Raw genomic sequence first — 72089 nt, forward strand, 5'->3', positions numbered from 1 at the left:
AAGAACCTTCCCTCAGTTGTGGGTGCTGCTTGCTGAGTAATTATCTTCTCCAATTCCAGGCTTTTCACACTCCAGCAGATATCATACTCTTGGCTGCAATCTTTATCGGTCTCAAGTGGCTCTTCTCACATGAAAGCTCTGGAACCACAGTACCTTTAAACTGCTTCTTTCTTTTCTGCTCCTAGAGGAGTTTGAGATGCAGGCAGATTCAGCTTTGCTCTGTGTTCCTCAGCAAGGGATCCACCTTGGATCAACATTGTTGATGCACAGATGATCTCCACAGACATCGTCCTGCAATGCCACTTCCAAATAATAGAGCATACAAAGCCCTCTGTGACTCATGAGACACATAGAAATCTTCTTTGGTCCAGAATGCAAGCAAGAAGCAGGATGGAAGGATCTGTGATACAATATCTTGTTGTATTTGCCTACTTACAGTGTCTCCAGTACCTCATTGCTGCACCATGCAGGGCCTCACCTGCAAATGTTTGTGGCAAATCCAAAGGAATAATCTCAGAGATTGCATTGAAATGTAGGATTTTACAACCATAATGTAGCTTCCCAAAAGTATGCCTGAAACATAAAAATATTCTTAAATAAAATGGACAGAAATAAAAGTAATTATGATGGTACAGTCCTTTCACCCCTATTCTGTTTTAATTAAATTTCAGTACCTCAAAGCAAATACCAAATGAATCTTAGTCCTATTACTGCAAGAGACTGATACTTTTAAAACACCAAACCTCAATGCTCTATCTTAAATTACATCAGGATTCTTGGGCCAAAATTTGGCTCTTTGTCATGGATAGGATACCAGGCAGACTGGACATCATAGTATTTTTTTTCAGAAATGAACTTTTCTAAGAAATGAGCAAATGAAATATTCTGCAAGGCAAAATGCCATTGGACTGATTAGATAGACAAGGCCAGGTTAGATGGGGCTTAGAGCAATCTGTTTTAGTGAAAGGTGTCACTACCCATGGCAGAGGGATGGCAACTAGATAATCTTTACAGTCCCTTCCAACCCAAATAATTCTGTGATTCTAGACTTCTACCTAAAAAATCTTTTAAAACAACTTTGCCTTTCTATGCCAAATGGAAGCTGAAGAAATAACCAGATATCTACAAGGAAACTTAATTTTCCAGCAATTCTGGGAATTGTCAAAGTAGCTGAATTAGCCCAGTGGAGTTTGGAAGGTACCTACATTTGCTAAGCTGGGAAATAATCACAACTCTCTTAGCAGCTTCCCACCTCCATTAATATAAAACAGATGTACAATCAAATCCAGCGTCACATACTATCCACTCGTGCTTCTCACAATCTCCAAGGTCTAAACCTTCATTAGGGATTCATTTTCTAACACTGAGACATTCATTCTCACCCATGATGAGCACTGTATGTCCCTGACAGAAAAGCAGCAAGGATTTTTGGGGATATGAGATCACACCTATTAATAGATGGGCAGATCTCAAATGGAGTGCCAGTAAATAAAGCATCTTGGCAGCCTACTTAGGGAAACGGGTGGCAGAAAAGATTTGGGGACCTCTTCTGTTTGAGGCAAAGGTGGGTTAAATGAGGAAAAGACATTCAAGGCAGATTAAATGAAGATAGAGGGAAGCTGTCCTTCCTGGGACAGGAAATTAAAATTGGGAGCAAATGGGTGTAGGGACCCGGGGAAGGAGTGACAGGTGGGCAGGGAATATTCCCTCCCACCGAACTCTCCTCTGTGCCTTCATTCCTGTGCTGCTGAGCAGAGCTTTTCCTGACAACTCCTATTACCACCTGGTGATTTATAGTCATCTCTCTCAGATGAACCGAAACACATCTCTTCTGATGGACTGTGTTCTGCAAAGCATGAGGTTTTACAATACAGCTGCTATGTGTTATCCCACACAGCAAATGCGGGACTATTTATGTGGGTTTTTTAATACAACAAATATATTTCCCCAGATGCTCTTGACTGAACATATTGCTAATGGGAGTGTGTTCAGCTTTTCAGAATAAAATGCCTTTAGAAAGGAGAAGATGTGAAAGCTCAAGAGTCCAATGTGATTTTTTAAATGTAAAACAAGCTTTCAGCTGCACTTGCTATCCTTTTTTGTTAAAACTGCTCTAAAATCTACACTACAATATTTCTCATTAGCTCCTTCTTCTTAAACATGTTCTTGTTGTTAGAAGAAATTCCTTCCAATTCAGAAACTAAAGGCTAAACCAGAATGGAATACACTCTAAATGACATCTTGGAGTGCCTTCTTGTAAATATCGCTTTACAAATAAGAATAAACTATAACTTTTATATGCTTTCTTATGTGCTGGGTACTTGCTCCTGATATCTTCATGTGCTGCAGGAAAGTTTGCCCTTCCCAGGCTGTGTTCATAGCTTTAATAGAAATAAGTTTTCAACTCCATACTTTATTTTCATATCTTCACCGCCCCTACATAGAACCCAAACTTCAGGTAATGCACATCAACAAAGTACCACGAATGTCTTGGAAGCATGGTCATTTAGAGCAGTGAGAGATCTAATCTTAAATTGTAATTAAATGAGAAAAAAAGGGGTCTGATCAGATTTACAATTCTGACACAAGGCAAAAGATTACTGATTTTTTTAGTATTTTAATATTTCATAGGCATGAATAAAAGTCCTTCTATAAGCAAAACTGTTCGTTAAAAATCATGTCATGATTAATATCTCCCCTAAAAATTTATTTGTGCCTCAGATTTTGAGAATGACGATCATTTATGTTACTGCCACAGCCTCTGTTTGCTCAATTGATTGCCTTGTTATTGTTCTTCTGTCTGCTCATCTACACAAGTGAAATGATCTTGTCCTTTTCCCCTTTCTGCCTTTCTCAGATCATTTAACAGTGAGGCACGCTTTCCATGTAGCCCTTTGCAATGAAAAAGCAGGGAAAATGTGGGGAGAGAGAACTGAAGTCAGTGTCTGATTTATATGAAGTAATTTACTTGCTGACAGTAATTTTGCTTTCCAAAAATCTTTTCTTTTCCAAAAAGTTTGTGTTCATGGTTAGATCCATTTTTTTTCTTTTCCCATTGGGTCATCCTTCAATGGTTCAGTACGATAGTCTAGCTTTATTTGAATCTGAAAATGCTAAGATTGTCTGTGGTATAAAAAAGAAATAAAGATGAAACAAAACTGTATTTTTATTGTAGTCATCATTAAACACACACAAAGCTACAAAAAGTATTAAAAAATCATTCAACTCCCATTCTTTGACCCTTTAAAAATATTATTTACAATTATATCACCACTTTATTTGAAAACCCAAATTTGTTTGCAATAGACTTTTGTGAGGATCCTCTTGAGCTGTGAGGGTGTGTGCTGGACTGCAGCCCAAACCATGTGCCTGCCCAGGCAACACTCATGGTGTGGTGCCATCTCCACTCACCATAGGTTGGGATGCTGGGGACAGTGGTTGCTGTTCACACTGACTGAGAAAATAGGTAAGGGATTGGCACATATCTGACACTAACTGTCCAGGCATGTTAGTCTGCTTTTTCTCTAGCCCGATAGCACATGGGAGCAAAGCCAGACCCAAAGTGGAAGAATGCCTCTGGTGGGAGGAATTCCTTCCCTTCCCTGTGGCCCACAATGGCAACGTGCATCTGCCCTGACACAAGGAACCTGGCAGGCTCATGACATGTGAGTCCCACAGGCTTAAACAAATATAAATATCCAGTTCCCTGAGTGGTAACATGTTGGTCTGCAAATTTTCTCTGGCACTGGATTGTAAGCGACAACAGTGCAGTGTGCTGTGAATAGTAGTTAGAAAAAACCAAAAACAGTTGAATTTTATTTTTCTTACTATATCAGTCACTTATCTAGCACACTGGTATAGGACAGTGCAATACCATTTTACTTAATCTAATCAGCTTCCAGTGAGACATACCATGACATATAAAATAATAATTTCTGTGATCTGTGGCTCTTCCCCCTGTGAAGTGAACTAGCAATAAATAGAGTGAGGAACAAGGCAGGAGGAAGAGTGGCCCCTCAGCATAGGCTGCCTATTGAAGAGCATGATGTGGTCTAGACATAAAATGAGATTGTCACAAACTATTTCCCCTGAAGCAATAAAGAAGCAGAGAACTGAAATGTGTCCACTGGTTTTTCTTATTTGCTGTTATTTTAGCTATGCCATACTCTGAAAAGAGGGGAAATAATGTTGCTAGGAGAAGAATCACGTAAAGAGGGAGAGGAGAGGAGAGGAGAGGAGAGGAGAGGAGAGGAGAGGAGAGGAGAGGAGAGGAGAGGAGAGGAGAGGAGAGGAGAGGAGAGGAGAGGAGAGGAGAGGAGAGGAGAGGAGAGGAGAGGAGAGGAGAGGAGAGGAGAGGAGAGGAGAGGAGAGGAGAGGAGAGGAGAGGAGAGGAGAGGAGAGGAGAGGAGAGGAGAGGAGAGGAGAGGAGAGGAGAGGACCTGATCTATTATGTCCCCAGGTAGATCTAAATTCTGTTGCAAGGATTGTGGAGGTGCTCTGCAAGACTGGAAATACCACAACAACTTTCTTATGATGAAAAAGTGATTAGTATTAAATTTAGTATTAAATGTGAGATTTTCATTGGACTGATAGGAAAAAGAGGTTTCATTCAAAGCAGACCCCAAATACAAAAGAGGAAATTTTATATACTTTTCATTACCTGGCCCTGTAATGCAAAGCTTATCTCCACCTTTCACTCTATTTCAATATTATATTCAATCTGTGTCAATATTTTATATCTAAAAAAGATAAAATAATTTTAAGGCAGTTGAACTAAAACATATTTTCAGCTTTCAGCATCTCTTTGAGTTATTTCACTCTTTTTTTGTTGAAATGTTTAATGGAAGGGATGTTGAAAAATGAAATAAACTGAAGAAGTATAACCAGCATCCCAGACAGTGGGGAGAATGCTAAGCTAAATTAGTTATGGTCTCATATGTAATACTCTTGGCAGAGGCTTATATTTGAGATATAAAATGCATGCAGAGGAAGTTTAATCTGGGGACTTTTGTCATTTGGTTGTATTTCAGTAAGAGTGGAAGTATTTGAACAAGTCAGGTATTATCTATCATCTGATGGCATATCCTCCAGGCAAATGATGACTTGTGTGGAGCTTCCAGCAGCCTCCCCACCCCTAGATATTTAATCCTCCACTAGACATTCTTGATGCATGCCCAGTTACTTGTGCATTGCTTAATGGCAGTGTTTGAAGACTATGTCTGGGTAAAAACAGGTATCTGCAGTGGAAAGGTCTGCTTCTGAAGCAGTTCCCACAGTGATCCCGTTTAGCCACTAGAAAACAACAAGACCATAGTTTGCCTTGTCCTTAGCAAATGTCTTAAAAGATTCAGGTGACCTGCACCTTTCACTTAAGTGAGCACACACTTCCCTGACCATGAAGGGAGTCTGGAATGACTAAGTCACATAAAGAGGTCTCTGAGGTTGGGTAAGAAGGTCTCATGTTTTTTGTTAAGATTGGTACAGTTGAACCACAGAAGCTATCTACTGCCACCACATACCTGAGTTTGATACAGTCTTTCAACTCACTTAATGGATAATTGATTATCTAAGTCATTCTTGACTTAGATCAGAATAGAGAGAAATTAAAATCTTTGACAGGCTTTTGGTGGGTATGGGGAGGCTTTTTTAATAAATAAAGTGCCATATACCCCATAGGCTTTTACATATCTGTTGTGTTGAAGTCCCACTTCAACGTGACAGTATCCACTGTCCATTTTCTCCACTGGAAGGAAAGAAGAGAACAAAATAGTCTGTATATTTGATTAGAAGCTATTTAGTACATACTAATTTAATGATTGCTACCGAACAAATAGGGGCATCATAATTGATCTTGCGTAGACCATTATTTTCAAAGATGGGTCCCTTATTAGGTTTTAAGGGTATCTTCAATATGCCTGATATTATTAAAAACAAACAAAACCTACACCATAAACAAACAAAATCCACAAACCACCCAAAACAAGCAAACAAACAAACAAAAAGAATAATACAGTCCTTACATCAAAGAGTTAACAGTGTTGAAGTAGTTTACTTAGCTGTCAAAGCATGATTTACCCCATTTTTCATTGCAGTGTTTTCCATGGTCTTGGAACTTATGAGACCTTCACACACCATAATCCTTCCCTCCTTGCTCCCAACGCAGGGGTTGTTTGGGTGATTGAAACTGATCTGTGACACCGCTGACAGACTCTGCTGCAGGCTAAGAAGTGTTTCGGGCAGTCAGACTCGGTGCTTTGGGAGGCTTTAGACATTCCCGTGGGCGGATCTCGGGCGCCGGCCAAGCACCGCCCGTCACCGCGGCTTCTGTCCATGGTGCTGATGCCCCCGGGAGCCTGCCGGGTTCCCACTTCCCTAAACTGCAAGAGGGAACGGCGGGGAACAACAAAACGGAAGTAAAAATATTCGTTTTACTGGAAAGCCAGTGAAATTTTGGTGTAAATTTTAGTGAGTGAGAGGATTTTATTTCAAATTAATTTAATTAATCTATAATAATTCTTATACACATAAGAATTTAAAATAACCAACCATTTAGTAATTATTCTGTTATTATAATACTAGCATAATTCCTTGTGCCAGTTCATATTTCTTGGAATAAAAGCACAAATCCAGTCTGTAAATTACAAAAACATGTTCAGAAAAAAAAAAAAAAATCTGAAAGAGAAGTATATGCCTTTGGCTTTCTTCTTTTTTCCCCATGTGTTGATATTATTGATTACTCTATGAAGAGAGGAAAAGATCATTTAAACTAGTATATAACCATATTTACTGGTTAAGCACAAGGCACTTTATTGAAGCACTAAGTCAGTCAGGAAGGGCTGCTGAGTTTCAGAAGAACCTCTCATTCATTGATATAAGTTTCATCAGTTTTCCAGGTAAATCCCTTTCTTTTATATTGTTTGAAAGTTACTCCAGGTTTGCAATCTTCTGCTAAAGCCCACAAGGTCTTTTTCTTGTTCTCATTACTTCTAACAGCTGGATGGATAGCCTGTATACCACAGAGGGTGCAATAAATAATGAATCACTTTGAAACATTGCTTTCATGAAAAGTCACATACAAATATGATGTTTACTTGTAATTTGTTTAAGTTATAAAAACACTAGCTGAAAGGGTGACTTCCCAATAAATCTGCTAGAGTACTGGGTAATGGAGCCTAGCTTCTTTCCTTTTCTTATTTTTTAATTTTTCACCTCAGCTAATTTATGACCCCTTTCCAGAATCATACTCTAAGGCACATTTTTTAGCAAATTCCCTCAGCATCTATAGAATTGTCACAAGTTCCTCCAATTTTTGACATCAGTTTTTCCCAGTTTCAATTCAAACAGTAACAAATAATAGAAAAATACCAGCTTTCATGATATTTACATTTGCTTCACACATGTGTCAATACAGGGATCAGTTAGTGAGCTCAGTTAATCCTTTTTTTTTTTTTTTTTTTTTTTTTTTTTTTTTTTTTTTTTTTTTTCCCTGCATAAATAAAAAATAGAAGTAATTATTCATATTAAAAATGGAACTAATCAAAAACTAATCAAAACTGCTAAGAATGATGTACTGAAAGTGTCAGTTTCAGCAGAGCTTGAGTAACATTCATGTATTTTAAGCCAGATACTTAAGCCTTTTACAGATTCACAGACTGGTTTCACAACTATGCAAGCTTCCTTTTTTCTTGACCTGCTCTGACCCAGGTCTGCAGGAACCACAGATCTTGAAAGCTCACATTCTCAATCTCTTGAGTACATCAAGATTAGAAACTGGCCACAATTATGATGGTGAAATGTGGGGTTTTGACACACAGAGAACCTGAAATGCCTTGCCAACAGCAACGAGAGCCCTAGAACTAGTGGTAGGTACAAGGTTTTCTGGTCAATATTGGCCATTCTAAACTCAAACCCTACTTTCAAAATCTTTCTTTCTGTGATCAGATGCTCTTTTATCGAGTATTCTTTGTCTCACAACTGGAATATTTTGGTCATTTACACTCTGCTTTGCAGACCAAGAGTCCTGCAACGAATCTAAGGCAATTGGGGACTCCATTTCATTCCTACAATTCACCCTTTTTTTTTTTTTACATACTGATACAAATTTCACTGAAGTCAGTTATAATTCTGTCAGGCCCTGAAGAAACATCTTTGAATTGGGATTATACACTTACTGATTCACAGAAGATAAACGTGGGGAGGGGGGAAGAAAAAAAAAAAAAAAAAAAAAAAAAAAAGGTGGAATTTGGTTGAAAGATGAAAACATTCTTAAATGAAAGAGGAGATAAGACATTTTTGTCCACAGTCAAGAACTTTTCAGTGAAAGCATTTTTCAGCTTTGAGTTATCTGTTTCAATATATCTGTAGGTACTGAGATTCAGAGTTAAAGAAGTTTGTAGATCTATTAGTGGAAGCACGGAAATCCACAGGTTTATCATGATGAGCAATTAGTTAGCCGTAGGAGAACTTGAATTACTGAAAGTGGAGCCAAACTGCTACATAGTGATGCAAGCACTAAATAGTGATAGCAATGGACATACAAACAGCTAACTCTCTGTTTTAAAGAGATGTCATTACAGATACTGTAAACAAGGTATTTGTATCTAAGCAGCATTGACTGAAACAAATGACAAAGTGATAAACACAGAAGAAAGAACAATACCTTGTATCAGATACATCTGTGTACAAGGGCTACAAAATGCCTAAACACTTGAATCCCTTGAACTGAGATAAGTATGTTTATATTGTATCCATAAAAAGGTCCAGATTACCCTGTTAATCTAGTTGTCTTCCCTTTCTGTTCCAAATAATTTAAAAATGCTTCAAAAGGAAGAGTTTTTCTTGAAATTAGAGGATTTTTTTAATCCCATTGATTCAAAGTTGTTTTAAAACAAGAAAAAATATTCCAGTCACCTTCAACTAAATATTACAGTTCTGTGTTCAATAACACTTCCGAATGTATAATCACTTGTGACTAAAAAGGGCTAGTGTCACTACCATCCTGGGGAAACTGCACATTATTTCAGACCAGAAGTATTGACTTTGTGAGCCTCATCATTAAATGTGTAGGTTTTCTAATTTGACAATTTTACATAAATTCAGGAAAAGTTTAATGAGATTTAACTACCATACATCTTTCACTTAAACACTATCTTTATAAACTTCCGAATAGTCTGTCTAAGATTATGACTAAACCAGAAAACCCATCCAACATATCCTTCACATTTCTCCAATGATATATCTACTATGATACCATTTTCCCACACTAATTACAGGCACTCTTTTCAAATTCCTGGTAGCATTATATGTGGTTTTAAAATCACCTTCTATCAGTTGACACTGATGAGAGAAATTACTTCAAAGGTGATAAAATCAGAATAATCTTACCATTTGTTTTCAATTTGGCTGCAAATGCTAATTCAAGCTTTAACAGTAGAGAAATAATACATTTTCTATTTTTATTTAGACAGATTATTTAATTTGAAAATGCAAAATTGCATTCCTTGTAGATCACCTATAAATTTGATCACAGAATTAAGAAGCAGCTCTGAAATGTGCCCTGATGGCTGTATGCAGCTTACTTGCTGCTAAAAAGCTGACACTTTTTAAAATATTACTGGCTTTTACAGGTATGATTTCCATTTTTGTTTTTCCTCTGTTCATCCATGCACTATGTCTTGCTTATGTTATTTAAGGTATCAGTATGTAGGTACAGACTTTAATGTTCTTGAAGCAATGGAGTAGTGGAGTAAGAGAACTGAGATAAATGTTTGAAGAGACACTGGCCAATTTTAAAGACAGAATTTAAAAGCTCTGTAGAAGGCAGGTATCATGTTTACTCTGAAAACTTCAGGAGCGTGAACAAGCATGGTAATATCATGGTTTAGTGGGTTTCTCCCTGTCAGTGGCTGACCATCTGTATATGCTAAATTTTAATTGTGAAAAAAGAAAAAAAGGGGTTAGTTTAAATTACGTTTTATGTGGTTTTCATAATAAGCTAAGCAGACTTTAACTAGGTTTCTGTAAACATTATACAGGAGAATAAGGAATGGTTCTGGCAAGAGTTCTATTAAAAACTAATTTAAGGCTGATATATTTCTCCTCTTTCTTGAGATTTGCAATTGACTGACACTAGTTTCAACTTTCCTGTTATTACAGACCATGCACACAGCAACAGACTAATTCCTTGCCCAAATACGGTCATCTGACTTGTGTCAATATTTCAGCTCTACAACTCAAAAAATATTGCTTTAAAATTTTTTAAAGGGTTTGATTTCCCTAATTTTGAAATCCTCACAAAATCCAATCAACTTTTCAAGATTTTTTCCTTGAGAAATCATTTATTCTCTAGCCAAAATAGATGGACAGTAATGAAGAGAAGCTGAGTCCAAAGAGTACCAGTTTTTGACAAAAAAACCTACCCAGTGCAACAGAGGAAATGAATTTTTAATGCTTGGGATCAGTTACTGATAGCGATACCTGAAAGGGCAGTTTTTCACTTTGTTCTCACTAGATATTTCCAAGGAAATATTTCCAGTTTAATCACTGTGGGATTTTCAATTATTTTTGTGAGTTCCTACTTGGTCAAAATTATGCTCTGAAAATCATGTTTGTCATAAGAACATGAACACCATACCTACTAATAATAGTAACATCTAAAGTAAAGATCATATAGTATCTTTGGATCATACTTAACAAAATTTAGTTTCTGTGTGGTTTAGTTTACTTCTTAGGAGCTTTACTATTTGTTTTATTTTTGTTTGGTTTTAATTCAATTTGCTTTCTAATTTTTTTGTAGATGGTGGTATCCATGGATTTACTCATCAGAAGTTCATCATGAGAAAGAAACAGTCATCAGAGGCTTTACCAAAATTCTTTAGAGGTTTCCTCTAAAGACACAAGTCCTATCAGAACAAATTTCAAAGCAGCATAATGCGGGGTGGTGTAGGTTTTTGGTGAAGGTAAAGAAGCACATTTTTCTAAACTAGTCTGAAACTATTAGGGTAAAGGTCTCTTCCATGCTGTTATCAAAAAAAAAAAAAAAAAAAATCCTTCCTGAACTAAGTTTGAAAACTTAAATTTCCTGAAATGGTTTCTCATTTTCACAGGTTTGTTTTTTTTTTTTCCCAAAACCATAACGGAAAATTTTCTAGTAAATAATGGACCATTTGAATACAGACAGGTTAACATCAAGCCCTCATGACTGGCACAGAAGGGCCAAGTAACAAAATGTGAAAAACAGCTGATCATGGATTAAACTCATCTTTTTGTTTTCTTGCACCCTTTTCAGTTCAAACCTAAATTCACTACAAGCCATCTTCACCATGGTTTCAGAATTTTCATATAATCAGTAATGGCTCCAAAAGTGGTTCAGAAACTTCTCTCCTTCCTTTGCTTTCTCCTTTTGCTCTGGGATTTCTTGTGACATGAGACTTGATTGTTTCAAAGATGTGCAAACAGACTTGTGGCCCATTGGTGCATCAGTGTGCTGATGACCGTGTGACTTTATCTGCTGGGATGAAGCACTGGCCTCCACTCACCACACTTCTCTTTCTGCTCTGGGGTTTACTTGGTTTTCTGTTTCCTGTGTGGATGAAAATTACTAAATTTCAATATCATAATGCTCATGTAGGCATGTTCCTTCTGTCTTGGGTGTGTGATTGGTCACTGTCACTCCATAAGTTGTCATACAAGGTGAATTATAAATGGTAGACGTGCTATCCTGTAGCTGAGGGTGTTCTTATGCCAAAGGTCCACCAGTTCAAAGGCCCTTTGCTGTGAGCTTGATAAATGGTGGGTCTCCATTCAGACAGATTTATTGCTCAGGGACAGATTTCCCCAGAAACCCAACAGGCATTTCAATCAACTTGATCTCATTTAGTTCATAGTATTCACAGAAAGGTGGATCTCTGGTTTATCTATTCCCTTTTATTGGGCCTACCTCACTTATTAAAAAAAAAAATCAAAAATCAAAATAATGACATGCATTACTTTTGAATAGCCTGCCAAACAGACACTTACATTATGTCTGGTATTAAAAACCCATAGTTTGCATTCTAGTTTTATTTTGTTACAGTTATTTTGCTTATTTCTTATGTTGTTCACTGCTGATGATCAGCAATGGAGGAAAGAATAAAGGAAAATATGCCGCTTCTACACCACTTTACATTTGCTTAGGACTTGTTGCATTTTTGATGGAGTTTTGGTGTCACTGGCTTCTGGAAACAACTGGGAATATCAGTATTCAATATTTATAATAATGCACATCTTCATTACTTTCTTAATTTTAATTAGTATAATTAAAATATAAGAGTTCACCATAAAGTAGTATATATTTGATCTGATTTGCTCTTATTTACAAAGTAAAACAGGAAAAATGCAATACAGATAGTGCCAGGGAAAGAAAAAATAGAACACACTCTATTTTATCTTTCAAGCCCTTAATTTCAACTTTTTAATGACAGCTTTCTTACAACAGGTATTCAAAATTCAGTACAGGTTGCCCAAAATTTCTCACAATAAAATGGTTATTTTTAATTCCATACAACTTTGCCAGGCACCAGGCTACAAGCTGAAATTTTTCATGCCAGATGTCTGACTTAGATTGAATATTGATCTTCTTTTCTTCAGAATTTCAGGGGAAAAAAAAAAATTAGTTGTTTCTCAGATTTGCATAAAGCAGAAACAGAAATTGACTGGACCTATCTTTTAAATATATGTCTCTACAAAGGTGTCATGTATTCCCTTAGTGTGCTCTGTAGATAAAATTATCTGTATTTTTGAAGCACTAATTCTGTGCACCACAGAAACCCATAGAAAATCACCAGTTTTATTTTCACTGCAAAGTTTGAATTGAAGGGTACTTGTAAAGCCACAAGGTTAATGAGAAATATAAAAAGAAATAGTGATGATTAACTCTTATTGGAAGAGACTGGCATCTCAAAGAAAAATTAGTATGTGACTATGCAGTTAAAGACTCAAAAGTACATGGACAAGAGGAGATTCAGATTTCACACATAGACTTAACTCTGCTTCTCTTATGTTTTTAAGTATTAAACTTTAGATTCTTATAATTCTTTGTTTTGTTTTGCTTGTTTTATACTAAAAAGTGTCTGGAACTATGGCACAGTATTAAAAAATGCATCACATAGCATTTGTCACACGTAGCAATGGGGAACAAAGCAAAACAGAGCCCCTTATGCATCTGAAGAAGATCGCTTTATTGTAGAAATCTCACCCTTTATAAACCTTTCTTCTCTAGCTGACATAACTAAAACCAAACAGTGACCTAACAGAATCCAACAGAAAGAAGGTGCCCATTGGCTGGCCCAGCTGCAGTGCTGCTGTCCACACATTCCACCACCCAATCACCTTTCTGCTCATACACTGCCCACACATCCCTCCATCCAATCACCTTTCTGCTCATACACTGCCCACACATCCCTCCATCCAATCACCTTTCTGCTCATACACTGCCCACACGTCCCTCCACCCAATCACCTTTCTGCTCATACGCTGCCCACACATCCCTCCATCCAGTCACCTTTCTGCTCATACTCTGCCCACACATCCCTCCATCCAGTCACCTTTCTGCTCATACGCTGCCCCACGTCCCTCCACCAATCACCTTTCTGCTCATACGCTGCCCACACGTCCCTCCACCCAATCACCTTTCTGCTCATACACTGCCCACACATCCCTCCATCCAATCACCTTTCTGCTCATACACTGCCCACACATCCCTCCATCCAATCACCTTTCTGCTCATACACTGCCCACACGTCCCTCCACCCAATCACCTTTCTGCTCATACGCTGCCCACACGTCCCTCCATCCAATCACCTTTCTGCTCATACGCTGCCCACACGTCCCTCCACCCAATCACCTTTCTGCTCATACGCTGCCCACACGTCCCTCCACCCAATCACCTTTCTGCTCATACGCTGCCCACACGTCCCTCCGCCCAATCACCTTTCTGCTCGTACGCTGTCCATGCGTCTCTCCAGCCTCAATTCCAACTCTCCCCACTCCTGACTGCCTCTCATCCTGCAGCTGACTCTCAACCACCCAGCCTGCATCTGTGCCTTTCCCATAGGGCCTGCTGGTGAGAACAAACCTTAAACGCTTTCACAATTATAAACCAAACCCTACGGTCACAGTAAAAAAAAGTCTGTTTCTTTGACACTTTATCCAGTTTACTATCAAAAGAGTCACATCCATGGTCTATACTCTCTGGAATCCTAAAAGCTCGGAACCTCGGCTGTATCTTCCCAGCGAGGTAACCGAGGACTGCAAATAACCAGCAAATACATCTTCCAAAAGGGTTCTCATCCAGGTGGGGTTTTCATGAGCCATTGAGCAAATGGACAGAAAATCTCTTTGGGAACGCCATGATAATCAAGAAATTGTGGAAGGAATCTAATACGGATACTACCCCCAAACCACAAGATGGATAGGTCCTTTTTTTTAAAATAATTCTATATAAAACTTTCTGTAAGTGTCAGGAAAACTCTAAATACAGGCCTTAAACTAAGCAGTAGTAAAAGCTTTTTTTATTAAGGGAGCACACCCCAAAACCCAGGAGTTGGTTATTTGTTGTTGTTTGTTTTTTTCTTAAGAATAATAGTGGTTTTAAGTAACTCTGTAATCCAAAATCATAAAATGCATAATTATTTCATGAAAATTTTAAACATAGAAATCTATGAGAAATTAGAATTTTGCCCCAAAAATTTATATCGCCATATAGATAATTATTGTTTAGATGTCCTACATCATGACTTAAACCTGTGACTTCTTTCATATTGTGAGTTACAGCCCTCCACATAAATGTTTACTGGAAGTAAACTTCAGTTTCTGTCCCTCACATTTCCTATTATTTGAACTCCTCCGAGAGAACTAGAAGGAAGCATCGAAAAACAAAACAAAACAAAACAAAACCAGGTGATTGTTTAGTCTAATTTTCCCTTAAAAAATGGGGTTTTATTTTTATCAGCTCAGTTAGTTGTATCCAGGATGACTTTTTCCCAAGCAAAGTCTTGGTGATGGACAGAGATTTAAAAATTCAAAAATCTGTTCTATTACCAATAGGGAGTCCATATAACCATATGTGGGCTCAATGAATCTTTGTAAATATTGTACCATTTCTGCTTAAAAGAGAGGTATTGTACATGAAAGCTAACTTGCATGGTTTCCACAAAGCACTCCTTAATAACTGTATCAAAAAATGTGATTAAAAGCAGGAGTCCATGTCAACTTTCATAAAATCGTAGAATGGTTTGTGTTGGAATGAACCTTAAAGATCATTTATTTCCAACCCCCCTGCCATGAGCAGGGACACCTTCCACTAGAAAGTGTGTCCTTTCTTAAATATAAATAAAACTAAATTTCAGGATTTCTTTTCAAACAGCATATTTTCAAGCTATGCTCTTTTTTTAAAAAAAAAAAAAAAAAAAAAAAAAGTTTAGATGCAGTGCAATTGCTTTAGAAAACAAAACCTACCAATGTACTGGCTCTTTTCCTGGAAGAGATGACCTCAGTTCTAAGTATTTAGACAGCAGAAGTAACTCTCTTTGGAAATGTGGTCAGGTCTGATATGGAATCAGTCTTGCAGTTGCATGAAATATCTCTAGCACCAAAGCATGTCTTTTCCCAAGGGATATAAAATTTGCTGTGCTCATTTGTGCTCACTCTCAGATACCATGAGAACTGAGCTCTGTGGGCTGTGGCTGATGGAGGCTGTTGGGGTGCAGCTGGCAGAATGCACACAGGGATCCAGCGTAGCACAGTCCTCTCCCAAAACAAAGCACCAGAAACCTACCTGATATAGTAGTAGTAGATGAGAAAAGAAGTGACAGTAAATTATTAAATCAACTAATATTCACTAAAATAATTGTCTCAGTCCTCCTCAGCTACATCCTGGTGAAGGCAATTTCAAAGCCCAAAGCCATAATAACTGAAGGAACCTAGAGCTTAAATGGAAATCACATGAGAGGATGTGCAATTTAACTTATTCATAGTTAAGTAACTACAGGAGTAAAGCCGACATGTAAGGCAAAACTTGGACAGTTGATTCATTGGGTGGATAGTTGCAAATCATGCTAGAGCAGCAAAGAGACAAAACTTGTAACAAGAGCCTACATAAATTAAAAAGGTGTTCAGGATTTGTTTTAATGAATTTTGTTAAAATATAATTTATTTAAAATTAATCATTTTCTAGAAATAATTATAATAAAAATAATTTTCCCATTCCAGTTTCATAAAAAAGTTTTAATGTAACCCACTAAGTACAAAAAAAAATTTGTTATAGTCTTCATTGAAGATCAGAGTTGGGATTTAATTTCAGAAAGGATTTTTTTTCCTTTGGTTAATATTATTTTAATTTGCCTAAGACAGGCTTGAGCCATGCTTTGCATTGTCATGATTTTTTTTTTTATTAAAGCTGAACAAAACCAGACTACAATGTAATTTAAAATTTGTGTGAATTTAGTTTAACATCTGTTTTAGTATCCAAGCATTTTCTATCATATTTTACTTGCTAGAACTTGATTTTTTTTCCTGAGACACCCTCATTGTTTCCAAAGAGATGTATGACTTTTACCTACTATTTATGTGTGTGTGTGTGTGTGTGTGTGTGTGTGTGTGTGTGTGTGTATATAAAACACCTTTAAATACCTATTTGTGTTTCCTCCATGGCAGTATTTCTGTTTAGATGATGCCTCAATGCTCACCTGTGTCTAAGGTAGATCTCAGCTGCCAACTACTTGGAGGAGGTTTTTACTGCGCACTCCCAAGGCAAGCATTGCACCGGTAGAATCACAGAATAACCCATGAGTCTGGCTGATAAAAATGGTAACGTTTCTAACCTTTAATTCTTTGGCCGCCTTTATTTGGGCTTCTCAACTGAGGCCAGACCTGAAAGCAGTCTTATGCACACAATCAATTTATGAGTGCACAATAATAATTTATTGCCCGTGAGGCACATAATAAACGGCTGGGGCTAACGTGGTGTGATGTGCTCAGCAGTTCGTGAGCAGGCAGACAAAGCTGCTCTGCTAGCCAAGCCAGCCAGGCTGTTGGCAAATATGCAGGAAAGTGCCAGCCCTTGGGTCGTTCTTTGCAGTGGACTGAGCTTTTATGGATTGCCACCCTTCTCCTCTCTGATCTTACACGTTCCCATATTGCAGTTTTCCTCCTGAACCTAGGATGATTTCAGATTTTCTGCTTCAGGTTAGTTATTTTGCCGGTAGCATTTCTGTGCTCCTGTGGGCTTTTTATTTCTACTTTTCAGCTTGCAGGAGCCAATGGTACATGTTAACTGCCTCTCAAGAGCTGACAGAGAATGCCACAGATCAGCATGAACTTCCCTTTGTTAAAACTGGGGCAAGGGTGTATGTGGGCCCTCTTTGCACATGTATCCTTATTCTCAGCACTTAGAACCTCCCTGTCCAGCATCATTTGGAGACAGAGAGCAAAAGTGCAAGCGCAGGAAAGCTGGTATGACCGTAGCTCTGCACATGAGGTTTATAAGAGCCATGGGGAAAGAAAGAAAGAAAGAAAGAAAGAAAGAAAGAAAAAAAAAAAAAAAAAAAAAAAAAAAAAAAAAAAAAAAAAAAAAAAAAAAAAAAAAAAAAAAAAAAAAAAGAGAGAGTCTCCCAAAGAACTAGCTGTCCCAGGTCTGGGAAAGGCCAATGCATGTTCAACCAGGTTTGGAAGGGAGATGTGGCAAAAGATGACCAGCCTCTCATAGGCACACCTTGGCCTGGTGCTTGCCCAGTGCTAGACCCAGGCAAGGAAAGGCTGCCAGGGAGGGTGAGGGGAGCATAGAGCTCATCTACCCTCTCCCTACCTCTGCTCTCTTCCCTTTCTCCATCGCTCTTTTCAATATGTCTTTTTAGATCAGCCCTTTCTTTTCTTCCTCTTTACCGTTGGTTCAATACGATCCTATTCCTTCCTGTCTCCCCTCATTCCCTTTTGTCTTCTCACCTCAATTTCACTTCCTAACCCTGCTTCCCTGCCATGACACGACAATCAGTCTCCCTTGAGTCATCCTTACTTCCCCCCAACGTCCCCTATCACTCTGACGTCTTTCCCCCTTCCTCCCCCCAGCTCTGACGGACGCGGTCCTCTCACCCCACTGAACCCTCCTCCTTTATAAAGGGATTTTCCTCTTTTTAATCCACGAGACCCCCGTCGCCGCCTCAGCGCTCGGCGCACCGTCGGCACCGCCGGGCAAGAGGCGATCCTTCCTTCGCTCCTTCCCTCCCCCCGCCAGCGGGAAAGCCCCGGGCGGGGACGAAGCCCCCGGCGGCCCGGCCCCGGCCCCGGCCCGGCCCCGCGGGATGGGCGGCCGTGCCCCGCGGGCTGCGGGGCGGCGCGGCGGCGGAGCGCAGGTGGGCGGCGGGCGCGGGCTCCTCTCGCTGCCCGACGGCGCGGGGCGGGGGCGCGGCGCAGGGCGCCTCGGCGGAGCGCGGAGCCCCCGGGAGGTAGGGCTGGCTCGGCCGGCTGGCCCCTCCGGCGGAGCCGTCGGGAGCGCGGACGGGTCCTGCCGGCGCGGCCGTGCGAGAGCGAACGCGGAGCGGCGGGGCCAGGACCGGGAGGGGGCTCCGGGAGAGGCTGGGTACGGGGCTGCCGCTGTTCTGCCTCGCTCGGGAGTTCGCTGTCGCTCGCTGTCTGCCCCGCTGTAGTGCGTATACTTCAACATTTCTGCCTTCCGACAGCTTTTAAGCCTTCCGTGTGCTTCCCATATTGTGAGAGAACAGATTCGTGCGTTTCATGCCGGACAATTAAACGTTGCAAAAAAGAAATCGCAGAATTTAAAATACGGGAGATGTTACAAGGGGGACAAGACTCAGCATTCCAATGCAAACACTTAAAAGATGTGGTTTGCTGTTGTAGCTATTACTTATACGTAGCTCTAGTGTGACTTAAAGCAGTTTTATCTTCAAAACAGAGATTTTTGTAATAGTCCACATGGCCAAGATCTTCTATCTCTTGTACCAAACTAGTCTGTGACTGAAGAGTTCCCAGACATTGAGGACTTGCTGATACCAAAATAATTCAGTGCTCAATAACTGACTTCTAAGGATAGTGTAGCTTTCAGCCACGTCATTCATTTCCCTTTGTGTTCAGAGACTATAACCACTGGTTGTTGCTCCACAGGCGTTTTAATTGGCATGTGACATTAATCTCAATTACATCTGAAATTCTCATTTCATAAATTCACTGGAATACTTTCTTTAATAACTGTCTGAGTGGTTTTGTACACTGATTCTAAAAGGCAGGCATGTTAAAAGCAGACCTATTATTGCATTCTCTCCAGAGGTCTTAATGAAATAGCGATAAAAGAAACAGCTGTTACTTCAACATGGCTTTCCATGTGGAGGGACTCGTGGCCATAATTGTCTTCTACCTGGCAATCCTGGCAGTAGGGATATGGGCTGCTTGGAAAACCAAGAACACCAGCAGTGAAGGAGATCGCAGCGAAGCTATTATAGTCGGTGGAAGAGACATTGGTTTGCTAGTTGGTGGATTTACAATGACAGGTATGTAAAAAACCACCTTTTTGTTTCCTAGCCAGCGTATAACTTGTCAGTTTTCCATCTGAATGAATTGCAATCAGCGTGTTGAGTAATGCAAAGTGGGTAAAATATACTTGATTTTTATCCAATTGTTTAATGAACAGCCAAAGGTAGCATCCTCATAAGAACAACAAATAATTGTAAATCTTAGAGGAAGAATATATTTTCATTAGTTTTCATATATTTTCATTCCATATTCATCTGTAGATCAGATATGTTTGGGACAAAAGTATGGAATTAATATAGATTAATTAGAAAGTTTTAAAATAACGGTTATTGTTTTTTAAACCATCCATATTTGTGCATTATTCTTGGGTTTGTTTAATCTGAGTAAAACAAAGTTTATAGGGGAAAAGAATGGTGGGAAAGGGAGAGTGTACAACATAAATTAACTTTCTAAAAGAAAATTGGCATAACTCCAAACTTGTAATTGTACAAATTTCAGCAAACTTATTTTGTGGCTTCTTTAAGCTTCTTCTTCAGCAGCTGGACAAAATAATGCATTACTCTCAATAGTAGTATCAGTAAGAAAAGGCTGGGTGAGGAAGGAAGGAAGAGCTCTTCACTGATTTTGTAAACAGTGTTCTCTGGCTCTCAGAGCCAGTCAAACCAGCTGTCTTACCAGGGTAAATAAGATAGTCACAATACCATCCAAAATCTCAAAACTTAGATTATGATATAGGAACAAAAATAGAGTATAGGATGAGTGAATTAGTCCACCATTATATAAAGGCAAATTAATTTTTAGGCATGCTTCTTTTTTTTTTTCCCCCTTAATTTAATCTAAATCCTGTTCAGGCAATGCTCTTTCTTTTGGTAAATTGAATTTATCTGACTACATTTATGTTTTGCTGTTTTGCCATTTTGCCCAGCTCTGCTTTCACAATTATCTAATAAAGAAGAGCTAGGTAAAACGAGGGCCAAAACTCTGCATTCTTTATTTGAGATAAATTCACATTCTTTTGCAGGGGCATTTTGCTCATTCAAGGACTGAATATTTAGATATTGAATAAAAAATGTTTGCAAAAGTCAATAAAGTTTGAATACAGTCAGATGTTCTACTTTTTGCACTGTGCTGTAATTTACTGTGTCACAAATCCTTTAGCTTCTAGTGCATAAGACATGATAAGAGTCTGCTCATAGCAAGAGCAGGTTAGATAACTTTCTGCTGAATGAAATATTTCAAGAGCACTGAAACCAGAATATTTTGTAGAAATGTTGGTTGCCACGAAACGATAAACATCAAATCAGGAGAGTCGAGATAAAAAAGGCAGTTCCCACAGAAGTGGCTACGACTAACAGCTTTGCATATAGAAGATACAAATTCTGGTCTCCTTAATCCTATTTTGCAGGAAAATTTTGTGTAACAGCTGAAGCACAGATGAGATCTGAACTGGGATTTCCTAATATCTCAGGCATGTTCTGTAGCCACCACAATTCACACCCACACATGTTCATCCTGTATTGTGCGAATTCTAGAGATGGCACAGCATCTCATCTTTGCACTTTGCAGTAGAATATCAGACTGATCCCAAAGCCTTCAGGTAGCTGAAACTCTCAGGAACTTTATACTGTCAGGGGTGACACTCTTTTTCCTCTATGCCTCCCTTAAATCTGGCAGTTAAAGCTTGATGTGGGCAACTACCTGCAGTTTCAGTTGTAGCAAACCACGTCTGGCGCATAAAGCAAGACCTGGGCACAAATCTGCTGAGCGAGGGGCTAGTCTGATTTTTGTCTCAGTGAGGGTGTTTGGGGTGCTCGGTTTCTAAAGTCAAAACAAAACAATTATGAAAGTAAGCTGATGAAAATCCACAATAATTTTTACAGGTTGATACTTTTTACAAAATGGACACATTATTCAAGGGCATACTTGCTTTTCAAAAAATGGTCGACGCTGATTTTCCCCTCACAGCCACGACTATTCGCAATACATGACTATTCCAACATAGTCTTTATATTTTTCAGGTTTAATTGTCTAAATATAAATTAGAAAGCAAAGCCTGCCCCACAAATGAAAAAAAGAATTGTTTCAAAGATCTCCAGAAAGGATGTTTTTTGTATGTACATGAAGCACTTTGGGTTGTGAGATAAGGCCTTATTCTCTCTTTTTTCCTGAGACAAACTCTACAGCGTTCCACGGGTATTGGCTATGAAAGTGGTAGAAGTCTCTAGGGTTATTTAGTGGAGAGGATGACAGCACTTAGCCTATAAATTTAAAATAAAATTCAGAACATAAGCATCGAAGTCAAGATTCCAGAGTAATTATAGCTGATTTTCTAAACAACATTGAAAAATCTTAAAACACTACCTATGAATAACAACTGTGCATATTTTTGGATATATGCTGCAGTCCTAAAGAAGAAAAAACTGTATCAACCAGGTACTGAACTACTGAACACAATGCCTGTTGAAGATTGAGTGTGTCTGCAAGTAAGAAAATAGGAAGAGTGAAAAGTTTGAATTGTGGATGGATCACAGCAGCTCATATTAAAAGGAAATAACATTGTACCATAATAGACACATTTAATCTGTGTATAATTTTTAAATAATTATACATAAAATTTTGCATTAAATACTAGTAGTCCTTATTTTTGTGAATGAATTTTTTTAAGAAGTGATATCTGCAACAAAATTGAATCTAATTTGATTTTTGTGATTGAGTTTAAACCTCAAAGGAAATAGTTGAGATTACATAACTAAATGCTCACAAACATGACCCGAAAGGTCTAATAATCTATTGATGTAATTTTTGCATTTTAGTTCAATAGAGCTGCATACACTTCCAAATGAAAAAGAAATATTACACAACCCTACTTTATTCAAATCCTTGGATCAGAATTTTCATTTTACAGAACTTCAGGAGTTTATTAAATTATTTGAGTGGTCAGACAAGGAATTGTTCCTGAGGAAATGTCAAAAAAATTTGGTTTCCTAGTATATATCAATATATACCAAGATCAACTTCTGTGTGTCTCACAGGAACTAGAAGAAAAATTGCACTCCTTGCCCTTGCTATTTCTATGATCATTTCTTACGGTGCATGTTTTAAATGGATGTTGGTATTTGCTGCATATTTTGTTCTTCAGATGGCAGGCAAAGAGAAGATTAAAATGGATTACCACATGAATGCTTCCATAGATTATTAGATATAATATTATTTTTGGCTGATTTAGGTAGAAACAAAAAGAATTTCACCAAAAATAAATGGATTAAACTATCTTTAAGTTGTGGCTTAGCAAATGAGGACCAGAAAATTAATATCTAAGGTTCAAATCCCATCCTATTTTATCCTTTTATTTCATTTCTAATGTATTTACCTGTGTCAGTGTACGTGTTGACTATCCATTCACCCCCTCAGAAAAAGGCATGTAACACCTTCCTAGAGTTCAGTAGTCCTTGACAGGTGTTCCAGAAAAGTGGTGTGCACAGGAAAATGGATTAGCAGCAATTTTTCAAACCCCAATCCAGAAATCAAGAAATAAAGTTAAAAATAAGTGCTATAACCTTCGTGCCACCTTACACAGCAATATCTGTCTGCAGGGCAAACAATGGAGGGTAATGACCCCTATAACATCACACAGCAGGGAATTGACTTGATCTCTTCCAGAAGAAAATAAGGGAGCTAGGCATGGCATCCAAGTGGCCCTTGGAGAACTTCTGTAGGAACTGTTGGCAAGTCAATGCTGGAACTGGAAGCCCCCTTCACCACAGCTGCACAACATTGGACATCTGTCCTTGACTATGGGATATTATTCCCACCTGTAACCAAGTATATAATTAATGTAGAATTCATGCTTATGCATTTTCTAGGGAAAGAGACAAATATGCTTCTCTTTCTAAGTATTTACTTTTTGATATTGTACACGGGTGCTTATTCCATAAGACTATGCTGCTTGAGACACAATAGGCAACACACATCCCAGGTAGTCACGGATTTTTCTGTACAGAGTGGCGTCCCTCAGGGGTCCATACTGGGACTATTCAGTGGCTTTCAAGGGGAGGTGGACAATGGGATTGAGGGCACTCTCAGCGAGGTTGCAGATGACACCAAGGTGAGTGCTGTGGTTGATACTCTAGAGGAAAGGGATCCCATGGAGATGTAGCTGGCCCAGTGTAAGAGGCCAAGTGTAAGATCCTCCACCTGGATCAGGGCAAACCCAAATATAGATACAGGGTGGGTGATGGGTGGATTAAGAGCAGCTCTGTTGAGAAAAACTTAGAATCACTGAACTGTAAAATCATCAGGATTGGAAGAGACCTTTAAGATCATCGAGTCCAAATGTCAACCCGACACTAGCACTGTAACCCCTAAACCACATCACCCAGTGCCAGATCCAGACACCTCTTAAACACTTCCAGGAACAGTAGCTCCACCACCACCCCGGGAAAACTATTCCAATGCCTGACCACCCTAACAGTCAAAATTTTTTCTCTTTAACATCTAATCTGAATCACACTTGTCCCAGCTTAAGATCATTTCACTTGTCATTTCACTGCTGGCATGGTAAAAGAGACTGGCCCACATCACTACATCCTCTTATCAGGCAGTTCTAAAAAGAGCAATAAGGTCCTACCTTTCTCAAGACTAAACATACCCAGCTGCCTCAGTTGTTCCTTATCAGACATGTTTTCTAGACCTTTCACGAGCTTTTCCACCCTTTGCTGGACACACTTCAGCACTCAATGTCCTTTTTAAAGTGAGGGGCGCAGAACTGGACACAGTACTAGAGGTGTCGAGTACAAGGGGATGATGTCTTTCCTGGTCCTGCTGGCTGCACTGTTACTGTCCTGTAGGCCAGGATGCCACTGGCCTTCTTGGCCACCTGGGCACACGTTGGCTCATGTTCAGCTGCTCTTGACTATCACCCCTGGGTCCTTTTGTGCCGGACCGTTTTCCAGACACTCTGTCCCCAGCTGGTAGCACTGAGCTGTTGTGACCAAAGTCTAAGACTCAGCACTTGGTCTTGTTGAACCTCATGCAGTTGGCCTCAGCGTACCTGTCCAGCCTGTCCATATCTTACACTCCTGCAGGTCAACACTCTGACCCAGCTTCATGTTATCTGCAGATTTGCTAATGGTAGACTTAATCCCCTCATCCAGATAATCAGTAAAGATATTAAACAGGACTAGGCCCAACACTGGTCTCTGGGACAGGCTGAGAGGGTTGGGGTTGTTTAGCCTGGAAAGGAGAAAGACCTCTGCAGACCTTACAGTACGTAAAGGGGGCTTATAGAAAAGATGGGGATCAGGGCATGTAGTGATAGGATGAGTGGTAGAGGTAAGGAAGTGAAGGGTAGATTTAGATTATATATTAGGAATTCTTTACTGTTAAGATGGTGATGCACTGGAACAGGTTGCCCAGAGAAGTTGTGGATGCCTCATCCCTGGAAATGTTTAAGGACAGGTTTGACAGGGCTTTGAGCAACCTGGTCTAATGAGTGGCATCCCTGCACATCACTGAGGGGTTAGAAATAGATTTTTAAGGTCCCTTTCAACCCAAACAATTCTATAATTCTAGAACTCTGGTAGGCAAATTATCAGTCTTTCCTCTATCTTAACTCACACTGTCAGGAGTCACAAAATCCCATATGTTTGACAACTTTTTATGTAGATTATGTCGCCTTGGTCTTCTCATTAAGGATCAGCCTTAACCCTTCTTCTGCAAGTGGTCCCATATGGGCATCACTCACCCCTCATCTCTGTAGTACACAATAGCTCTTGATAACAAAAGTCTACTCATAACAGGTCTCCTTGGGTCACTTCTTTTGTTTCAATCTTTCTCTGCACGCACACCTCTCATAAAAGTCCATTATACCATTTCCAGCAACAGAATGGTCCATTCCTGTGTTTCAAATTGCTGAAAGGGGGACAACTGTAATTCTGTGGTTGCTGGAGACCTTTGATTCTAAAGCCATAGTGCAATTCAGCAAAATACCCTCTAGTACTATTTGAGAGATATCACAGCCAAGCGGAAGAGTGGTTATTTAGCTCTTAATAAAATTTCTTAAGGAATTTTATTACATTTTCTTAATTCATTTTTCTCTCCAATTGTTTGTCTTAAACACAAAATCAAGTTTGTTTGTACAATGGTGGATGATGTGAAAATTCTGAGGAATGTTTAGGGAAAATACATTTCAAACTATTGTGACTTTTTACACAGAAACCCTAGCTATTCTCAAATGAAAAAGTAAAGGCTTCTGACACAAACCAAAACATCATTACAAAAATCTAGGACTTGCCATGGTCTGTCTGCCCTTGTTCAAACTGCAAAGTTAGATTTACAAAACTCATTATACTCATTATACAGCAGAGTTAATAAAAAAATTTTTTGCAAGAAATCTGCAAACAGGAAGAAATAAACCTTATTACTTAATTTGTTATGAAGTATTTTTGCAGATGTAATCACAATACATTTCTATGTTGGAGTTTTTCTCTCATATGTACCACTGATCCCAAATTCTCAAATGCAGAAACTTCCCATAAAGGCAGAGAATCAACTCATTAAGTGTCAGAGGTTGGTATATTAAAAATACTGCTTTTTGGAGAGCGAGATAAAATCAGAAATATTGGAGATAACACATATCCTTTATGTAATATGGCTCAAGGAAGCATAAAATAAAAGAATCAAAGTTTAGAACTTAAATAGCAACAAAACAGGACCACAACTCTATAGAGAAATATTTTGAGAACTCAGAGTTTATTAATATGCTCCATGTAGCAACAATTTAAAATTTAACAGGGTTTAAAATTTGGTTTTTTTCTATGAAGGTCACAGTAAATAATGTGTTCATTAAACTTCTGCCTAATTTAAATGTTCTTCTTCAGACTCCCCCTTATACCACTGCTTCATTTGTACTAACACAAACAAAATAATATATAAGTAATGGGGGACTCAGCCCTCACATCTTCACTGACTGTACAGAGACTTAGACACTTTAATGGTTGCCATTTGACTTGGTTTTTTCATATGCTTAGGCTGTAAATTCAAATTAGGGCTGCTTTTAATAAAAGAATGTCATGCCTGGCATTTTTATTGTTCATATAATAAAAAATAATCATATCATAAAGAATGACAATTTTATTATATGATGTGTGAGCTTTTCTTTCTTTGTTTGTGGACATTAAAGACTTTTCTATCTCTTCCTTTTCAGCCACATGGGTTGGAGGAGGTTACATCAATGGGACAGCAGAAGCTGTGTATGTCCCAGACTATGGTCTAGCTTGGGCTCAGGCCCCTATTGGATATTCCCTTAGCCTGATTTTAGGTAAGGAAAGACTAAAATTAATAGTCCTTCATTTTAAAGAGTTCTGATGTCTGGTCCATTCTTTGAAATTAAAAAAAAACAGAGTCTGATAAAAGGTTGCTGAGGTAAACTGGATCCCTTCTTCTGGTAGATCTGGCTACTGAACAATAAAACAAAACAGAAAATCTCTATAAATAGTTTGATATCTCAAATCTCCTAAACTTCTTGTCAAGACCTATTTGATTGTTAAAACCACATTCTTGGGGGGGGGGGGGGGGGGGGGGGGAGAGGGGGGAGGTGGAGAGGATAGAGGGTGGGGAGTTGTGTTTAAATTATCAAGAACAAGTTTTATATATTCGAGCTTTCTTTAGTTGCTTTTATGATCTGGAACACGACACAGGTGACCAGGTATAAGTGCACCTATAAATCTTGGAATTAGACAGATATCCTTTTGGGTTAGGAAAGTGCTTATACTTTATAGATCTCCACCAAGAATCTAGGCAACTTTTCTAATTTTGTGTAGGAATTATGTATCACATATTTCCTTAGACTGGAAACTATTTTCTTCAAACTGGAACATACAATCTCTTAAATGTAATACAAAACTCTAAATCATATGTCAGAATGCAAATGCAGAATCCAGATACATGCAGGATCAGAGTGTAAAATACTGACAGCATTTTAAGTTTTAATGCTGCAATAATTATGCAACTGTTTAAAAAACATGTTGTTACAGAAAAAAAGGTCCTGTGTTTTTCATATTTCCTTGACGTGACTGATATACTCACCTTGCTAATATTACTTGACCTCTCAGTCTATTTTGAGTATATTCTCAGGGTCTTCCTACCTAATCTGTCCCTTTGTTTCCTTTGGTTGCTTATCCAGATCCTCTTTCACATTTTATTTCTTCCTATACAACTTGTTTTCCTTCCTCTTTCTTTTTTCCCCTTGAAAATGCTTTCCAATGGCCTTTCTTTGTTATCCTCACTTCCCAGGCAGAAAGTTTGCCCGCTGGAGATGTTCCTCTCTGGCACGTGCACTGCCAGCTCTGGCAGTGGTTGCTGTCCCTGAGAACAGCTCTATCTGCTGTGAGGAAAACAGTGACTGTAGAAGTCTGCCTGGAGATTAGCTGGTGTCATTATGAGCTCATGAGGGTCGCCATCCATCGATGTCATTAACTGACTGTTAGGATTGGAGTCACAACCGTCTTCCCGCCTCTCAGCCTCTGCAGAATTGACACAAAGTAACAATAGTCCAGAAGAGTTACCCTCTCTGCTTGTTTTCAGCTGTTTATAGACACACAGACTTGTTTTCCTGAAAATTATAATGGCCACTGCGGAGGAAACAAGTCCGTGTGTGTTACTATGTATCTCTCTGTGGAGCACAAAGAGGAAAGAAATTCTCTAGACATGATCTGTACATGAAAGTTTGAGGGGAGGAATTCTTTATCCTTCTTCAAAAAAAAATAAATCATCAAATTTATAAATACAAGGCTGGGGGAAATATTAATGCTTCAGGCAGGAAGCATTTAAGATTGATGCAATCTCCCTGTTTGTTCTCTATATGATTTTATTTTCCTTATTTTTTCAAGCAATTTAGTTTTAAAGGTTAGAATACCTCCTATTCCCTTTGACTGATGTTTGAACATCCTAATAGATTATGTTTTCTTCTTCTTCTTTAATTGTCTTTTGCAATGATGGCATAACAAGTAGAATAGGAAAAGGATCCATTACCAACCAAGAATCACCAAAAAACACAAAAACCCTGAAGGTCTTCTGCATCTACCTGGCTAAACAGCATTCACATAAGCACTGTAAATTGGGATGACCCAGTACCTTCTGTTCAGGGAACTGGATGAAATGAACATATATGAATTATAAAAGGCAATAGAAATTTGGAAAAACTTCTGCACAATATGATGAATAAATGACATATCTTGTCATGAGGAACCTAATTAAGGGTTGCCAAATGCCATACAGTATATCTTGTTGGGAACTGACAGGGTTTTCAGTTCATTATTATACCTTATACAGCAGTTTTACTGTGGTAGAAATCTACTTGGTTATAGTCATATGCAGATCTCAACTACACAGGTTTCCATACCAGGGCTCTTTCAGCTTTCCTGAGATAGGTCCTTTCTTTTCCCCAAGACAGAAAGAATTTGAGGTGAGGAGGCCTTTGCACATTTTTGTACGTATCCAGCCCATACACCAGCCATATCCAGCCCATATACCAGCCAGGAAACATACATAGGTGAACATACATAGGTGAAATAGCTATATGACAAATATTCATGGAATCTGACACGGGCAGAACTCAGAAGACTTCTGACCTGTCCTGCAGGTGTAGTGAAGTTTTATTTCAAACGTACATTATGAATCTGAATTGTCCTGAAAGAATCAGATTTGCTGTGTGTGTACTAAACCACATGTGAAATTCTATTTTGGATTCAGGAATCTCTGACTGTTTTATTTTTAGAGCACTATGTGAAACTTCATGCGGGATTCTGGTCAAAGAATCAACAGGATTAAGTGGAAAAGCCATTCCCTTAGACTAATCCAAAATTAGACAAAACTCTGACAACATCAATGATGGGAGATTACATAAACTAAGCCAGAAAAAATTTTTAAAAAGTCTTTTTTAAAATTACTGGACTGTAGATACTAATGGAGTGTGTGTGTTTAAGTAATTCTGTACACATATGTAAGAGTTTCCAGAGGAAATTTAGGTATACTTTTTACTTACACCCAAACAAATGGTACTGGTGAAATTTTCGTATCCTTAACTGACGATGCATGTTTTATCCCTTAATGGTAATGCATTTCTAGACTGCAGCTGGTGTCTTACACTGCTTTTTGTTTGTAGGTGGCCTTTTTTTTTGCAAAACCCATGCGATCCAAAGGCTATGTGACAATGCTGGACCCTTTTCAGCAGCTTTATGGAAAAAGGATGGGAGGACTACTGTTTATTCCAGCTTTAATGGGAGAAATGTTTTGGGCTGCTGCCATCTTCTCTGCCTTAGGTAAGGAATAAGCTGTATAAATATTGATTTATTACAGGTAGAAATTATTAAGAATATCAGAAATGCATTAAAATTCTGGCTCCAAATGGTAACTATTTTAGCCAAATTATTTAGACTGTGACATTTCTAGGACCCGTGCTAACTAGCAAATAAATCCAGTAATGTTACCCCTTTATTATTTTGTTAAGGGAAAGACATGCAAAGTATCTATTTATTTTCATGTATCTTTAAGTTGCCTCTTTTCAAAGAGTATGAAAGGATTTAGGAACAAATTTCTGTTAATAGCGAGAATGATATAAGTGATTGCAAGTTCCCCTTTTGTGTCAAATCTGACCCAGCTTTTCTTTTACATCTCTGGGATGAGAGAAGCCAGTCAAAATTTCCCTTAATGATATGTAAAAGCATTTCCAATGCAACTAAACAAAAGAATCCTTTGCATACAGGAGATCTACATATACAGAACATTCCATAACACAAATAATAGAAGTAAGCCAGGTGCTGATCAATAAATTGAATAATTCTTTAATTCTAAATGGCTTTCTTCTTGACAAAATTAAGAAAATACTTTGGATCCAAGAAAAGATTTGGAGAATTAGTAAAGCTATGACTCAATAGAAAATCACTCAACTACTCATCCAGTCCTGAAAAACAAATCAGCTTCCAGGGTTTTTAATTATATTTCAGGCCTGAATTTAGCAACCCCTTTAAGAACAGAGAAAGCCCTTGAGTTGAAGCACCAGTAATTGACTTTTACCAACTAATCATACTAATAATGCACATGCATGTGGTAATGCCTTCTAGCATAAGCTATTTTAAACAAAAATTAACTTTTGAAGGTACTCTCCAACTGCGCTCTGATGAACTGCAAAGCAATGGGGAGCTTGTTTACCACAATTTCATCACAAAATCCTTAAAAGACTAAGAAAAAATGCATGCTGAGGTGATAGAAGTTGAATAACTCGAAGAACATTCAGAGTATTTGGAATATTTTTGATTAAGGACAAGCCATTCTCTTCTATTTCAACACAAGAGGTGTGAATACCTTTCTAGATTTATATAACAGCCATCAATTAAAGATTGTCAATGATTACAAAGATAACTGAAGATTTTGATGTTAACTATTCTGTGAATAATCTAGTCCCTTTTTCACACCTATCCTCACTGATTAATATTTAATCTCAGTACCCTTGACTACTTGCTCTTCACCACGTCTCCTTGCTTGGCAGGGTTGTAGATGCAAAACACTTTCCTTAAAGCTGTGGAAGAGGTTTGAGATTGTAATTCTTAAGCACATGAACTTTGAAGGCTCATTGTGCAGCAAAAGCCATATCTCTCAACTCCCAGAAGCTCTTACATATCACACATCATGTTGTATTCTAAGGCCAAAACTCTTCCACATATGTGCTCCAGAATATCCATCTACAATAACTGCAAGCACTAAAAGTTGTTGCAAGATGTTTCATTTAAATCATCCTAATTAGACGGAGATTAATTTTTTAAACATGGTCTTAAAACATTGCAATCACTTGAAATAGCTAATACATCTAAGGGAAATGTATAACCATCCTGATAGGTGCTGGAGGGGCAGTGTAGGACAACACAAGCTATTCAGGAGGTTTCTTGAGTGCACTGGCAACAACTTCCTGACACAAATGATCAAGGAGCTGATGTAGGGAGGTGCTCTGTTTAACCTATTACTTAGACACAAGGAAGAACAATTCAGAGGTATAAAGGTCACAGGCAGATTTGGCTGCAATATTCATGAGATGGTGGAATTCACGGTCCTGGGAGAGGGGAACAAGGCAAATATCACAACTGCAACCATAGACTTCAGAAGAGCTGGGCCTGTCCAACATTCTGCTTGGAAGAATCCCATGGGAGACTGTCCTGGAGTCAAGAAGAACTGGTTGATATTCAGGGATCACCTCCTCCATGCTCATGTTCATCCTAACAAAAGGGAAAATGTAGACTGCTGTTGAATGGGATGGGGCACCTGGTGACAAAAGATGTGGAAAAGGCTGAGGTATTCAGTGCCTTTTCTCTTTAATTCTTTGCTGGTAAGACCAGTTTTTAGGAATCCCAGGACCTGGGAAAGTCCAATACAAGGAAGACTTGCTGGAAGAGAACCAAGTTAGGAAACTTCAAAATACACTGGACAGACAGAGTTTCGTGGAACCTCGGGAGGATGCAGCCTGCAAGTGCTGTGGCTGCTTGTTGGTAGCACTGCAGGAACATTCTCAGTATGCTTCTGAAGACTGTGGCAATCAGGGATGTGCATAGCTGGTTTTCCCAGACAGAACAAGAGAGTATAGTCCTTACAGACCTTGAGCAATATGAGGAAGTGCTGTTGGGATTCTTCTCTCCTGTTTCCTAAGAACTTGCAAAATGACAGATGCTAAACTTAGACCAACAGGAGCATCTCTTTTCACATTCCATTCAAAGGTGCAGAAAGAGTGTGCAGAATATAGAGGGTGGGATTATTAATGCTGTTACTAAGTGTCAGACAAGAACCAGTGTATGCAACTTAACAAAGGTGGGCCTTCTCATCAGACATGCTGTGATATACACACTAACACACAGTGCTTTGATTTTCCCCCTAGGTGCGACTATAAGTGTTATCATTGACATTAATGTCAATATTTCAGTCATTGTTTCTGCCCTGATTGCCACTATGTACACACTTGTGGGTGGGCTTTATTCTGTGGCCTATACCGACGTAGTTCAGCTCTTCTGCATCTTCCTGGGACTGGTAAGTTTGGCTTTTTTTGCTTTATTTTGCCAAGGATTTTGCCCTGAACAGCTAGAAGTGCCAAGTGTTTCCTAGGGTGTACCAGGCACAGCATTGTTAACCGGTCAGACACACAGAGTGCTGACTTTAAAAAAGTCTGCGTTTGCATCAGTGTACAGCCCGTACTTTGGAAATAGTGCTGTCCAAGAGGTCTGATTCTTTGGCTTTCTTCCAGCCAGTCTGGCAGTCCAACCACTCCTGCAATTTTCCTCTTGAGTATACATCTAACTCAGAATAGGACTGGTGCAGACTCCTTCCCTGTCTGTCTATAGGACTGTGACTCAGGCACTGGAAGGAGGCATCAGACATAGGAAGCTGTTGGCAAAGTAGTCCAGAAATGCTGTCACTGGACCTGCAGAGTTGACACTCTTCTGCTTCTCTTTTCTGTGGTTGTCAGCTACACAGCTTAGTTAACCTCCTGTTAACTTAGTTAACTTTCTTGGTTTTTTTCCCATTTCCCTCCACCACCCTTGGAGACCATAATATAAAAGATCTCACCAGATGTCTTGGCTGTTTTAGTGTGATAGTGTGAATATCCCTCATCAGCTATCAATGATATGCTAGTGGGTAGTCTTTTATTTACTGCTGTTCTTTAAGCCCCATATTGAAAAACATCAGTGTGACTGGGTCCAGATCACAAGGCTGCAATCAAAGAAGCTGCTGGCTTTCTTTGCCAGTGGCAGTAATAGACAGTCACAGGTGTGCAGAGAACTGCTCTATGCTAAAATAAATGGAGTGGCTCAAGATGAAGGAACCGAAGGGCACCTTGGGGGCCTGGCATTCTTTGCTTTCAATGGAATTCTTGTGCAGCTCTAGGGAAATTGCTTCAGCCCTGCTTCAGCCAGTGTTTACACAGGTGGTCAGTAACCAGCTCTCTGTGTACTCTTACTCTGTGGCATCTTACTGTGAGGACTATGGCCCTTAAGAGATTTAATGGAAATGGTGCTAAATATCCTGAAAAAGCAAATCCAAGTTCCAACTGCCCACCTTAAATGAAAAGTTATTCTAGACCTTCTTCCCTCATTTCCTTGCTCTTCATCTGAACAGTATGGAAAATACTCTTTATAAATATAAATGTTAATATTTGGGAAACATTAAGTTTCTACAGATGGCATGCATTACCAAAGTTCTCAAAACTGGAGAAAAATCAAAGTACAGAAATCGTCTTCCAGTATGATCAACTCACGAACCACTAGAGAGCCAGTTCCTATGGGAATAATATTAAAATCAGGATAAACCTGATGGGGGGATGGGAAACAAATGAAGGTTGTACAGAAGTCTTCCAAATTATTAGATCTATAGTTAGTGTTTAGCTAGTATAGATAGCATTTTGTTTAATTCAGGTTGGGCTCTTTATGTAATTTCCCATTTGAAATAAACAGCAATAATATAATGCTGAAGAATGCATAATCATGAACTCAAGAGTGAAGACACAGTATCTAAATGGTCATGCTCTAGAGAGGCAGGTTTAGATGAGATGAGACACTCTCACAGTAGATGTCACAGCAGAGGATAGCACAGGTTCAGTTATCCCAGCTTCTCCTCCAAGCTCTGGAGCAATTTTTACTCCCACTGTCACAGAGCTTTGCTGCTCCTGCCTCTAATGTGTGGTTTCTCTCCTGGTCTTATCCAACACAAAAGTCTTGTTGTAATCACCCCTGTTCTTCCTTTCAGCCACAGCTTTTTCCTTAGGCTTCCATAACCTCTACCCCAGACACTCCATGTGCACCCTTGTTTTTCTCTTTACGGCCTCATGTAGCGTCTCTCCTTCCTTCCTGACCTTCCTGTACCCACACCTGCAATTATCATCTCTTCATATTTATCTTGCCTGGTGAGACTTCCCTGAGCCTGTATCCCTACCATTAACTATCTCTTCAACTCATCTGTATTATCAATTCCCCATTCTAAACTCTATGTTTTCCCAAATAATTCCCAGGAATAGTTCAGGGCTGTCATTTTTGGCAGGAAAAGGAGTCTAAATATATAGATGCAAATGATGACATCCTAGTAAACTGCAGGGCCAAAGAAAGTGCCTTGATTTGTTTTATTTACTAATGAAAAGCTAGTCCTTGAGACCGTAAAGAGCTATGTTACTGTGAGGAACTGGGATGGTTTACAAAAGCTCATAAAGTATTTGCAATACAGTACCTATTAAATCCTGGGCAGTGGGAAGCAGACTCCAGATGGACTTTCAGACATCTACCCTACTGAAAATCTCAGCAGAGTATGGCCAACCTACATCTGTTCAGAAGCTCATCACTTGTATGTTTGACATTGGAGATTCAGAAACAGGAATAAAAAAATCCGTTTGACATCATTGTTCCCCCTGAATTTCTCAGGAAGGACAGTATTCATATTCATTAATTTTGACGATATGTTTATTTTTCCCTCAAAATATCTTGAAGATGTTTGAAAAATTTTGGTGCTCTTTTACAAAAAAGTTCAGACAGAGATTGAGAAGGGAGTCTTTCTGCCCAACTGCTTAAACTGGCAAAGTTTAACAGAGAACAGAATTTTATTGCTTGGGATAAACAGCCTGAAAAACAGGCAGTGCTACAAAATTTTCTTCAAACATTAGTGTATATAATTGTGCAACAAAATAGAGAAAGATGTTTGACTTTTCCCCTCTCTTCTCCTGTTGCCTCTATACACTTAACTGTGATCAGTTGTGATTGTGGCAGTCTGTGGGAGATTAGGGACAGGCGGTCGGAAGATATCGCGCTGTACGGGCAGACAGAACCCCTCCCTCAACTCTTAGTTGGTTAGTGTCCTTGATAAGGTAAGCAATACCTAACATGTAACGTAAGCAGACGGATGTGATGTAGCAAACAGAGGTTTTATAACTCCATGTAACCAGTTAATAAACGCCATTAGCCGTCCACCACACTGGTGTCTGTGAGCTGATGGACCGAGCAGCCTGGGTGTGGCTGCCGTGTCGTTCCTGAACCAGGTCACTACGCCTCAGCGGAGGTAGCAGCAGTCTGTGTGGTTTTGGATATCACAAGATCCTTAAGGATGTTGTGCTTGTGATGATCTAATCCATATAGTGCAAAGCTGGGTTTTCACCTCAGCTGAAGCTGCTGAGTTTCTCCTCCGCAGAAAGTCAGTGACTTAAACAATTGCAAAATGACTTTGCAAGTAAATACACATAGAGTCAGTCAATGAAGGAATTGGACCTACTGGCAGAAACCATCACTGGGAAGACTTTTTGATTTAGATAAGAACCAAAGAGATTGAAAATAGTCAATAGAGCCCTAGAAGACATCTGCGAGGCAGAAAAGTGCTGTAACTGGGCTAATATTCGTTTTAGAGGAAGAGAGATGAAGCTGCACCAACAGCAATGCTGTCTTCTCACAGTCTGCCAATACTTAATTTAGTATTGAATGAAAAACAAATTCCCAAGCCTTCCCAAGATGTGATGTCTTAAGCCTGTATTCTGCCAAGTCCTGATGCTGTTACATAAAAATTTGTATGCAAATATTTCTCTACTGTGTGGTCCAGGAAAGAGTGTAAAAAATATATGAGGAGGTTAGGTAAAATACAACAAAGTTGTATAAAGGCGTCCTTGCTGCTTGTTTTGCAGTTTCCATTGATTAATTCTCTGCTCACACTCCCCAGGACACATGTGAGCTATTCACTACCAAGCCCTCTGGATTTCAGAGATGTTCCACCTTCACATAATCTGACTTTTTTCAAGTCATCTTGATAATTTGATATTCAATCTGTAGCAAGCAAGAATAAGAAAACTAGATGAGTGCTAATATTAAAATTTCACAGATTGAGAATATCTTCTTTAGACCTGAACACATTGTTTCTCATTGGTTACAGTGGATCAGTGTCCCCTTTGCCATGTCCCATCCTGCAGTAACAGACATCGGGCTCACGGCTGTGCACCAGGTGTACCAAGCACCTTGGCTTGGATCTATCAACTCACTTGACATTTACACATGGTTGGACAATTTCTTTTTACTGGTAAGTGGTGATTTGTATGAAGGAGTGAAGCATTTAAGCACTTACACCATGCTACTGTGACAGCTGAAAATAATAGAGTCTAGTTAAGAGTTTCCATCAAACTGAAAACTTTTACCCTCTTGACTCCTGCTTAATATTTCTGCACATTTGAATGATTTCAATGACATATCAGCCAGCATTGCCAGGAAAGCAATTTAAATATTACCAGGCTGAAAGAGCTGACGTGTTAAAACTAAATAATAGTGTGCAGCTAATGCTTAACTAATGTCATTGTTGGCAGAGGAATTCATATATTGCAGAAGGCAATAAATACATTATACAAATGATTAAATATGCCTTAGGTATAGGTGAAGAAAAAGCTGTGCAGAGATGGATGGCAGGATGGATAAATTCATGCATGCACACATGCCAGAATAAACCAAGGTCTTTCATTATTTAATACCTATATATTACACATGGGATCAGTGGTTATTAAGTACTTTCCATTAGAGGATCTAGAAACACATGCTAACATTTTCCATTCTCAGTGTGTCCCTATGCAAATTGGTTTTATCATCATGTCATACTTTGGGATTACATTTTCTGGCTATTTTTTAAAATCATCTCAGCCAAAAATCTTCACTTTTTTTTATAATTGGTCTATTAAAACACGTTGTTTTATTCAGCATTCTCTGAGAGGTCTAAAGTATGACATTAACTCAAGTGGCTGTATTCTCTCCTGTATGCCAGAAGATTTCATTTCTGCTATTGACCAAAGGAAAGTTCTGATATTGCCAAATTATGACACATTTTCTTTTCATCTTGTCTGTTTCATTATAGCTCAAGAAATTTACACATTCTTGGAAAGCTTTGATAAAGGAACATTATTATTGAGGCAGCAAAGTAAAACAGTCATAAACAGCAAGTCAAAAACTGGACTTGTCTGTGAAACACTGATTTAGTCTCTCTGTGTGCATGAAGCTATATGAAACACCTGTATACACACTTTCTGGTCCAAATGACTCCTGCCTCATTTAGTGTATAGAACCGGGTTATGAAATTTGCTTGGTCTTCTTTCCATGGTGTTTAGAGACACACACTTGGTTACTTAGTGGAAACTATTCAAATCCTGCTCTCAAGACAGAATTGGTAGTGCTCGAGTTTCCAACCTTTGGTAATACTGTTTTGTGTCATATTTTGCAGAAATATTTTTCAGTCCCATCAGGATCTTCAGTTATATAACCAAATAAAGATAAGGGTTTCCACCATAAAATGAAAATGTTCTCTTTTTTTGGCTTTGTCTTCCATTTCTATTGGTATTTTATTTGCTTAAGGTAGCAGGAGAATAATTTTTCAGATGCTGGAGTTCAATGTATACAGAATGTCTCGCCTTCTGTAAATGACTACATGCATTCACAAAGGAAGATATCAGAGTCTAATCTATATTTTAGTGGAGAAGGAGTATTAGAGGGCAAATTTCAGATATGAAATATGAAAATAGTGCTTTTCATTAAGTTTTATCAAGTCAAAAGACTTGGGCGTTACAGAGACTGTGGAAGTGCAGTGTTAAAGCTAATTATATTAAAAATATACTTGTCTAAAAGAATGGGATATAAGTGGACTTACACAGGTTTGACGTTGCTTGTGAGAATGAAAGTTGCAGTTAATACTGGCTGGCTGATAGTCAATAAAAAAATTAAAAAGTAGCAATATGGCTTTCAGCATTCAGGTGATCATTGTGCATGTTCTCTATATGGTGATAGTAAAATGATTCAGCTACCCGCCAACACAGCATGCTGTTGTGTTTGCAGACATTAGGAGGAATTCCATGGCAAGCGTATTTCCAGAGAGTTCTTTCCTCATCTTCTGCCACATATGCTCAAGTTCTGTCATTCCTGGCTGCTTTTGGCTGTCTTGTGATGGCTATTCCTGCAGTACTGATTGGTGCAATTGGAGCATCTACAGGTAAATGATTAGAAAATCATTAGTACAATAAATGTAAAATGAATAGTGCAATAAGTGTATGAAAATAGATCTTGTGTTAGATATAGATGACATATAGGTTAGATAGCCAGGTGGGATCATTTTTCAACTCATGATTCCTTCAACAGAAGACTACAGAGAAAAACAATATTATATAATATTTCTCCCAAAGGAAATTGTTCCTACCACAGTGGATGAAATTAAATAATTTTGTACATACTAGATATCTACAGACACAATACTTCTATTCAATGTTTGCATTAGATTCTGGTGCTTTTATTTGGTTGTAACAGTAATAATGGGGAATGGCTGATGGAGCTGTGGTTTTTCAGCCTGGAGAAAAAGAGACTGAGGGAAGACATTTTGCTCTTTACAACTACCTGAAAGAAGGTTGTAGCAAGGTGCATCTCCCATGTAATTAGCAACAGGATGGGAGGAAATTGCCTCAAGTTGCAGCAGGGGAGGTTTAGAATGGATATTAGGAAAAACGTGTTCAACAAAAGGTTTGTCAAGCACTGCAACAGGCTGCCCAGGGAAGTGGTGGATTCACTACCTTGGAGCTATTTAAAATATGTGTAGATGTGGCTCTTGGGGATGTGGTTTATTGGTAGGCTTGGCAGTGCTGGGCTAATGGTTCAACTCAATGATCTTAAAGGTGTTATCCAACCTAAATGATTCTTTGATTTATCAGAAATTTCTTACCTTGACCAATATATACTTGCCAAAGTTTATCATAGTGAGAGTGATCCCCATCACAGTGACAGTGTAAATTGTTAAAACTATTCTGTTGGAAATATTTACATTGTTTTGAGCCCTGTCTGTAATCCAAATGAGTAGTTGAATGCATCACAAAAATGGACCACACACTTCTTTTATTGAATAAAACGACATTTATGAGAAATTTAAATGTTATTTTAGGGACAAGGAAAAATGCTGAGCAGAATTGAATCTGCCTAACAGAAACTAGCATGACGCTGCCCCTCTGAAATGCCATCGATCTGGCCCTAGTATCACACTGATCATTGAATGTGCATGAAAATGTGGTAATATGAATAGCTTGCGACACATGAAGTCAAGAAGTGCGGTGGCTGCTAATGTTACTGATGCGATACTGGTGTCCATGTTGCAGCTTGGAACCAGACTGAATACGGCATCCCTGACCCCAAGAGCAAAAAAGAAGCAGACATGATTTTACCCATCGTGCTGCAGTACCTTTGCCCGGTCTATATCTCATTCTTTGGCCTCGGCGCCGTATCTGCTGCTGTGATGTCCTCAGCTGACTCCTCAATTTTATCAGCAAGTTCTATGTTTGCTCGGAACATTTACCAGCTTTCCTTTCGGCAAAATGTGAGACAATGCTTTTGTTTTTACTTTTAGAGAAAATTAACTAGGTGATACATGGACTATAATTTCATAATGAAATGCCTCTTTCATGTTCTTGCCTATAACTAGAAAAAAAAATTAATTACTAACAGTATGTTGAATAACCTGAAAATCATAAAAATAATTATGGTTGTGACTGATGACAGAAGTGAAAAAGCTGGCTTGGGGAGGGCAGCTGTCAAGAGTTCTCATGGAACTGCAATTTATCCAAACAGCTAATTACTGTTGTTGCAAGTGGAAGTTCTACTTAAATTCTTCACAAAATGAGACATTTTTCTAATCTTTTATTTATTAGGAAATCATTTATCAATAGAATGGTCTAATGAGTTGGAGTTTTTTCTTAAGAAACAGAGAAGAAGAAATTCTGATGCTGACAGGTTTTTTCTAGTTGAGCCATATTGTGATTCTCTAAAAAGTTATTTCTTACACTGCTGTTTTTTCTCTTTGACTCATCATCAAGCTTTTTGCTATGTTCAAAGGGTAATGGCTTTGGGAATGGCAACCATAACCCTTAGGGTTTTTTCTCTGAGCTTGAGATTGAAATAGAGATATTAGTTTGTAATTATTATTGAATTAATCATGCAAAGCTTTCTTTTACAATTCAGTATTTTATACTGACTGTATATAAGTGTAGCCATACATGCATAGACATGAAAAAAACCATCTAACACTGCCCTTTTTTGCAGGCTTCAGACAGGGAAATTGTATGGGTCATGAGAATCACTGTTCTTCTGTTTGGAGCATCAGCAACAGCAATGGCACTGCTGGCTTCATCAGTGTACGGCCTCTGGTACCTCAGCTCTGACCTCGTTTATATCATCATATTCCCGCAGCTCCTGTGTGTGTTATTTATTAAAGGAACCAACACCTACGGTGCCATTGCAGGATACCTCTTTGGCCTTGTCCTCAGAATAACCGGAGGAGAACCGTACCTCTACCTTCAGCCCTTGATCTTCTACCCTGGCTGGTATCAAGATGATAACAACCTCTATATCCAGCGATTCCCATTTAAAACACTGGCTATGCTCACCTCCTTCTTCACTAATGTCATAGTCTCCTATTTAGCCAAATATCTGTTTGAAAGTGGGACTTTGCCACCAAAGCTGGACTTTCTTGATGCTGTTGTTGCCAGATACAGTAGAGAACACATGGACAAAGCGACTCTTGTAAAAAGTGACAATATTGTATTAAATGAACTTGCACCTGTGAATCCACGACACAGTCTAACTTTGAGCTCCACTTTCACAAACAAGGAAGCCTTCAACTACGTCGATTCAAGTCCAGAACTGTCCAACACTGAAGATAATTAAAAAATCTTATAGCCACAGGCAAAACAACGAGAAGCAGGATATTCAACAAAGAATAGTAAGAAGCATTTTATCAGAATAAAGGCAAGAATTGGGAACAAAATGCCACTGCACATTCTTTAAGTTGTGTCTAGGAGCAGGAGCATCCCATGGGAGGAACTCTATTCTGCTATTATCTAATATGTTGGATTAGATCACGGAGTGTTTACTGAAGTATACACTCAATCCCATTCCTTCCATCCAGAGCTATATACTGTACAATTAAAAAAAGTATTTAAAATTTGAAATATAGATAGAAGAAAATGTACAACAGTTCTCAGCTAGGATATCATATGAAGAGATTATAATACAGCAAGTCTGAAATATTATCACTCAGCATTTTATTGGCATTAAGTGAAAATATACTGCCACAGCTATAAGTGATTTATTACTAAAGAGATAGTTGCTTGAGCAAAGACGGATAAATAACTTCCCTGGAGTTTTTGTCTGGTAATGTTTTTCCTCATAAAGAAATTTATAATTTAAATTTAAATAATACAATCTAGTATTTTATTATTTGTATGAGACAGCAAAATGCACAAACAGTAATAAATTCCTTATAGGAGTGGCAAACATGATGTATTAATTTTTGAAAGTTAAAATTAAATTACCAGTTTAAAATTATGTTATACCTGATGTAAGACAACCATAAGCAAAACATGTTAATATAGGTGTTCTCTTTATTTTTCTGTGATTAGTGACTGTCACCAAAATTCTTAGAGCAATACCTGGAGTTGAAATTCAGCTTGTGAAAAATGGCTCTTATAGAAAAACTCAAACTAAATAGAACTTTTCAGTCTTGGGAGAAGAAGCCTTATCTTGACTTATCATCAAAATGAATACAAGCAAAGCAGTCTGACACCAAGCAACTTCACCAATGAAATAAATATTGAAAAGTAAAGAGAATCAAGAAGGCTTGAAAATAGAGATGAGAAAGTTTTCCTTGCAGAAAATTCCCAATTTTCACTTACTAAAAAAAAGTTATTTTTAAAGATGCCAAAAAGTCTTTTGGCTTGGTCATGCTGGAATTACTCTGAAAAATCCAGATTTTCCACAGATAATAACATTTCCTCTAAAACTTTTCAAAAAAAACAGGCTTGCTGGACAGTTTTCCACATCTACAAGTGTTTGCCTCTGAAAGCAGCTTGGAGAGGAGCTGAAAGGAATGCTGAACCCACAGACATAGTGAGAGACACAGTGGTGTCTTCCACTAAGCACTGGACTCCTTCATGGACCCCTGTGCTCCCGGCCGTCACAGGGAGCCTGCAGAGCAGCAGCAGGTGCGGACAAGACTTGGCTCACAAATGGCAATGCTGGCCAGAAGCAGCAAAGCGGGGAGATGAGGCCTCTGCTGACTTTGCCCAGGCTGGCAGAACACGCAATGTCATTCCCACTTGCCCACGGCCAAGATGATTGTGTCTGTCCCCATTGGTATGTGCCTTTCTCAGTGCGAGCTCTAGTAGCTACATTTCTCTACAATTAAGTGTTATGCTCCAATAATTCTTTTTAAAATCTGTGTATGACGCAAAAATGTTCAGCTGAAATCCAGATATCCTCCTGTTGCTGGTCACCAGTGAAATTTCTTTTTTTAACACTCAGAGCACGAGGAGTTTTACTGGAGGATAGGAGATGTAAGAATAGGTTTTGCTGCTAAAGGAAGAAGCCATCAACTTGTGCATTCAATGCTGACATAAGCTTTCACAAGGTTGAATCCTTAGATATGTTTTGCTCCTTTTGTGGAGCATATATATATATATTTAATATATATATATAAAACAGCATATATATATATTTAATATGTAGAGAAATTAATTTCAGAGATGTTGATTATTTTTTTTTTCTCCTTACACTGCATTTAAAAATAACACTGCAACTCAGTTCTGAATATGCATTGTGACCTGCAGTACTACTGTAGTTACCAATACGGAGTGTGCTCTGGGTGGAGAGAATCAAAACCAAGATCTGCACTAAAAACTCGGAAGAGCCAGTATAGCAAAGAAATGAAAAATTCCTTCAAGGTGAGTGAATTGGCTACCAGCAAAACTTAGAGTATCACAAATCAAACACGAGCCCAGCAGTATTAATTCCCCCATAAACAACAGAAGCGAGATGAGGAAATAGACTTTATAGAAGAAAGAGGGGAAGAACAGCCACTGCTGGATTATTCTCCATTTTCAGCCCAAATCCACTAGTCTGAATCTCTTCTTATGGGAAAATATTAAGTTTTACCTTTACGGTTTACCTGCTTATATAGCCAATGCCTTATGCTGCTGTTCCAAATTAAGTTAGAGGATCCCATTTTACAGTCACCTGTAGGCCTTCCTAAAAACTTTTCTCTTACCTCAGTTTTGTCCAGGCATTGCTAGAATTTCACTATGAGATGCTGCATAGTGACCAGATGCTTTGAATACAGCAACATTTCTATATTACTTATTTCAAAATGCTCAGCTGTGAGGGTAAAAGGAAAGGGAAGGAGATCGAGCCGGAATAATTTAAGCAATTTTGATTGAAAAATAAAAATATATTTCTTTTGTATTCCATTGTTGCCATAAAAATGTAAATGGTTTTTAAATGCTCAAAAAAAGGTATGTAAAAAAATGTTAGTCCAAAAATTTCAAACCAGATGCTTTCAACATTATCAGACTGTTTTACACATTCCATCTTACAGATTTTTTTTTTAATTGATGTGATTTTATGCAGTATTACTACTTAATGGACTACAAAAACCAAACCAAACCGTCCCATGCGAAGTTTGTTTACAGGTTTTATTGCCTTAGCTCATCTCTCCTACTATTAAATTTGTACAGAATTGTTCATATAACAAAAGTCCATATCTCTGATTGATAGCTGTGGAAAAACAAAACAAAACAAAAACTAAACAAAGAAAACAAACAAAAACTCTGTTACTTCCACAAGCAAAAAAAACCCAACAGGACATGATTCTTTAAGCAGATTTTATTTTCAGAGGAATGATCAGTTGTTCTCCCCTTTTGCAATTTGTGGACAGCAGTACTGTGCAGTAAATTGGATTTATAATCAGTGAAGCAAACAGCTCATTTTCAGACACTGAGGTTATTGTTTCTGAGCCTACAATTTTAAGATAAAATATTCATGACAGAATCATACATTTTACTTTCATAGTCTTAACATTTGTGAATAACATTTATTTGACAGGGATTTTTTACCTCCTTTGCATGAGATGTATTCATAAAATCAAGGTTGATAACATAGCTGACATGTCAAAAAATTATTTCATCTCTACTTGTCCAAATGGGATGGTATATGTATTATAAACAAACCATATTTTTGTGAACCTGAACTGAATGTAAACATTAAGTGGATCAAATAAAGTTAGATTTAGTCTTTTATTTTCATATAGTACAATATTTTAGGATTTCAAATAGAAGTATTATAGAAAAAAACTGTTATTCATTTTTTCCTTCTGCCCTTCAAGTGTATTGGTCAAGTTCCATGTGCAGTTAGTAAATAATTGTAAGTCTGCTATTAATCAGGGCAGTATTTGTGGATGTACTTTAAAAAAAACCAAATAGTATATTTTTGTCTGTGTCAGAAATGTTATATTAAGATTATACTTAACGAAGCAACTAGGAAGCATAATATAGATATATATGTTTTAACTTCATTTGTATTGTATTCAATAGCGTCCATGCATTTCAGGAAAATACTGTCTGGTTTTGGGTCTGTTTTGTCCATCTATTAAAAATAAAGATGTTTATTTTATTATCACTCAGCATCACCTGAGGTTCTGTCTCACAAGCCCAGCCCCAGAGAGATGAGGTGGTCTTGACAAAATGGGATCTGGCCCTTACCCAGGCAATCAGCGCGGTCACAATGCTTACAGCCCTACCCCAAAACCTTGCTTCAGTGTTGGAAATTGAGCTCTAATTTCAGTAATCTCCTCCTTGTCCTCACAGTCACAAAGAAGAAGAGAAGCCCCTGAGCTCCAGGATAATGTACATCCAGTGGGACTCCCTCCTGGAGATCCCTTGCCAAGGACCTTTTACTTGGAGGTCCCACACTGGGACAGGGGCTGTGAGTTTGACAAGGAGCTCAAAATGCACTATGGGAGCAAGAACTCCCACACCTAGCGACTGCAACTGTCATCCACTGGGGAAAGGATCTGATCGCTTTTCCCTTTGTCGAGGGACAAGAAGTCATCCTGGGCATTGAATATGTTATAATTATTTAGAAATACAAACATTGCTGGATTGAAAACTAAATCTTTTACACTTCTATTAAGAACTTGATCATCACAGGATGGATACAAATGGGTGGCTTTCCAAATGCATTGCCAAATAATGGCACAGCTAAATACACAGAGTATTTATCCTCCAAATGCTTTGAGAAAATACATGAACAATACTGTCCGCTCACAGATGGGGAAAACAAGGCACACTGGTTTGTTTTCCAGGCCACTGAGGTGTTCCCTTATGGAATAAACACCATCTGAGGTTTTCAAAGAGTGTCGAATAGTGGAGACATTTCCCTGAGGCCGTAACGCTCTGGTTTCTTTTGCAATTAGTAGTTTAATTCCCACCCTCATCTTTGAAACACTGAAGCATGCTTTAAGACAAGACCCCTGATATCCTGTAACTCATAAGTCAAAAAAAAAGCAAGTCCATAATCCTACAGATTCCAAAAAAAGAAGAAAAAGCATTAAGTAATGTTGCACTGATGGTTGCAGTGGAAACATTAATTAATGGTTTGCCACATTATATGATAGATAAAATGCTATGTGCAGGCCAGCTCTGGTCAAAACCACAGCAAAACCCTCCCTAGGAAACTCTGCTTAGGGACTTTGGGGACTCTAACCTTCAGGAAGCTTTTCCAGAAAGAGCATAATTCCCAGGGCTGAGTTTGCACCTGATTGTCTGGAGCACTGACCTTCAGCCACCAAGACTAGAAAAACAGATAAAGAAAAACATCCATCTAGGTTTCAGGGGACATGTTGTGCCTGAGAGAGACATATTCTATGTGAACAACTGGTGTTAATAAATAAAAGGTAAAGTCAACGTAAATGAGGATGTAGTCAGATATAAGGATATGCTAGAGAATAAAGTAATGGAGAGCATGGGAAATAAAGTATTTCTGTGAATGAAAGAATTGATCAGGTTGGCTATATTCAATTGACTTAGGAAACACTCTGAGGTCAAAAGGAAACAATGTTGTTTGTGGAGTAATGCGGGTAATGTGAGTAATGAGATGGAAGAACTAGAACTGTAAGCAAGATGTGAAAACCTCTCATGCAGAGTAGAGGAATGATGATAGAATGGCTCTCAAGATGGGAAAGGATTTGAAAACACCATTTTCTGAGGTTATACAGGCCTAAGGAATTTAACATGAATGTTAGTATTTTTTGTGAAAGAAATCCTACTTCAAAGTGTATGATGCTGTAAACATTTGAAATCTGACAGGAAGTGGGAAAGGAACATTTGCAGTGCCCAAAAAAATAGCAGGTTTAGTCCTGTGGGTAATAGATTTCTGCCTCAAGCAGTTAAAGCACAGAAAACCGGTGCTAGTACTTAAACTTTGTACTTAGTGCAAAAACACATAATTGAAAAATATCTGGTGATAGAAAATCACTTTTTATTGGAAGCTAAGAGTGATAAGATTATCTTTACATATAAAGATCAATGAGAGGAGATATTTAAGATGGAAATATACTAATTAAGACACAATATTAATTATTAGAAATATATCAATTAAAAGACATATGAGTATACAATATTATAGAGTAGATTTGCAATTGGAATTAGAAACAAATTCCTTATCATATGATTGAATTTCTGAAATAATTGGGATATTGTAGACAATAAGCAGAGGTAGTGCTAAAATAGATTGTGTGGATGAAACAGGAAGGATGGTCAGGTCCTGCATGTCACAAACCGACATCTCATGTTGCTCCTGGTCTTCATGTGCATCATTCTAGGAGTCTAAGTACACTTGAAGTAAGTTTGAGTGGCATCCTTCAGCATATACTGGCACTTAGCCACTTGTTGATTCTTCCAAGTAAGAGTTCTCCGTGATTATAACTGAAGCACTAAAATTCACTTCTTTCAAAATGGAAAAGGTCATTTTTTTGCCAAGCTAATTAATTTCATTGCAAGCAAAAGGAATTGAATATGTCCTGCCAATTTGCTAATGGAATATAATAATTATGTATTAAAACAGAGATTAGAATGCTGAACTGCACTTTGTGTTATTCAGCAGTTCACATCCATCAAAACAAAACTTATGTGTCACTGAGGGCACACCAGTCAAGCCATGGGGCAGCTCCAGTTATCTGGTCTCTTGTGGTTTCAGCATGTTTAGATAAAGCACAGATTATCTTTGACCAGAGCTATTTTGACCATAGAGTCAGTCTTTGAGTTATGCCATTAACCACTGCAGAGCCATGACTGTGTAAGGCTTGTCCTCCTGTGAGGCTGGGCAGGAGCATGGCCATGGTGAGAGAAATGAAGAGGTGCCTGCTGCCCACCAGCCTCTAGGTCTCATCACTGTCTCTCCATCCTTTGGTGCTTGCACTTTTCTGGTCTACGGTCAAGCACAGTGAGTGAGTCTGTCCTTAGCATCACATGAGTTGACTGGATAGGAACTTGCATATAGCCTACTAACAGTCAGTCAAAAATGGGAGTGAGACATCTCTAAAAACCACATCATCCCACAGAATCACACACAAAAAAAAAAATCATCAATGAAGTTCTGCTTAGATATATACATAGATAATGAGTGCATGTTATGCTGAGCAGTTCCCCTTTCCTTGTTGATCTGGCCAGCATAACATGCAATTGCTACTTTAACAATGTTAAGGTTTCCTTCTTTTCTTTCCTATATACCAGCATCTTTGGAATCTATAGTATCTTAATTTGACTTCCTCCGCAATGTGCTCTTCCCACTCCAGTAGTGATCAACAGCTACTTTTGCCAACACACGAAGTGCAAGCCTAGTTTCTCAGCATGTAAAAGGGATGTAAGTAGTTAGAAATAAAAAAAGATTTCTATCCTCTACAGATTTTCTCATACCCACAAAGATGAGGTGAAAGAAATATGACAGTGAAGGTAACAGAACACCAGAAGTAATACATTATCTCAGGTCTTGTGTATCAGAGAGCTATGTAAACTTTATTATTCTGTAAGACTCTTAGAAAATATTATGCTCCCACAGAGGAATGAACTAATAACTTCTGCTTCATTTTTGTTTCCTGCCCAACAGGAAAGTAATATTTGAAGACATGATATTCTTTTACATCAATTATCTGTTCTGATGGATATTGGTAAAAGTACATTTTAATTATTATATACTCAAAATCATATACTAATTGTAGATTAGTGTTAAACTTCAGTAACTAAAGGTAAGACAGCCAACCTGAAAAGGACAACTCTATTCCTTAAGTTTTAAGGTAGGCTATTAAAATTAATTATTTAATCTGTAAAAAACTATACAGAACGCCAGACTGTGGCTTATGAAAACAGGAAAGAAAAATAACTGTGGTTCCTAGTTAAGACATGAGATTGTTTTACTCAAAATAACACCAAGAAAATGGACAATAAAAATGCAAATTTCTGGAAAGTCATCTTATACAGCCTCTGAATTGTAGCCATTGCACTGTAATGACACCTTCCTGGTGTCACACATGGGAACATGCTGTTGAGCAGGATCAGCTGTGTAAAGGCAGAAGGTGTAGAAACACCTATTGCAGGAGACAAGGAAAAAAACATTTGGACTCAATGAGTTAATCCTCTAATTATCCAGCAATCATGTAGTCATTGCTGACAGAGACTGATTGGTATTCTACTGTGTAAGTTAATGTGATATTTGCATATTGTCTGATATTTGTGTATGGACTCATTACAGCAGCTAAGCACATAAGGTGTCCATGTTGAGGAACAAGCACAGTTACCCAGTTTTAGGACTGAAAATAAAATTTGTATTTTCCATCAGTTTAAAATCAAGTTTTTTACTTCTGGTGAAGTGTCCTCAGGGATTCACTTTATCAAAATTGCTTGTAATATAAGGGAAATGTCATTTTAGCAGCATAACATATTATTTGAATAAGGAAAATAAACTGGTTATATTTTCATAAGGAGCTTATTTACCTTCTTAAAAAAGGAAAGATGAAACCTTCATTCCCAAACAGGACCTCTCCACAGGATTTCAATGCTAACATTTTAAAGATACCTCATTTTTAAAAAGAGTTGGATGTTTGCTTCTTGAACACTAAATCAGCTCAAAGCAGAAATACGAACTTAAGAAAGCCCGGATTGTACAAACAGTTCAGTCCCATGCCTGATGAACTGACTTAAATATATGTTTAGCTTATCTTGTATGAATGCTTGCATCAAAATTTGAGAAACTTGACACTGCCTTTTTATAACTAGTTTTCATTCACAAGCAGTTTCTATTCAGGTGTACTATGAGAAAAATATATGTAATACAGAGAAAGGCAAAACCAGAAATTAGTTGTCTTGTAGCCTATATGTTTAGAAATAAAGGCTTCGTCTGAGGGATTTCTCATGTCATTCCCTTTTACTTAACCTAGTAAAGCATTTACAGCTACACTGCTCATCCATTTCCCTCTCAACATCTCCTATAGATTTATGTCTCTTTCCAACAACCTAAGGAATACAGCAAAGGTTTTTAATGAATCTAGAGAAACTGTCAGCAAAAAGATTTATTTACCAACATGTTTCTAGTTTAAAAATAGGGACAAAAAAATGCAGAGGTCTCACAGCTATTACAGTATCTACAGTCATGAGAAGAAATGTTAGAGAAAATAGGCATTTGGCAATATGACCCTGAATAGCAATACCAGGACAATACAGAGCATTTCCATTACTCAGTTTAGTAATGAAGGTTAATGGTCCTGTCTCTGCTGTCATGGTATGCCAGAGTAATCCTGGAAACAAGCAGTGGGGATGCAATTGAAGAATTACCAACTATAACTGAATATTCAAAAGTAAAAGTCACATTAGTAGTAGATTCTTGTTAATCACACAATGAGCCATTGTGACAGGCATAATCAGTGAGGAAATTCTTGTTTACAAACCCTCTTGACACGCATGGTCTGGGATGGTTTTCAGCCACACAGAACACCATAGGGTGACAAGACCAAATAAAAAATATGGTGCTTTACTAAATAAGTTATGTATGGAGACAAAACAAGTTGGGAATAATGATAGCTACTAATAGCAAGCTAACTTTTGCTTCTAAATCAAGACACTACCAGCAAATTAGGACAGGAATGGATGCATTAGGTGTGTTTGTCCTGCACTTCATCATACCTGTGCTGTAGCCAGCAATGACTTTTATACAAATATTTTGTAAGGAAAGGTACTAAACTGTAGGAGAAGGGAATACAGGTGACCTCATACCTGATAAGTAACAACTGTGTTAATTACCCAACTCAGCCTCACTCTTGATGAGCCACAGCTATAGCCAATAAAGAAAAGTGTGATAAAAGGGAGTGGGTTAGCTGGTAAGGGGGATCATCATGGAGGATTAGGAATGTGAGGATCAAGAAGAAGAGGAAGGATCCTGGGGAGAGAGAATCACTGCTGTGAGGTCGGTCGGGGTCTGCGGTTAGAGAGTGTTGTTGGAACCTGCAGCCACAATCTACCTAGGTAAAAGCCTGTTGTCAGAGTCTGCAAACCAATATATGCAGTCATAGTTTACCAGGAAATAACCAGCAGTCAGAGGCTGCAAGTGATACTTACAGTAGGTGCTTGCTGCAACCAGAGTCAATGAGTGGTTGGAGTCAGGATGGCTGAGCTGTAAAGAGAAATAAACCAGGACCCTTTTCATGATGTGATAAACAAGAAATCTGTGTCTTGTCTCATTTCAGCCCTCTAACAAGAGGGCTGCTGCAACACTGAGCTTCTAGAATAGTAGCAGAGTCTTTGTAATTAACAATTATTAAGCCACCAAGAAATTGCTTTTCTAAATGCAGGTCCACCACATCATATATATGCAAAAGGAACTGAGGGTCTATGACAAGGAGGATAAGAATAGGACTCACATAGGTGGTATAATTTGGATTTCACTTGATGATATATTAGAGGAAGTTGAAGCAGGCCTTGGAAGCATGGCTTCTTCCAAGTCGTCATATTACTTCTTTCCCATCTTTTTCTTCCCAATATGTCATGAGATAATGAAAATGTTTGGGTCTGTTTGCTGGATTTATTTGCTCTATTGTAACAAAAGTTTGTGCCAGGCTATTCCTCTGGGTTTGTCTAATTTCTGATTATATAATTTCTCCTCACGAGTCTGTTAATTTTTACAATTACTGCAAAGGTTAAATGACTGCGGTTTCACTGCACTGAAGAAAATCACAAATATATAGGGAGACAGTCCATGTTTTGGATAGTTATTCCCATACAGCTGAAGAAGAGGACATATGTAAGGCTACCAGGAATTAAATGAGAAGAGGAGGGCAAGCATTCATACAAACTGGGTGAGCACACAACTCCTGAGGTTCAGCTTATAGTTTTTCTATTAAAAACAAAATAATAAATGCCAAATTAAGCTACATGCCTCTTAAGTGCCCTGTCTTATAACCTGTGTAGTGGGACCAGGAAGGAAGTGTCACTGTCTGTAGAATCAGCGAATTGGAAGGGTGGCAGATCCATCCAAAATGCCTTCTTGAGTGTCTCAGACCATCTTGGGTTCTTTTACAAAATGGGTGTTTGATGCTACTGTTCTGCTTCAGGCCAGCTAGGCAAGCAGCAGAGGAGGTGAAGTAGTATGTCCTCCTATCTCTCACATATTGCCTGGTCAGAAGACGCTGCACCTCTATGCTTTTGCTTGTCCTCCACTTGCTTATTTTGTTTTGCTTTAAGGTCTCTAAGGCAACATCTCTTCCTCTGTGTCTGCAATGTGCCCAAGAAGGCTTAAAGTTGCTTAGAATACTTATATGCTGCTACAATATAAATAATGATAGAAATAATGAATACATCCCTAGCCTTCTTCTTCGACAGCCATTTCCCCAGTACATTATTAGCAAAATTAATTCAAAAGCTGGCTGTTCTTTGACTCTCATTTGTTCTGAATAATGTCTGGCAGGCTTTCTATGACCTTGTGGTGCATGCAGTGTGGTGTTAACAATTTGACGTGCGGAACCATCTCCTGTAGTAGAGGATTTATAAAACTGTCATGTTGCTGTGCAAAGACACTCTTACAATTGAACACTGTGTTTGGCACGGTATTTACTGCTAAATTAGCAATTGCTAATTGGTTACGATAAAATTATTGTTTAAAGAGTAATTTCATTTCACACAAGCTGCCTACCCGTTTCCAACATTCCTGTAGTTGATAGGAAAATTAGAAACACCTTAGAGGCTTATAAATTCGGTGCTCTGTCTCAATGCCTGAAATTATCTCCTCTTTAATGAAATGTGAATCCTGAAGGATTAGAAGGTAATGAACTTTGTAGTTGCTCATTTCTCTGGTCTGTTTTTAAGGTCTGTGCTATGGCTTTTATAATTTATTTGTCCTTTTATTATCTAAGGCTCAAAGTTTTGCAACCTGATCTAGAAGATATTTGAGTTCCATTGCTGGCACTTTCATAATAAACAACTCTCTGCTCTTTCAAATACTGGAATATCTCTTTGAAGCCAATTATTAAAGAAATCCTGGAGTAATAGTACATGCTCTAGACAGCCTGTCAAACATATACTGCCAATATCATATATTTATACTAATCCTGTGTTTGAAAACAACCATTCCTTGGATTTCATAGCACAAAACTCTAATGGTAAATGAATTTTTCATGCCAAGGTAGGTAATTTTCTGAAGGGCTTTAAACTATAAGCTCTTTAAGCCAGGATTTATGTTTATACTTGTCTCCAGTTCTTGGCCAAATATTTTTAAAATACCCCAAACCCTTAACACAATTCCATTTTTTGCATGGTTGACAGATGAGTTATCCAACTAGCTAAGGATTTACTGTCTCCTCTTGGTAACTTGGCTTGAATTTTGCAGAGAGACGGCAATATACTATTTAAAATGTTGAAGTTATTAAAATAAAAGTGCAGAGAGAGTGGTAAAAATTAACAGCATACATACATGTAACTTTGCAAGTACATACACAGGGAAAGAACTTAACTAGAATAACTGGAACTTATATATATTTTGTCATCTTTAAGAGACCTAAAGCACAGAATCTTTGAAATAAATAATTTGCAATAACAAAGAAAAATATTTCATTCATAGTCCTTTCATGCCATAGTTCTATTTCTTGTAGGCTTTTAAAATTATCTAAAGGGCAATGTAAGTGTACATGACACTTCAGAGGGACCTTCATGACACCTGCCAGGAATTCCGTAGTAAATATGCTGTGTTCAAAGATACACACACACATATATATGTATTGGATATATTGCTCACTTTAAACATTCTATTTCATTGTTGCAGTATTTTCTTCCTCTGAAATGATATGGATAATATGCAGATATTATTTTTAAAGCAAGAACTTTTAATTTAAAAGCCTAGAGCAAAAAGAGCAGTTATTTGTTTCACTCTCCAAGGCCCAGCTGAAGAAGAAATTCTTTGCAAGTGAATCATTTTGTGCAGACATCAAAATGAAATCAAGAAGTAGGCTGAAGTGTAAATCACCACCATTAATTCTGATCTCATTGGAGTCAAAGCCCCCAATGCAAGGTCATTACTGGGGGAAATGAAGAACTTTAGATGCTGAAGGTCTTGCTTCCAATAAATAAAATTCCCAGATGCTTCCACTCTAACATGTAATGACTGGCATATTAGGGGGCTGCCACGATCAATCCATGAAAGGTTTTGAGGGATAGTTTAGTTTCTGCAGTGCTTTTGTGTGACCATACTAATATTAACCAGCTCTGCCAAAGCTTAGCCTCTCAGGTAAAGTTAAGCAAAAAAAACTTTCAAAATCATTCAGAGCAAAACAGTGACCATTGAAAGGGCTACTGAAGTAAGGAGGGGTGTCAGCAGAAAGGTTGCCTGTGACTTGCACAGGACGACTTCAGCCTGCTTAACATGCTGATTGAATGAGTGAGTCCCTACCTTGGGAGTCAGTCCTGAAGAGTAAAGGAGTCCAGCAAGGTTGGACATTCTTCAAGAAGAAAATCTTATAGGTAGCATGTGCTAGAAGATGAGCCAGAAAGGAAGACCAGCCTGGCTGCACAGAGAGATTTGGCTGGAATTTGGGAAACAACCCTTGGAAGAAACAGCAGATGACTCAGGAGGACTGCAAGGGTGTCATGAAATTATGCAGGGAGAAAACTGGAAGGGCCAAACCCCAGTTAGAATTAGTCTGCTACTGCCGGAAAAGACAACAAAAAGTATGTCTATAAATACATCAGTAACAAAAGAAGGGCTAAGGGGAATCTTCATCCCTTATTGGAACCTTGGTGACAAAGGATGAAGAAAAGGAGGAGGTGTGTAATGCCTTTGTTGCCTTACTCTTTAATACTTGTCCAGGTACCCAGCACCCTACCCTGGAAAAAAAAAGTGATGGGGATTAGAATAATGCATCCATAATCCAAAAGGAAATGGTCAGAGATCTGATACACCACTTACACGGACACAAGCCCATGGGACCAGATGGGGATCCACACATGGATATTTAGGGAGCTGGTGGAAATGCTCACTGGGACACTTTGCCTCATTTATCAGCAGTCTAGGCTAACCAGGGAGATCCCAGGCGTTTGGAAGCTGGCAAATATGCAGACCATCTATAGAAAGGCTGGAGGGAGGATTTGGGTAACTAGAGGGCTGTCAGCCTGACCTCAGTGCTGGGGCAGGTCATGGAGCAAATCACCACGAGTGCTGTCATGCAGCACGTACAGGACAGCCAGGGGATCAGGCCCAGCCAGCACAAACATGTTTCAAAGGCAGGTCCTGCTGGACCAACCTGATCTCCTTCTATGATAAAGGCACCTGCTTAGTGATGCAGAGTTACAGTCTCGGGGGCAGAGTGGCTGGAAAGCTGCCTGGTGGAAATGCACCTTGGGATCCTGGTCAACAGCAGCTGAACACGAGCCAGCAGTGCCCAGGTGGCCAAGAAGGCCAATGGCATCCTGGCCTGTATCAGCAATCTTGTGGCCAGCAGGAGCAGGACAGGGATTGTCCCCCTGTTCTCAGCACTGATGAGGCCACACCTCAAATCCTGTGTTCAATTCTGGGCCTCCACTTCAAGAAGGATGTTAAAATGCTGGAGAGTGTCCAGCAAAGCTTACGAAGAATAAGGAGTACAAATCTTATGAGGAGGGGGTGGGAGCTGGGGTTGTTCAGCCTGGAGAAAAGGAGGCTCAGGAAGGGACATTACTACTCTCTACAACTACCTTAAAGAAGGCTGTAGCCAGGTGGGGGGCAGTCTCCTCTCAAAAGTGACACATGACAGGATGAGAGGACATGGTTTCCAGTTGCACCAGGGGAGGTTTAGATTGGACATTGGGAAAAACTCCTTCACTGAAAGTGTGGCTAAGCATTGGAACAGGCTGCCGAGGGAAGTGGTGAAGGATACCATCCCTGAAGGTAGCTGTGTCACTTAGGGGACATGGTTTGGTAATGGACTTCGCTGTGCCATGTTAACAGTTGGACTCTACAACCTTATGCTTAATGATCCTATGATTCTATGAAATAGATCAGTGTAGTGGATTCTTTTTGTGGGAGGGAGAGATTAGGAGAAAAAACAAAGCCAACAAAACAGCCTTAAGCTTAAAAATGAACAAAAATAGTTTTATTAACAAACACTAAAAGAATGAAAAAAAAAAAAAAGTTGAGAAAAAGAAAGCCTAAACTAAAACAGAATGAGACTTTAAAACATGCTTTTCTCCTTTGACAAACTATTAACTTTCTTATTAAACAACATAGAAAGACACAACTTGAGATTTTCAGCCAGTTTCACTATTTAGGCATCACCACACATTACTTAGAAGAAGAGTCCCTCTAAGGTTATTTATGAAGATGTTTGCCACAAGACAAAGGTAGAACAGTGCTCCTAATGTCACACATCTGCTGCCACCCAGAGTTTTCACAGACTGTGATGTTCTATCAGCAAAGCTTCTCAGTGTATCTGGGGTACTATTTACGAATACTTCCTCTAGTCTAAAATCATCTTTGTCTCAAAGGCTGAGACCTCCTTTTGACCCAGGAGTGGGGGCTTTAAAGTTCCCAAATGAATCTCAATTACATCAGTCCTCAATTTTGATTAGAATAGTCTTCTACCCAACAACACTAAGATGCTGCAAAGAACAGTCTATTTCTCCATAATTTACCTTAGAGAAGTTCTGTTAAAAATGTCCACTTCTTCAATCCTATTCCAATATTATTAGTTCTTTCACTTCTCATCTAACTGACTTCATTCGGTGTCTGTTTCACATACACTCTTTTCTTTCTTTCTTTTTTCTCTCAAGGAAGAATTGTGCTTTAAAAGCTCCATGTTGCTAGAAAAGGGTTAAATCTGCCTGGGCCTGCAAGGGCCACGTGCAAGCCCTGGGCTGCAGGGCTGAAGGAAATGCAAAGTTGTGCTGATGGAGGAAGCTGGTAGATGTCCTTTTTTCCACCCCTTGGTCTCATCCAGGGCGGCTCGGAGTTGTTTTGGAGCTGCAGGCTTTCTTTCTCTGCTGCCAGCGGCGATTAAGCTGGGCCATGGTTTGGCCCCTTCTGCCGCGGTGCGAGCACGTGGCCAGCACTGCCGAGCTGCAGCCGCCTGTTTTCCCTGCCGGCAGCAGGGGAAAGAGGCTCAGCCGGCCCAGGCTCTCCCTGTGCGGGCAGCGGCCCTCAGAGGCCCGGCTGAGCCCGGCCCAGCTGCCTCTGAGGTTACCTCAGGGATGATTCCAAAGCAAGGGAGCAACCTGTCACCAGCAGATCAGTTTTAAATGTCCCCTCCAAAGTCGCATCGACATTTCCCATTGGTCAACTTAGCTGCCAATATCCCGGCCTGCTTTTTGATAGGTCCCTGTCCTTCCCGCACTCTGCGGTTAGGGCAGGGAAAAGCATTTCACATTTCTCTGTAACTAGAAAACAAGTTTGTGCCAACCCATGAAAATCAGAAGGAAGTTTAAACAATACAGCAATCTACTATTGAATGAAAATGGGATTTTATGTTTGAATAAAGCACTGAGGAAAGGTGAAGCTATGTTACATGCCCTGTACTGAATGGGTGAAGAGAATGAAGGCTTTCAAGGTTAAGGGTTGTCTTGGCACGGGTGTCACGGCACCCAGTACCTTTTTTTGGTCCTAGACTGTAAAAGTAGTGTGGTGTCAGTATTTATGTAGGACAGCAGAACAGATATAAGAGCACATCGCATTCATATAGCTAAGTAGTAATAAATCAGAAGAGAATAATTAAAAAGTTGTCATAGTCACTTCAGCTTTTCCCAGTCTAAAGCTGCCAGTATATTTTAAAGCATTTATTTTTTTTAACAAAAGAAAAGTCATTTAATGCTGCTAAAACTTTGCCATTTTTCAGGCTGGCTGATCCAAGGTACGCTCAGCTATGACAACTTCTCAGCAGACACCAGAAATTGCCTGTTAGCTGAAGCTGGAAGGATATTTAATGTCTTGGTTGTTTTAAAGAACTAACAAGACCCTGAGACAATGCATAGATATCAGTACACAGAATAAATAAAGCAATATATAGATCTATCCTTCTTTGCATACTTAGATATTTAGATAGCTTGCACAGAGCTTCATGTCTGATCTGAAATATGGCTTCTGAATGAGTCTAAATTTAAACATGGAACAATATGAACAGTAAAGTTCTGTTTCAAAGGACTTATTAGGGAGAATGGAACTGAATGATTCATCATCTTACCACAGACAGAGCTGCAAAAGTGAGCTATTGGCACGCTCAGTGAAGAAGACACTCTGAAATCCAACTGCAGAACTACAAAATATAGTATGGAGAATATGTGGTACCTGAAACTCGGTGATGATGATAGGGTCATCATGTTGCATTTAAAAATAAAAATAATTAATTAATTAATTAATTAAACAGAAAGTTATTATTTGTAGAGCAGGCATTTACTGCAGTTTAGTTTTCCCCATAAGTGAATGCCTCTAGAAGCAGCTTCCTAGGAAGTCCTGCAGGGACCATAGGCAAGCTGCCTAAAACTTTGATTTCTTAACATTTGTTAAATCCTTGATTCATATTCAGGATAACTGCACTCTCACACCCTTCTTTAAGACTGGTCCCTGTGTCTGTGTCTTCTGGAGCCCTACAAGCCTGGATGTATTGCTCACTTTAAACAGCTGCTCTGTTTCAAGTCTGTGTCAGGATGCTTTTAAATCCCTTAACACAAAAAAGACCTGGATGCATTCTCTACTATTAATAATAGGAAGATGCAATGTTTCTTGTATAAAGTTGTCTCTTTTTTTTTCTTTTTTTAAATTAGCTTTCTGTTTCTTAGAAAAACGTGCATTCTCTGAATGAAAATATCCTCTGATATGGGACACTGCCCGAATTAGGGAGTTAGAATATGGGAACTATTAGAATGCACTATCATGACACAATATACTTGACATTTATAAGCATTGTGCACCAGTTTAAAAATGATGGCAGACTTGTGTCCAGAACTTCTATTGCAGCCAAAAGTTTTGATTTTCTCCTCAAAAGCACCCATCCAAATGCTTGTGTTGCTGACATTTTCCAAGGTGGTTTCTGATTTTGGCTATTTTATTCTCTTGAGTCCACTTTTCTAAGCCACTCTCCACCCCTCCTTACAACTGCTCCCCAGGGGTGATCTGCACATGCAAACATGGTCCTCAACATTCCTGGAGCTTGCAAGAAAATTTCACAAGTAGACAACTGAAAGTACAATTATGTTAAAGCAAATAAACTGTCACGCAAACAAAAGTGGCTATATTGCTAAAAGTTCTGGAACTATTTGTTTGATTTCCAAAGCTGAATGGCTAACCTGTACTAACAATCCTTAGGAAGGTATTTGTGTTATAAGTCCAAGGTGTTGATATTATTCTGATAGCTGAGTAACAACATTACAATAAATTTTTTGCAGTTACAGACTTTAAATACAGAATGGCAAACAGAAAAATGTCCCTGAGGGGCTTTTAAGAAGCAGAAATTTTAACGAGCTCATCACTTACAAAAACTGAATACCTGCCTGGGGACAGACAATGTGAATGGTAGAGGAATCATGTGGTTATGTTTCTCTTCAAGCTTAGCATCCAGCTAAACCCGTCTTGTGTCTGTTCTTGCACAATGCAACGTGCACTGAGGCAAGACTGAGCTATATGGGTTATATTAACCCAAGCTGATATTTTGTTTTCTAGTCATTCCTCTAAAGAATGAGAATGAACCCTCCTCAAACAAAACAGGCTTTCTTCTTCTTTTGAGGCTGTTTATCCTATTCAGTCTTTAACTGCAAATATGGCTTTTAGAAATCCTAAGTACTTCTCCAGGAGCTAAGCGAGTGGGTAGAGTTTGGTTTGTAACATTTAATCATGCCTGGTCAGAAATACAACATCCACTAAAACACTGACTTTTATCACCTCTCAAAACCTATAAATGCAGAATACTGTCAGTTTGGAGTTTGATTCTTTACCAAAATCAGATTATTCTTTTCTTAGTGGCTTCTGGGAAGTATTTATAAGCCCTTACACATATAAAACTAAAAACATGCATGTGTGCTTACCAGTTAAACAACTTTCTAAATGTCTGTGACAAAAACTGTCTTAATCTGGAATATTTCAGATGTCCTCCAGTCTTCCTTACAAATCCATTTATCCTTATAAATGGGATATGTTTTATAGCTATTCTGTGAGCATCAAGATAAATCTTTCAAGGACTTGGATAGAAGTTCCTCCAAGGGCCAGTTTAGCCTGCATGATTTGAATTGTTTTTTCTTTTCTTTTTAATTTCTGATCAGCTGTCCAGGGACTCAGTAAGTCCCTTTCTCCATGAGATGTTCAGGACAGTGCAGTCATAATTGAGATGTGAGGGAAGGAATCTTCTTTTCCTAGTAAAGAGACTCAGGAAAGAGAAAGCTGCCTCCTACAGAAAGCAGGTAAAGGTTATAATTTCAATGCCAATTCCCAACTGTGTTCAGCCTCTAAGCCAGGCAAAAAAAGGGAGATTCACCTTTGCCCAAGCTGCTATGCATTAATGAAAGAAATGTGAAGAAATTCTGCACAGAATACATCTTGGAGAAACCTCTTCTGCCTAACAGCATGGTAAAATTGCAGCCCAAGTCTATGCCTGGCTGTTATCCTTCTCTAACATCACTTACCGGTGGGTAAGAGCAAAATCATGACAGACCCTCAGCTCAGGATTCGGAGACCAAAATCGCTTTCATTTTCATGCTACACATTTTCCTGCTGGATACTGACCTCTTATCACAGTAAAGCACTAGTTATGCATCTCACCACTGCTCAGCCTCACTGTGTGATACCTACCCTCCCTGGGGGCTGACATCAGCCAAAAAAGCAGGTGTCTCACCCCATGGTTAAATCACCACACAGTCAGCATCCTGCAGACACTTCAGGCGTCTTGGAGCAAACAGATGGTCACTGGCTCCCCAGCTTTGTGCTGAGTGCTGCAGGAGCACTCTAGGCATGGCTAGGCTAGAGTTCATAAGCCAAGTGTCATGCAGTGACATAAACAGTCTGGGGTTTTCACAACAGTTCTGTAGGGTTATAGGGTATAAATTTAAATTGGACTCTGTCTACAAAAAGAACCACATCTGCTGATCGAAAAAGAGAGAAAAGAAAAAGATACGTGGGACAGAGCAATCTACCAGGCACATGAACGCTGCTGTAGGCACCAAACAAGCATTTCAGAGGAACAAAAAAAAAAAAAAAAAACCCCACAAGAGAATAAAAGCATTTTTTTTATATTAGTGCTGTGGTCTGTTTCTACAGCTGCTTTCTTTGTGACTTCTTGGATTTACAGCAGTGTTGCATGCAGCCTTTTTTAATTTTTTTACCCCCGCATTTTTCCTGTTCTCTTAGCCTTCAAACTCCTTTTACAATTTCAATTATGTGCTCCAGCTGGAGACTTGAGCTATCAATGACTAACAACCATAGGAGCTGATTTCACATAAACTAGGCAAAAGTCCAGCATGTGACTCAGAAGCAGTCATTCTACCAGAGTTCATGACCTGCAGGAGATCACTGTGGCTCCACTACTTGTACCTACAGCACTCCAGTTATTACGGGGCTGAAGGCTGTACTCCACCACAGGACAAATTGTCTGAAGCTTGTCTTCCTTCATCCTCCTTAGAGCTAAATGGAATAAACTAACAGAGCTGGAGTAAATGAGCCATAGCAAAACTGATCTTAACCTCCACCCCCCTGATTTGGCAGCCAGGCACTAGTGCAGGAGACAAGATAATTCCAGTCAGCTCCAGCGGGCTTTGTAATGCAATTTGACAAATCAAATAGATAGCTTTTATTAATGTAACTAAATGAATTATTGCAAATGGGAGATGTGGACATTGATCTGTCTTCATATATGCATTCTGCTTTGGGGGATGGGAAATAGCCTTTAAATTCAAGCTGCTGCTGCCTGAGGTAGGAAGTCGCTGTAATGAATCTGTTCTGCAGTTTCATATCCCCAAACTGCCCACTTAACACCAATACCAATAAAGATAAAAGGGAAATACAGAGGAGTACTATGCATGCAGGGCTATCAATGTTCACATTTGGACATACAGGTGACTATTCAGGGCCAGATTTTCCTAAATATGAATGTCTGCTTTGATTTTCTGCTGATGAAATGGGACTAACAAGGCTTATTGAAGAATATGATACCAATGAAAAACAAGGATACCCTGACTATATTCCTTAATAATAACTCTTCTTACATAAACTGATTAAATAGTGTATTTCACAGCACATATAGTGCAAATACACAGATGACTTCCTCAATGAAATCATACAAGTCCAGGTCTCTCAAAACAGCCAAATAAATTCAGAACCTAAAGAAACCTTAAAATTCCTGCCCTATTAACAGGGCTGTAATGGAAGAATATCCATAGGAAAAACCTGGATATTTTATTTGAAACACTGCTTTCTTATGTCTTCACATTCTCCAAAGTTAGCTCTGAGAAAGCTAGAGGGTGGTTTGTGTTCTTCCTCTCCTCTCTTGTGTGTACCCAGAGTTAAAATCCCACTGTGCAAATGCCAAGCATACCTAGGCTGGCTGAAGCATAGCATGGAAGACCTCCCAGTACTGGAAGAAAAAGCAAAATACCATAAGCAGAGCAAAGACTTGATGATTTAGCATGCCGTAGAGGAGTCTTCTTGGAACCATTTAATATTATGAGCTTCTGGGAAAATAGGTTGAGCAGCTCTTGGCTTTGTAGAGATATCACTTTCAAGATAGCAACATGTTTTGTTGAGCCACTGAGCTGAAAATGTCAGATTCTCTCGAGTGGTTCAGCTAGAACGGTACAGGTTTCTACTTACTACAAACTGGGGATGAATTTTGTTTTTTCACGATCCAGTAAAACACTCTCCCTATTCAAAGAGTGCAAAAATATTTGTGTTTGGGTTATTTGGAGGTTTTTTATTCTTACCAAAATGAAGAGCTTTGATTTGGTTTGCTTTGCTTTGCTTTTATTTAATTAATTTGGCTAACAGTGAGTAGTTGATTTAAAGTACTTCTGGAAATTTTTATAGTATTTATTCAAGATTTAAAAAAAACCACCATTCTCCTAACATCATAGTGGAAGAGTGTTAATGCAAACTTAAAGCATGCCATGCACTATCAAAACCCATGTCTCAGAAGTATTAGGGAAAAGTGCCACTAGGATTGAAATTATGGTTTAGATTTCTTTTACTAAAAGTGTTTGATTTGAAGGTATCTTATCCATCATCTTATTGTCACAAGGAACACTATCTATACACCAGAACAGAAGCCCACATTTTCACCAGTTTTGGAAGTTCTGGGCAACAAGGGTGCACCTATAGGTCTTCCACAGCCTTTTACCAATGCCAGTGCCTCCCTTTTAAAGACCAAAATCCTGGCTGCAGAGACAGGGAACATCACACCTATCATAAAAGCAAATGCTCTCAGTACAAAGAGACCCTCGGTAGTACAAAGTCTCCATCAGCCTGCAGGTTTCAGATAATTTCGCCAGGAAGCTGTACAAAAAGCATAAGTAGCAGGTAAGACTCTGAGAAGAAAGTATTAGTTTCCTTCTCTCTTTCTCTGCCTTTCATTGCAAGGGTATTACAAGGAGCATTAAAATACAGACTTTTCAGGGTTATAGTGGAAGAGAAATCATAGCTCTCAAAGTGGGTCCATGAAACAAACCTGAGAGTTGTCCTGATTCCCCTCTTTTGCATTTCTGATACAGGAATAACAGTTCTGTCACACTTTCCCAGTTTTGAGAAATATGTGACCATTACTTTGAAATTACATCTGCTTTTTCCAGAATGAGTTCTTGATATCTGTTTGCTGATCCAATGTACCATGATATAATACACCAGAGACCTTGGATTGCTTCTGACTTCATCTCTGCTTTATGTTCTATAAAGATGCCTTTTCCCTCAACAACCAGTGCTTACAGACCTTCCTAAAATATTGCCGGGCAAATTGCACAGCCTCCCAAATTTAATTAACTGTTTAAGTCATCATATCTCAAATTAGTTTCTAAAAGGGACCTGGGGCAAACACTGAAGCAGGTGACTGACAGCATTGCTTACTGCAGTAAGTCATCAGTGTGTACAGCTCAAATGATCCCAGCTCAGGGTGATGGTACAGCACAAATCACGATTGCTAGGAAGGGTATGAAAGAAAAATAAGAAAAAGAATGTGATTCTCAAGCACTATTACTGTTTGTTGTGGAAACAGGAATAAAACCATTAATCCATCCTCTTCCATCGTGCTTTCCTTTTGGAGACATGCCATTTTAGTCACAGAGGCTCTTGGGTATCTTCATGTCCCAGAAAAATGCTGAGCAGCCATTGAGCAAGGGGGGTCCCAGCAGCACTTATTCTAAAACATGAGACAGTTTGCCAGAGCTGGCTTTGACTAAGAAATCCAAGAGAACACTAACAGTATAGAGATCTTTTGTATTCCCATGTGCTGAAAGATCAAGCAAGCAGTAAGGCAGGCTTTGTCTGAATCGGCAATTGCATCTGAGTAAAGAGAATTAGGTGCTGTCTGCTTTGAGCTTTGTCTAAAACAAGTGCATGCAATGGTAAAAGCATAGGTAAACTGGATCTGCAAGACTTTAGATGCCTCTCTGATCTGTGGTGACGGGAGATTACTTCCTAGCACATTTACAGTATTTTATGACAGTGAATCGTTTATTTTTCCTTGTGTTACTGAGTTTAATAAAAGAGTTCTAAACTGTTGGGGGTTAAGTTTTCCTATAGAATTTTCCCCCCCCATAAATTGCTAAGAGACTAAATACTGATGCTTAAAGGGTACTTGGCCCACACAAAAGTAGTAGATCCCTTAGTTTGAGGGGCAGGAAAAGGCTCCAGGGCTCCGGGAGCTGAGGGTGGTTTCTTCTGCTCTCGGTTTTGGAGGGGATGGTCGGGCAACTGCTGGCTGCTTGAGGACTCCACTGTTAATGGAGGGTCCGGTCCTGGGAATTCTATCGTCTGCCAGAGCACCCAGGAATTCGGAGCTCCTCACCTGCCCTGCTGGAGCTGGGTCAGCCCCTGTCCAGCCGTCGCAGCTTCTCCAGCACTGCTCACTTCGCCCGCCAGGACACCCCCTGCCTGCCAGGACAACCCACTGTTTCCAGCCATCAGCCTGGAGTTTTTCCACCATTTCGGTTTGGTGCTCTCGGGGTTCCAAGAGATCAGACTGCCCGGGGCTTGTGAGACAAAGCCCCTCGGGGTTCTTGGTTCTGTTTATTATTATTATTATTATTATTATTATTATTATTATTATTATTGCTGTTGTTGTTTGTTTGTCCTGTTATATTTACTAGTAAAGGACTGTTATTCCTTTCCCCATAGCTCTGATTAAAAAGCCTTTTTAATCTTCTAAATTATAATAACTTGGAGGGAAGGGATTGGAATTCCCCATTCCTAGTGAGGCCCGGCCTCTCCCTAGCAGATACCTGTCTTTTCAAACTGAGACATAAACTTAAGCTGCATGATGTGAAAGGATATCTTTTTTCGCTCGCAGCACAAACATTATTTCAGCAATAAATTGCATGGAAGACAGTGGTTTTGATGACCTGTTTACTCAGAAAAATGCAAAAAGTAACAGCTAATGCCAGTCAGACTGAAAGAGTAAAAGGAATTGCTCTGGCTTTATTAGCAATCTTCATTTCTCAAAGCATGAGAAATTGGGTGAGGACAGAAGCAATAATCTGTATTTTCACTGGTTTATCTTTGGGATGAAAGTATGCATGTGTGTTTTCAGTGAAAATCCAGGGCTGACCTCAGTGTTGTGCCTAGGGAGGCAGCATCTGGATAGCTTTACTCCACTGTGTTCTTTCCTCTTGCTCACTTTTTCCCTCTGTAAATAACATCTACTATAAAAGTTTGCAACTTGCATTTGTCTTTTTGTTCTATGTTTTAGTATGTATCACTAATAAGTCTAATAAGGCATCAAAGCATATTACTCTTAATATTTAAGCTTCTGGTCCTGTCTTACCTGATAGCCTTGGGAACTCTTCCAAGTACCTGTACTCTGCTGCCCATGCCCTCATTGACTCCTGCGTATCTGTAAAAGCAAGACTCAAGCACACAACCTTTTTGCCCTCCACTGAGCACCGTTTCCACAGAGAGAAAAGAATATTGCTCAGGATAGACAAGGTTGACATCCCCTTGTCCTAGTCCCATTCCAGATGGCTGAGGACTCTGTCCTCTGGAATGTACTTCAGCACAGAGCCGCCCCTCAGTTGTGGTGAGAAAAAGGATGTGTTCGTTGGCTTTAATGCAAACAGCGCATTCTTAAACAGTCTGTCCTTTGAAGTGCCGGGGATTTGTTTTCCTTAAGAACCTGTAGCTATTTTAGATCCACTCAAAGCTTTTGGAAGGTCAGCTGGTGGTGTGCCAGGCCTTCCATTTGCTCTGAATGATTTCTTCTTACTCAGCTGAAAGTGCCAGGTATGTCCAGTACCTCTCTAACACTCAAATCTTAGCAAAACCACTCTCAGCAAACTAAAAGATAAAAGAACATTGCACTTGTTTGGTTTGCCCCCTGCCAGCTACGGCTCCTTGACCACCATAACCACAAGTTTCACTTCATACCAGAACAACCCTGTAGCTTTCCAACCAGTCAAGCAGTGTGGTGAGCAGCAAAGTATTGCTGTATTCCTATCCAAACTAGCAGGATCCATCTGAAATTCAAGTTTACCAACGCAAAATCTGGTTTCTACCACAAAAAAGAAAAAAATAAATTCTAATATGTGTTCACTAATTGATTTAATATTTTGTCTGTGAGTTTCACACAGAAATATAAAAAAACCTCACACATCTGCTGGACAAATATCCTTCTAGATATTTGGAATTCTGCCCACTTACAAGTATTTTCATGAAAATTTGCAGGTGTGATTTGAGGGATGCTAAGGGACTCTGGTTTCTGTTAGGCACGTCAAACCTGACAGGGCCAGTATTTTACCACAATGCAGAACCTGTCAGCAGAAGATGACATTGTCTCTGTGAGCTGTCATGTACAATTTTTGCAATTAAATAGGCCCAAGTCTATTTAGAAGTATAAAGGGTCCTTCAAAGAACACAAGTCTGTTATTCCCATTGCGTGTCCTGCAAAAGAGAAAGCACCTGAGGGGGAAGAGAATGGTCTGAGGTTTGGATCTCTGTGGCATGGAGTTCCAGCAGGACTCTGTATAGATGAAGAGAGCAGCTTTAAAAGCTGTTATTTTCCATTTTGAAGCAGAAAAAAGCTACCCAGAGGCTGTTTCAATGTGAGAGAAATCAGCATAGCTTCTGTATAGTTTAGAATATAAATGCTGCCCTAGGAGACTTAGGGTCAGTGTGAGATCACATTGAAGCAGAGCCAGCAGACAGGAGCATCCCAGTAGCTCACCCTAGATAACCAGAAAAGTGATGGATGCTGCACTGATCACAACATGTTTCCAAAGCGTAGCAGTGTCACTACAATAGGCACTTGTTTTGCCTCAGCTCTCAAAGAGGAACACAATTTACTCCAGGGAAAGCAGTCACACCTTCATGCAGCTCCATTAGGTGAAATACCTGGAAAAAATGAGCAACAGAAGTGTTCCTCTTCCTTTTACTTACATTTCTATGCCTATATTTATGTTTGTCAGATAGTTACAAGCTAGGAGAGCCTTAAAATACTTTAGTGTTTGTACCAAATAAATAAACAGAATTATGTTCTTGGGTAAATTTTTTCCACTCTTCTGACTTCCAAACTGTTGGCATTACTCCCAAGGAGAAGTCTAGACATGAGTCTGGAAATAGCCCTTCATTTGTACTGTATTGCAGCAAATATGAGGTCATCTTCATGTATTCAGAGCTCCAACAAATCTTCATCAGCTTTGAGTAAGTCTATTTTGGACAATGTAATGATATGTAGAGATATTTCAGACAGTCTAAACAAACAGGCATGACAACAGAAGCAATGCAGACGTACCTGCACAATCGTGCCCTCAGCTAACTAAACCTGATGTTGGGTTAAGGCTGCTTTCAGCAGTCTTGCTACCTCTAAATCTAATATCCCTTTGTTATCCCTAGAGGTAAACCAAGTGCTGTTACCCAAGAAGCAAGACTAGGCAGGGGACAAGGATCCACAGAAGAAACAGTGGGATGGACCAGACAGTTGAGTGGAGTGGTAGAGCTTGCACACATGCAGCAGACAAAAAAAAAAAAAAAAAAAAAAAAAACAAAAAAAAAAAAAAAAAAAAAAAAAAAAAAAAACAAAAAAAAAAACAAAAAAAAAACAAAAACAAACCAAAAAAAACACACCAACCTCACAAGAGCTCCAAGTGTTTCTCTGCAATACTGAGATGTAAGATGAGGACATACCAGACAGGTCATAACATGGTTTGGGTTGGCAGGAACCTTTAAAAGCCATCTAATCTAAACCCCTTCAGTGAGCAGGGGCATCTTCAACTCAGTCAGGCTGCTCAAAGCTTCATCCATCTGACCTTGAATGTTGCCAGGGGTGGGACAACCACCGCCTCTGTTGGGTAACCTTTTCTAGGGTTTCACCAGCCCTCATCATAAAAAATTTCTTCCTTGTATCTAGTCCCTTGGATTTCTTTCAAATCCACTCGAGGAAGAGACTGTTTAAATAAGCTGAGGCTTAAACTCCACTCACTAAAACTTGCCTCCCAAAGGCTGGAATTCTAAATGTTATTGTCTCTGTGATTCATTCCGTTGGACACAATGCATCACTCATTACACTGACATAGTGCAACCACCTTGGCATCATCAGCTCAGAGTAAAAAACCCTGAAGGATGGAAACATTAAAGTTGAAAAATTAGCCCTTATAAAGACAGTATTATGATAAAACTCAATGTTTAAAGTAGAGCAAATCTATTTGAAAACATAGTTTCAATTATGATCAGTCAGTCAGTGGGAATATTTCTATTTCAATGGACTATGGCGGCTACCACACACCTGGTATCTGCATTTGATTACACTAAATTCATTTACAGATCTAATGGATCACACTATTGCCATGGATACACACTTGTGTGTGTGAGTGGAAGGAATACAAGTCTGAGAGCGTCCAAGAAGTGCTTCAAACAGATACTCTTCTGAAACACCACAAATAGGGCATAAAAAGTGTCTAAGTAATCTTAGATTTGTTGCTCCTTGGATGGATTGCCTATAACTGGGTTCATTCTTGAATGTATGAGAGGATGAATGAGAGGAAAAGGGATTAGTTTATAAAGACTGTGTTAGTAACTGGTTTCCAAACTCCTTAATATAATGAGGTGTCACTTACCGTCCCATCTTTCACATCATCCCATCTTGCTACCCCTCAGGCTTAAACTCCTGAACCATTAAGTAGCCTGCATTCACTTCAACCACTCACTAAAAATGAGCAGGTATTTCACAGTTCTATATGGCAAGTGTGCTTCCTAGAATACGAGGATTAACTTCATTGTCAGTGTACAAAAGCAAAATGCTTTTCCAAAAGCCTATATGAGCCACCTTCCTGAAATGCCATTTATGTGCATCCCATAGCTCTGTCAGATTAAGCAGAAGGGATTTGATGCACTCATTTGATAACATCCATCCAACCAATATAATAATGCCGTTTATAATGCTGTAGTGCAAAACTCCCAAATTACTTCAGAATACACAATCACAACTCACAAGAGAAAAATGCATAAAAGTATTTTACTGTTAGCTCTTGCAGTCCACCTTCCATTTCCTTTATACCAAAGTTTATAACCTTGTTTATAGAGAACTATGTACATGTATCTTTGTAATAAATAATCTAATCCAACACACAACACCAACATACATCACTACTATAATATGGAGAATACAGTATTTCTCAAGCTTATCCTGCAAAAATTCAGGTTTCTATTCAATTGTAATAGTGAAATTATTTAATAAACAAATACCTGTCTCCAAAATATTCCTGAGGCAATCTTTCATCCTTAGGGTCAAATGCATGTCAGAGATACAGCTAGGATTTTCCTTGAAAATAAAGATTTCTTGCATTCATCTTACAGGGCTATTTTTCATATTTAATTATTTAACTCATTTCCAACTAGAAATCTGTCTCTCATGTCAGCCTATCTGATGGTCAAACATTAAAAAGAAAACTAATATTTAATCCTGGTAACATTTAAATATTACATATAATTATTACATTTCTCCAGGTCCTAGCATTATTTTCCAAACTTCCAGTGTTTAACTCTCTGGCTTTCCCTTAAAATCAGTATTTCTTGTCCACAACTATAAACTTCAATTCCACTAAAATACTACTCTCGGCATTTCAATCCAAAATGTTAATGTTATCACTAGATAGAAAAACAAGGAATTTATTCATATTCCATTCATAATCAAGACACAATTTTATATTATATCATATTCTCTCTTGTCATAAAACCATGGGGATTCATCAAGTCATACCTAGCAAGGACCACTATAGTTGCTCTATTTTATTGTTAAAAGAAATGTGGCAACTGTTGCATATTCTAGGTTTCAAGAAGGACAATACACTTTTGGGTTTTGTGTCTAGTACCATTAACATTAATAAATCTGATCATTTATAGAAAACAAGTTAATAAAGTTTATTTCTTAACAGTAAAAAAATCAATTCTGTGGTTTCATATATATTTTATATACATATATGTGTAAATATATATATATATATATGTAGACATGCACACACACATATGTTGAATGGCTGTAATTTTCCTCTGTGTGAATAATACACTCCACACTGATCAGCAGGTTTTTGTGCTCCAGTAGCAACAGCTCCTGTCATTAAGATTTAAGTTGCATGGGGCACTTGTAATGGTATTATAAAATCTATTTCTAAAAGAATGATTGATTCAATTCATTACCAGCTTTCAGTATACAATAAAAATTTTCTGAATCTTAAGAAAAAAAGGTCATGAGGCAAATCCAAGTGATAATAAATCACCTGTATAAATGTTAACAAAATGGACTCAAGACGCAAAATTCACTATGCATGGCCACAGTGAATGCTGTATAAATAAAACATATTTTGTTTTTCGCTAAATAACAATTCAAGGAGTTAAAATAATTCAGTGTAGTAGAAAATGGGTAAAAGCTGGCTGTAGCAGAGTGCACAGTAAAGATCCTTATTGACTGATTAGCAATTTGTTTCTACAAACACTGCACAACAGTTGCCCTACTTTGCAGCAGGCTATTAGAGCCAAATGAAAAATGTGCATTTTTGTTAGAGTTAATGGTCTTGAACAGTGCTTCTACAAGGCTTTATTCTGTACTTAAATTATGGATTCATGTCTGTCATTACAGCTATTGTCTCTTGTTTGTACAATATATGCACATTGCAGTTTTGTATTTAGAGTGACTCCAGTGAAGATGAGGAATAAAACGCATCACTCTCAGGTGGCGAAGGCACTGTCCTGTGAGAACAAGCAGCAAGACTCTGTCAGCAGATGGACTGATGCTGAAGAGCAAATTTAGCAGGGCGTTTCCTTTTTTTGACATTTCAAGCTTTTGCCTTAAAACTTCAGCACAGGGAGCGGTCTGCTGCACATGGCAGCTGAAGGTACAAGGAATAGCACTGTAGATGAAGTTCTGGATTAATTAGAAGTGGGGGACTGGCTGGGGACTCCACTGCCTAAGATAGCACAGAGCTGTGCAAGGTGCAGGCACCACAACAGGGAGAACAGGGCAGTGTCACACGGCAACGTCTCTGCTGTCACCGGGCATGGAGCGCAGGTGCCAGCACAGCCAACAGCTGGCCTGTTGTACAAATTCACAGCAGCAAAAGCTAAGGATGGTGTAAATGGGCACACACACCCAGCCCCGGGCCTGGAAGATACAGCAACTGTTTCTTGGCTGTAAAGCAGAGGCTCCAGGAACAAACTCTCAGCATAAATCACTCCAAGACAATGACAAAGAAGAAGACAATGAAGATGAAGGCAATGAAGAAGAAAACAAAAATGATGAAGAAGATGAAGACAATGATGATGACGAAGCAAAGATGAAGATGATGAAGATGAAGACTAAGAAGATGGAGAAGACAAAGGAGAATAATTTAAAAATATATAAGAAGAATAGTAATAAGAATTTTAAAAGAGTAGAAGAATAATATGAGTAAGAATTTAAAAATACATAGAAGAAAAGCAATAGGAATAAACACATAGAAGAAGCAGAGAAGAATAATTAGAACATCAAAGAAGTAGAAGTGTAGTTAGAATAAAATGTCT

General features: G+C 38.8%; 1 protein-coding gene across 2 annotated transcripts; it reads left to right on the plus strand.

Moving 5' to 3' along the window:
- Positions 1-18359: 18359 nt before the first annotated feature.
- Positions 18360-45038, plus strand: SLC5A7 (solute carrier family 5 member 7). Of its 2 annotated transcripts, none has more exons than XM_040055631.2 (9): positions 18360-18386; positions 19316-19538; positions 26726-26862; positions 29684-29840; positions 32441-32589; positions 36457-36600; positions 38391-38544; positions 39692-39909; positions 40632-45038. In XM_040055631.2, exons 2-9 carry the CDS (start codon positions 19361-19363, stop codon positions 41253-41255), a joined length of 1761 nt encoding a protein of 586 aa, XP_039911565.1. In that variant the 5' UTR covers positions 18360-18386; positions 19316-19360; the 3' UTR covers positions 41256-45038. The 2 variants fall into 2 exon arrangements, with proteins under 2 accessions (XP_039911565.1, XP_039911564.1); XM_040055630.2 differs by having other exon boundaries at positions 26726-26839.
- Positions 45039-72089: the final 27051 nt, after the last annotated feature.

This window comes from Hirundo rustica, chromosome 2, assembly GCF_015227805.2.
Source record: "Hirundo rustica isolate bHirRus1 chromosome 2, bHirRus1.pri.v3, whole genome shotgun sequence".
In the NCBI taxonomy this organism is placed as follows: Eukaryota; Metazoa; Chordata; class Aves; order Passeriformes; family Hirundinidae; genus Hirundo; species Hirundo rustica.

Coding starts and splice junctions, on each gene's coding strand:
- SLC5A7 (XM_040055631.2), top strand. CDS start 19,361: ATGGCTTTCCATGTGGAGGGACTCGTGGCCATAATTGTCTTCTACCTG. Junction 32,590..36,456: donor TCTGCATCTTCCTGGGACTG/GTAAGTTTGGCT, acceptor CATTGGTTACAG/TGGATCAGTGTCCCCTTTGC. Junction 38,545..39,691: donor TGCAATTGGAGCATCTACAG/GTAAATGATTAG, acceptor TCCATGTTGCAG/CTTGGAACCAGACTGAATAC.